The sequence below is a fragment of the Macaca fascicularis genome, chromosome X (assembly GCF_037993035.2).
Source record: "Macaca fascicularis isolate 582-1 chromosome X, T2T-MFA8v1.1".
NCBI lineage: Eukaryota > Metazoa > Chordata > Mammalia > Primates > Cercopithecidae > Macaca > Macaca fascicularis.
In genome coordinates, this window is record NC_088395.1 from 40,373,231 (window position 1) to 40,445,319 (window position 72,089).

The window sequence follows — 72,089 nt, forward strand, 5'->3', positions numbered from 1 at the left end:
GGCATCATGAGTCCCATTATACAGATGAGGTTACCCACCAAGGCTCAGAGAGCTTTGCTCCAGAGATTATGCACAGACACTCAAAATAGCTGTGGTTAAAACAAAATAAGAGTTTATTTTTCTTTCCCATTGGAGACTGGGGGTAAGCTCTGCTCCACAAAGTCATAGGGACCAACGATCCACCCATTGCTCTGCCATTACTAGGATGTGGTCCTTGCCTTCATGATCCAAGATAGCAGCTAGAACTCCAGCCATCACATTTTCATTCCAGGCAGCATAATGAAACAATGGGTGGATGATAAAAAGAGGGAAAAAAAGCCTGCCCTTTCCCTTTAAGGATGCTTGCTGAAAGTTGCACTCACCATTTCTGCTCTGCCTCCAGAATTTAGTCACATGGCCACATCTAAATGCAAGGTGGGCTAGGAAATATGGTCTTTATTCCAGATGATCATGTGCCCAAGTAAAAATTTGAGGCTCTATTTCTGTGAAAAGAGGGAGACCATATATTGGGAAGAACTAGTCGTTTCTGCTACAGTGATTTTGCCATCAAGGGAGGAATCAGTTTTTAAATATAGTTTATCTTTTCTTTTTCTTTTTTTTATAGAGACAGTGTCTCACTATGTTGCCCAGGCTGGTCTTGAACTGGCCCCAAGCAATCCTCCTGCCTCGGCCTCCCAAAGTGCTGAGATTATAGGCATGAGCCACCGCACCCAGCCTCAATCTAGTTTTTCTGACTCCAAATCCTCCCTTCTTTACCCTCCATGTCATGTGGCATTTCTTATGTGTAGTTTGATTCACAGAACTATAGAATTTTGTCACTGGGAAGAACTTTGGGAGTTCTCCTGTCATCCGCTGGTTGGATGCCTGAATTAGCTCTAAAACCTCCTAGACTAATGCCCATTGCCTTTCTCAAATATCTTGTAGGCCAGCCCATTTGGAAGCAGCTCCAATTGTTAACAAAGATCTTTCTGTGACTGGTCCCAAACCAGCTTCCCTGGCCACTCTGACCATTGGTCCTCACCGTGTCCTTTAGTACCTCTCAGGGCAGAAAGCATCTGCTCTTCTCTTCACTCCTCTCAAAGCAGCCCTTCGGATGTTTGAAGATGACCTTTCTGTTCCCTGAGCCATTTCTTCTCCAGGCTAAATGTTCCATATTCCGCCAACTAGTCCTGGACATCTCCTTCTGGACATCGTCCCAGTGATTTGTAGCTTCCACACTAGGACACACTAGCTAAGAAGAGAGGAGTCTTCCTGAAGACTAAGCTGCAGGGTACTCAACCCTCACCCCTTTCAGCAAGAGGGACTTATGTGCAGTGAATGCAGGGACTATTCGTGTGAGCAAGGTCTCCGCTCCCACTGTAAATCCTCTGCAAAATGCATAGTGGGGGACAGGACCAGAAGAGACAACCCTGGGATGATGTCTTTGACATCTAGGATGCTCATTCAAGGCTTCTTTAGTCTGATTCTAAGCCTTGCAGAAAAAGTACAGGCCCAGGGAAAGCTATCTGGATGCTCGTATAAGTCAGGCTCAAATTTGGCTGCAGGTAACAGAAAACCTAACCAACAAGAAATTCAGGTTGGTGGTGAGTTCAACCTTGTCATTAAAGACCCAGACTCCTTCTATTTCCTTGATCTTCCATCCTCAACATGGGGCTTTTATCCTCATGGCTGCAAGACAGCTGCAGCACTTCTAGGCATTGCAACTGCATTTCAAGAAGGAAGATAGAGGAGTGCAGAAGACAAAGGGTAGTGTTTATTTGTTTGTTTGTTTTTTGAGACAGAGCCTCACTCTGTCGCCCAGGCTGCAGTGCAGTGGCATGATCTCAACTCACTGCAACCTCTGCCTCCCAGGTTCAAGCAGTTCTCCTGTCTCAGCCTCCTGAGTAGCTGGGCCTACAGGCACGTGCCACCACACCCGGCTAATTTTTGTATTTTTATATTTTTAGTAGAGATGGGGTTTCGCCATGTTGGCCAGACTGGTCTGGAACTCCTGACCTCAGGAGATCCACCCTCCTCGGCCTCTCAAAGTGCTGGGATTACAGGTGTGAGCCACAGTACCCTGCAGACAAAGGGTATTTTAAAAGAGAAATGTTCTCTTTTACCTGGAAGTCCCAAACTTGTGAGTTTTGTTTATAGATCATTGGCCAGAACTGAGACACATATGTCCTCTGCCCAGTTGCACGGGAGTCTAGGAAGAGGAGCATTTTAAGTTTCCAATTTCTATGGTAGAAGACAAAGGAAAAGAGGACTGTGAATGGTTTAGGGGTGGCCATTCCAGTGTGTGCCATAATGTTCTTCTGCAAAATAAAGGAATTAGACTCAACAGTTTTCAACTCCTTTCCAGATGACATTGTGTGGGAATGGACTGGTGAGAAGCTGCATGAGCTAATGGAAAAAAACACTTGAGGCTGGGCGTGGTGGCTCATGCCTGTAATCCTAGCACTTTGGGAGGCCAAGGTGGGCGGATCACCTGAGGTCAGGAGTTTGAAACCAGCCTGGCTAACATGGCGAAACCCCGTCTCTACTAAAAATACAAAATTAGCCGGGCGTGGCGGCAGGTGCCTGTAGTCCCACCTACTCGGGAGGCTGAGGCAGGAGAATCGCCTGCACCTGGAAGGCGGAGGTTGCAGTGAGCCGAGATCACGCCATTGCACTCCAGCCTGGGCGACAAGAGCAAAACTCCGTCTCAAAAAACAAACAAACAAACAAACACACTTGAAGTCGGCTTTGTCATTGTAAAGCCTGGAGTTTGAATCCCAGCTCTGCCATAATAAGCCCTGTGACCTTGGATGAGTCACTTAACATCCCTGAGCTCCATTTGCTTTATGTATAAAGTGAGGATAATAATATTCACCTCTCAACAGTGCTGTGAAGATTGGGGTCATATGTCAAGTTCCTAGCACAGAGATGGGCGCACATACTACCGACTCCTCAAAATGGCAGCTGAGTCACAATGCTGGCTGATACGTCTCAGCTTTCTATGGGAGACCAGGGTGCTGCTCAAGCTTTACCCAGGGCCAAGAGCTTCCCCCTCTCTCCCTCTCCCACTACTTTCCCCGCTTGCAACCACCAATGGTGACCAGTAATGATCCAGATCATACCCGGACCTCTAAGGTAGCAAACTAATTGGTCCTGGTGGAGATAACCTGGACCACCCAGGCAGGCAACTCAGCATGGATAGGGGCCACCTCAGTGGATATTAAACATTCACAAAATCGTAGAGTGGAAATGTTGGCAACGCTTTAATCAGAGCAGGGCTGGCGGGTGTTGAGACCATGCAGATGAAGTGCAGCTCAGAGCCTGAGGGGCTACAGCTTAGGTAGCACCGAAGATGGTACCCTGAGCCTGCCCTGAGCCAAGAAATGCCTCCCATGCAAGGCCAGGGTGTCCTCTCTGGGGAGGAAGCCCCACGTGCTTGAAGGTTTCTTAAAATAGAGCCAAAAGGGCTTCTGCTGCCAGCGCTAAGGAGCTGAGGGCTTTTCCCTCTCCCGCTGAAGTCTGTAATTCTCCTGCCATGATTTGGGTTTCCCTTGCCAGGACTGCTTAGCATTACTGGCTGATCCGAAGGAGGCTCGGGGCCTTTGATGACACTGCCTGATGACTCAGAACTGAACGCAGCTTGGAAGCGCTAACTGAGCAGATTGGTCAGGGCAAGCTGGGGCTGTCTTTTGCCTTCTGAAGATCTACGGTTTGGGCCCTGTTATTGGCTAAATCATGTCCCCCACCACAATTCAGATGTTCAAGTCCTAAGCCCCGGGACCTCAGAATGTGACTGTATTTGGAGACAGGACCTTTAAAGATGTGATTAAATAAAAATGAGGTCTTTATGCTGGACCCTGATCCACTATGTCTGGTGTCCTTATAAGAAGAGGAGGCCAGGCACGGTGGCTCACACCTGTAATCCCACCACCTTGGTAGGCTGAGGCTGCAGGATTGCTTGAGGCCAGGAGTTCAAGACCAGCCTGGGCAACATAGCAAGATCTTGTCTCTAGAAAAAATTTAAAAATTAGCTGGGCATGATCATGTGCATCTAGAGTCCCAGCTACTAGGAAGGCTGAGGCAGGGAGTTCGAGACTGCAGTGAGCTGTGGTTATACCACTGTACTCCAGCCTGGATGACAGAATGAGAGCCTGTCTCTTAAAACAAAACAAAACAAAACAAAATCAAAAAAAGAGAGAGAGGAGATGAGGACACAGACATGCACAAAGGAAAGACCATGTGAAGACACAATGATAAGAAGGCCGCATGCAGGCCAAGGTCAGAGGCCTCAGAAAGAACCAACCCTGTGACACCTCAATCTAGGATTTCCAGTCATAAGAACTGTGAGAAGATAACTTTCTGTTGTTTAAGCCTCCCAGTGTGTGGTACCTCATTGCAGCAGCCCTAATAGTCTAATATAGGCTTTTACAACTCCGTTCTGTGCTTTGACCCTGAAAAAAGAATTAAGAAGGCGAAGGAGAGGATACTAGTTTGAAGTGATTGGCACTGGTCTGTCTTCTCACACCTATAAACTGCTATATGCCTGGTATCTATTATGATCAAGATATATTTGTGAGAGACCACAGGAGCCAACTGTGGCTAATAGTGGTGAAACTGTCCTCACAAGGTTGACAAGAATTGCATGCCGGGTTCTAGACAGAAATATAGCTATCATTAAGCATCAATTAGACTGCACTCTGACCCACTTCCCTGTTGCTAAAAGTCCTGCAGCACTAGATACTGACCATTCGTCCTGTAGATAGGATTTCTGACTGTTAAAGAGTTGATTTGCATTCCCATCATTCCTACAGACAGGGTCTCTGACATTAGAATCATAAGGTTTTTGTTTAAGGATTGCTTAAGATGGTTTTCAGACCTGGAATTTCCGCAACCAGTTTGAAGACCCCCACAGAGGATCAAGATCAGCACGAGAACACAGCTTCTTCACCTTCTGGTCCCATGACTTCACTCTGCACTCTTCCACCAATCAACCATCTCCACACTTTGGCCCACTCCAAAACCCTTAAGAATTCTAACCCCCAATTCCACAGGGAGATGGTTTTGAGCTTCCCTCCTGTCTCCTCATTCAGCAACCCTACAATTAAGCCCCTTTCTCTGTTGCAACCCGGTGTTTCAGTGCACTGACTTGCTGTGTGCATCGCGCAATGAACCTATTATGGTTACAACAGCGTCTGAAGACTAAACATTTTGGGAGACTCTCTTTTTAAAAATGAATACAAAATTGCAAATACAAAACCTACTATGAACATTTAAATGAGAAAAGAAATTACAATTATGAAATTTAAAAGCTCACAAAGACTTCAGACTTTGCAAAATCCAGAAAAATATCTAGTGTTTTTATGAATTAATCTTCTGAAACACTCTTGTGATTCCTTTTTCTACTCTGGTGGGCTGTGCTGCTTTGATCGCCTTTTCATGTGATAACAATTTTTAAACATTGTTTTCTATAGAGACAATAGAAAGATCAGTCTTTCCTCCAGTGTGCTTGATCTCCTTTTTATAAAATTATTGATAGTGTTGTAAAGTTTCTTTCAGATTCACTAGTTGTCATTGGTAATTAGCTTTAATTGTGATGTATTAAGAGAGTGACATTTTGAAGTATCTGTGGATCTCCTACTTTACGTTTTTGACTACTACCGAGATACTTCTACCTTCCTATCCTATTTGAATTTTGGTATGATCAGTAATTCGTGTGTGTGTGTGTGTGTGTGTGTGTCTGTGAAATTAACATGAAATTAAGGTGCATATGTTATGCTGCAGTGCTGCATAACTGAATAATAAAATAAAGTTACTCTTATGCTACATGCATTGATGTGTTGATAAGCTTGTGTAGTTTTGACACTAGAGCACTTGTTTCTTCAGGCTGTTTTGCTGCATCAGTAGCAATTTTGCATGCCCTTTTTCTTTCTGGATGCACCGGACTCCATCAGGACAAGATGCATCAGATATGCTAAAATGCAATCTGAAACACTGGATGGATAAAACTTGCTACTTTTCAAACAGATGCCGCTTGTGTTTGTAGGACTGTTACAGTTTCGTGCCTTATGAAACATATGTGTTTTGATAAATCCTTTTTTGTGCAAGTCCCATCAGAAAAGAAATAAAAATATATGGTGCGTTATTAATTGCATACACTGCATTATTGAGTCTATTCCTGACAGAAGCAAATTTCCATTTTGACTAGGAAGATTTTCCACAGATTAGCTCCTGGCTCCGTACATTTCAGGCTTTGTTTCTTCTGCTACCTACATATTTTCAGGGGCTGGGTGCCATAGGACAGCATGGAAGATTGTATTTTCCAAAATGGTCACAATCAGATCTTCCATCTCACATGCTCTTCTTATAATGGGATATTGGTGTTCCTCCCATTGAGGGGTGGGGCCTGTCTTCCTTCCCCTTATCTGAGTGGGTCTGTGATTACCACAAAAGTGCCACTATGTGACTTCCAAGGTGGTCATAAAAGGCAAGGCAGTTTCCACTTGGCCCTCTTGGGACAATCACCCTTAGAACCCAGCTGCCACGCCCAGGCTCCACGGAAAGGCCGCAGCCAGCTAGCTGAGGTCTCAGCTCACAGCCAGCATCAACCACCAGATACATGAGCTCAGAGCCTTCAGATGATTCTAGGCCCCAGCCTTTGAGCCACCCCAGATGATGCCGTGTGAAACTATGACAAGCTGTCCCTGCAAAGCCCTGCCCATTGCAGATTTGTGAGAAAAACAAATGACTGTTGTCATTTGAAGCCACTGAGTTCTAGAATGACTTGCTATGTCGCAAGAGATACCTAGGACAGACACATTTATGTTATGAAACAACCTTTGGCACGCACCTTCAAGTCACAATACTGGGCAAGTCAGCCCAGAGGCAATAGGAGAATTCCTGAAGACTATTTCTGCCCCGTAATGTGTGATGGTTAGCATCAACTTTACATGGAAGTGGTTGCAAATCCCTAAACAAAAACTAATTGTATCCTCACTTTCATTTCCCCTTAGCCAGAACCCAGATATGCCTGCAGCTACTCTTTCACCATCTGACCCAGTGGGAGGTGTGATAGAGGGGAAGTTAAACTGGAAACAGATGGTGGTCTGTACAAAACATCTAAGTACCCTACTACCCCTGAGCCAAGCTTGGAAGGGGCCAGTGTAAGTAAGGGGCCTGAAGCTTAAGCTTTATTAGGTTCACAGTAAACCCACTTCTGTAGCCAATATTTACTGAATGCTTACAAGTGCTATGTCCTGAGCTAAGCTCTTTACATGAACAGTCATATGTTTTTAGATTACGACCCTCTAGGTGGGTATTATTCTTATCCCTGTTCTACAGATGAGAAAAGAGAAGCCCAGTATAGGCTTCTGTTAAGTCATGAATAATTCCAATATATTTGGCATGTATTTATTGGGCACTTGATTTTAAAACCAATAACTATTTGTGTATTATCTTAATTGTACAAAGGATATGCAACTCCATTATGGATGTTATACTTACAACAACACTCCAGACACAAATCTTTTCCTTTTGTTTTTTTAAGAGATGGTGTCTTGCTCCGTCACCCAGGCTGAAGGCAGTGGCACAGTCATAGAACTCCCAGGCTCAAGATGATCCTCCCGCCTCAGTCTCCCAAGTAGCTGGGACCACAGGCCTGCCTAGCTAATTTTTCAATTTTTTTGTAGAGATGGGGGGGGGGTGTGTCTCACTGTGTTGCCCAGGCTAGTCTCGAACTCCCGGGCTCAAGGGATCCTCCCACCTCAGCCTCCCAAAGTGCTGGAATTACAGGCGTGAGCCACCACATCTGACCAGGCACAAATATTATGTCCATTTTGTAGAGATGCAAACTGAGGCGAGGCACTGAACAGAGCTGTGATGAAGACCAAGATGCATTCCTCACTCTTGGGGGTCTGCCTTCCTCAAAAAAGCTAAGAAATGCTTTTAATTTGGAAAAAATAATGAAAGACACTGGAGATGTTAGTGTCACATGAGGGAGGAGCCTTGGAACACTGTGGGTTGGGCAAACAGGCCTTGAGGTAGAGTCTAAGAAGTGGCCCTCCACTCATTTAAAATTTGAGTATCGCCTTAACATTTCACCTAGTAAGGATCTATTTCCTCTTCTGAAGGACTAACATGGCCTTTTCGGGTAAAATCATGGATAATTAACAAACATTTACTGAGGGCCTTTTGGGTATAAGACTCAGAACTAGATTCTAGTCTTATCTTTGAAGAGCTTTAAGTCCTGCCGAGAAGAAAAACCAAGTAACAACAATAATGTTAACCACCATTCCAATTCTTTGAGAATCAGTCACCCTGCTAGGCATTTTCCCCCTATATTTTATGTTCACACCTCAAAACAATCTTGAAGAGATGAGCATTATTATTCTCCTTTTTAACAAGAGAGAACTGAGGGCTATGAGTTGCCCAAGTCCACAGTTAATAGGTAGCAGAATTGGGATTTGAAGCAAAGACTTGCTGTTTCCCTGTCCATATGCCTTTCACTCTGGTTAACACTATAGAGTTATAATCTAGAAAAGGTCCAAGAGATGTCATGTGAAGCCAGAGTGGAAAAGGCCGGAAGGCATACAGTTGGGAGTCAGAGACAGTTCCACAGAGAAGGAAGAACTTCAAACACAGAAGGTGGGGCCAATTTATCTGGGCAGAGAGATGTAGACATTTGGGGGAGTAGCATGAACAAAGTCAGAGATTGACAGGACATTGGGGTGGTGCACAGGACAGGGCTTGAGCAGAGGGTGTATCGCAATGATGGGAGATGATTTCTTCCTATGCATGTGATGGTTTTTTAAATGCTATTGTAAAGTGATGTGTTTTTATTTTCCAATTTTTCTGTTGCTAATATATAAAAAATGCAATTGGTTTTTGTATATTCACCATGTATCCCATGACTTTGCTAAATTCATCCATCAGTTCCGGTGGTATGTTTATAGATTTCCTTGAATTCTCAATAGACATGATTGTATCAGCTGAGGACAATGTGACAGTTTTACTTCTTTCTTTCTTTCCAATTTTTGTTTGTTTCTTTTTCTTGTTTTATTGCATTGGCAAGGACCTCTAGTACAATGCTGAATAGAAGTGATGAGAATGGAGATCTTTGTCTTATTCCTAATCTTAGAGTGAAAGCAGTCTTTTGTGATATAAGCTGTAGGTTTTTTGGTAGGTACCTTTTTTCATATCAAAAAATTCTCTTTCATTTCTAGTTTGCTGAGAGGTTCTATCCTGAGCTAGCCAAATCTTAAAATTTATAGCCTGTTCCTAGTTGTGCTGTAGGGAAATAAGGAGGGAGGTAACTTTTTATTCATCTGCGGAGTATTTATTGATCTGGGTCAATGTTCTCATTTGGGAGACTGGGGAAACAGACAGGAATAGTCATCAGCAGAATATGGCCATGCCTGGTAGAGTGCAGACCTCCCAGGGTGAGTAGCAAACAGAGAGCTGCATGGTGACTAGACAGGGCAGAGCAGAGGGACCATAGAGACTGGTTCCAGGACACAGGTAAAGCAGTACCATGGGAAAGTCTAGAAACAACTGGGGGATGTGGGAAATGGGGATGCTTCTTCCAGCAAGAAGGCCAATGGTGGCTCACCATGATCCCTGGGTTTAAAAACCAAGTGTAATTGTATTACAATTTAACTGGGTAGAGGAAGCAGCAGTTCATTCTGCTTTGGGATGTGAGAGAACTTTTTTTTTAAATTAAATTTTAAAACATAGAAGAAAGTTGAAAGAATAGTGCAAAGAAACACCTGATCACCTTCCCCACCTACTATGGTTTACATGTTTGTCTCTTCCAACACTCATGTTGAAATTTAATTGCCATTGTAATAGTATTAAGAGGTGAGACCTTTAAGAGGTAATTAGGCTATGAGGGCTTCACTGTCATGGTTGAGATTGGTGCCATGTTCAGGCTCTCTCTTACCTACTCTTTTCTCTTCCACTCTTCTGCCACATGAGGAACAATGTTCCTCCCCTCTCCTCTGGAGGATGCCATGTTCATGGTGCCACCTTGGAAACGGAGACAGGATCCTTCCCAGACACTAAACCTGACAGTGCCTTGATCTTGGACTTCCCAGCCTCCAGAACTGTGAGAAATACATCTCAATTGTTTTTAAATTACTCAGTTTGTGGTATTCTGTTATAGAAGCACAAAATAGACTAAGATACCATCCTATTCCATATTCAACAACTGCTAACATTTTGCCACATTTGCCCTGTCTCTTTGTATTAGGTTGAATCAGATGAATTGCCTTTTTTGTTTGTCAAAAATGTTTGAATATCAGAAATTTCACATGGATTAACCTAACATATAAATACTTTGTTTTTGCCAAAATCACTTGAAAGTTGCAGCTATCGCTATATTCCACCCATGAATACTTCTACATACATCTGCTAAGAACAGGAATATTTTCCTACAAAACCACAATACCATTTTCACATTAAGAAAGTTAATATTACCTCATACATGTGGTAGCCAGTCTCCAAAGTGGCTCCCAGTTGTCCTCACCTCCTGGTATTCACACCCTTGTGGATTCCATTCCCACAGTGAATAAGGCTGAGCTGGGTAACCAATAGGATACTAAGGAAGTGATGGAGTGTGATGATTCCTGAGGCTAGGCCATAAAAGACATTGTGGTTTCTTCCTTGCTTTCTTGGCTTTCTCGCTTTGGGAAAGCCAGCTGCCATATTGTGAGGGTACTCAAATAGCCTATAAAGAGGCCCGTGTGGCAACAAAAAACTGAGGCCTCCTGCCAACAGTCAGCACCAACTTGCCAGTCATGTGAGAGAGCCATCCGGAAGCAGATCCTCCAGCCCCAGTTGAGCTTTTGGATGGCTGCAGCCCCAGCCTACATCTTAACTGCAACCTTATGGAAGACCCTCAGCCAGAACCACCCAGTCAGTCTGCTCCTGGGTTCCTGATCCATGGAAACTGTATGATTTAATAAATTGTTGTTGTTTTCAGCCACTGAGTATTGGAGTAACTAGTTACTTAGCAATAGGTAGCAATTCAATAGCTAATACTTCATCTAATACCTAATTCACATTCAGATTTCCCCAATTATCTCCAAAAGTGTCTTGGAGGTTTCGGGGAGATTTTTAGTTTTGTCGGGGTGTGGGAATCAAGGTTCACACACTGCACTTGGTTACTCTGTCTCTATAGTCTTAGTATCTGGGGTGAGGAGTACTTGTATGAGTGAAGGAAAAGTAGAACTGACCCACATGTGTTAGGAACACCAATGTACCAATGAAAGGTAGGATTAAATAACTTGCCCCACGTCATACAATGGTAAGTAGTGGAGCTAGGATTTCAACCCCAGCTTTCTGGCTCCAGAGCCCATGCTTTTAACCACTACACCATTCTATCCAAGCCATAGAAATATTTGCTACAGCCTTTTGAAAGAGGTCTAGAATGGTTCAGAAACAAGATTGAAAAGGGATAGAAAACACAAATCCTGTGAGAACCATTAAAACGAATTCTACTTTATAACGTGGAGTAATTGGGGGGAGAGTAGTTAACCATCTCATTGTGTATATAAAACAAAAAATGTTGACTGGTTTCTTTTCATCTCCATAAGGGACATAGCTCTATCAGAGGAAACACTGCTCAGCCACATCTAGAGAGTCTGTTCATGGTGAGGATGAAAAGCTACACAGCGCTGGGACAGGAAAGCTGTCTGGGTAGGATGATTAAAGTCTCATGTCCTGGCAGTAGAAAACTGAACTCTATAATCTCTTGGAGTTCTACTGAACCAAAGGATTTCGTAAGCTTTTGTGGCCACTTGTGACTCATTGCTCCCCTTCTATCTTTCTCTAGCAGACACTGTTGGTAACCCACCCACCAACACCGCCTCCAGTGCTCATCTCTATACTCTGACAGCTGTGCTGTCCAATAGCATTTTCTGTGATGATGAAAGTGTTCTGTGTCTATGCTGTCAAACATGGTAGCCACTAGCCACATGTGGGTATTGAGTACTTGAGATGCGGCCAGTAGACTGAGGAACTGAATTTTAAGTTTTATTTAATTTAAATTAATTTAAATTCAAATAGCCACATGTGCTAGTGGCTACCTATTGTACAACATAGAACTTCTGAAGGTTGTTTACTGTGAGCACCTGCAACTCTTTCCCTGAGGGCGTTTTTTCTGGCCTAGGGAGCACCCCTGCCCCCAGACTGGGGCAATTCTGTGAGTTAAAGAGCCTCCTCCCAGCAACCTCTCCCAGTCAACAAACTGACAAGGCGGCTCGCTTGACTGGGGTCACCCTGAGACAGCTTCACTGGGTCCTAGAGTTCTCCCTGTGGGACCAAGCCCCAGTTGCCAACAGTGGTAAATGACTTGATATTAATGACCTTGTGTTGGTGATGGTACCCTTCTGTGCTCCCTCCCACGTGAACTACTTACACTTGAATCTCTCAGGGTCTACTTCTGTGAGAACCCAAACTAAGGCAGTACTGCCCTCAGCTAAGCCCAGGTGAAAGAAACAAATGCCCAAAGCATTTGTACCTCCATTTACATGCAGGGGAAACATGATCTGATCTTCCTTTGCTTATATTCTCTTCCGAAGAGAACTGACATGCAACTCTGCCTTGATGGTGACAACTGCTGGGTACAACTCCATTTGCCCTGAGGACCCCAGGCTGGAAGGAAGCCCAGGATTTGACTGGACCCAACAGAATCCCTCTGCTCCCTGCCAGGAGAACATGGATTCTGAGAGTGTAGGTGGAGGCTCAGTTTCCAGGTTGGGTTTTATCTTCAAAGTCAAAGTCAAGCTTGCTGAGGAGGCAAGGTCTCTGGAGAGGGTAAGAGCAAAGTTGTGTGGAGTCAGTCTATTGGGAAGGGTGGCTGGCCTAGGTTTGCATTTTATTTTTAAATCTTTTCCCTCAACATGTCCTGTATCAAGGAGTGACTCGGCCATGAGAGGAACGAGTTTGAAAACTTTCAAATCAAATAAGGCTCCTTTATTCTGTCCCAGCATCTCTCTCCCCACCTGACCTCATCACTTCATTGACTTCCTTCATGTAATAATGGGCAGTGGGCTCCCAGTAGCCCTCTTGCAAGTAACCATGCCTATTCACATCTGTCTCAGGAATCCTGAGGTAAGACATCTTTTCTTTTTTCTCTTTTTTTAGAGACGGGGTCTTGCTTTGTCACCCAGGCTGGAGTGCAGTGAGTGGCACTGTCACAGTTCACTGCAGCCTCCATCTCCCTGGCTCAAGCTATCCTCCCACCTCAGCCTCTAAAGTAGCTGGGACTAGCAGCGCACACCACTATGCCCAGCCAATCTTTTAAAATTTTTTGTAGAGGTGGGGTCTCATTGTATTGTCCAAGTTGGTTTTGAACTCCAGGGCTTAGCTGATCCTCCCGCCTCAGCCTCCCAAAGCTCTGGGATTACAGGCGTGAGCCACTGCGCCTTGAAACTAGGGCTTGTCCCTTTATTCCATTATATACAGATATGCACCCTGAATGAAAGCATTTCTTGGACTTCAGTGTTTATTGCACTTTATCGTACCCCTTGTGAAGAGTTTCTTATAAAACTTTGTTGTGATACACCACTCCCCTTGCTTTCTTGTAGTTTATTTTTGCTAGACAGTTCAGCCAATGGGCTGGAAACGAATAAAAATGACGTTTTTTTCTAAAGGATCAGGGCAGTCTGTTGGACAGGACCGAGTGACCTTGGAGAGAGTTCCTCTGCTGCTTCACCCAGAGTGTGTGCAGTTCTGGGGACCCGATGATTACCTGAGGGTGGAGGTTGAGAGAGAGCTTCTTTCTCCGACAGAGGGGCCCCCATCCCTCTGGCTGAAGAGCTGACTGACCCACCGCAGAACGCGCTGCCAGGGCTGAACGTGGAAAATTTGGAGCTGGTGTAATTGCTTATGTAGTTTTAATTGCTCATTCATCATGCTAACAGGCCCAGAGTGCTGATCGTTTGCAACGTGCTCAGTAATTAAAAGACCAGGGGTGACGTAGGGTAATGGGGAGTGGCGGGGTAAAATGAGGTGACCAAAAGCCAAACCATATAGCACAGGAGGAAAATGGGGAGATGGCAGCCTGTCTCCTTCCTGACACCAAATGAAGCCTTTCCACACCAGCATTTCACAACTGTTGGTTTTAACCAGGAACAACATTGCTCTCAGCTTCCTGGGAAGAGAACTTGCCCCTTGACAGCCCTCTTCAGTTTGCAAAGCACTTTTGCCCACAACGTTCCATTTACTCCTAGGTGGTCCAGGGAGTTCAACACGCTTTGGGGCCCACAGTTTTCAGGTGAGGAAAAAGCGGTTCTGTAAAGTCATTTGCCCAAGACTATTAGCAACTGACCACTGGTGGAGTTGACACACAAACTCACCTCTTCTCTTCTTTAGGGACAGCAAAATATGGGGTCTTCTCTTCGTTCTATCAACATTGTCACAGTATTTGGATTCTGGAGTGAATATCCAATGGTCTGGGGGGGATTTACAATAAAATGCTTATTCCTAGGCCCCGCAGCAGGTGTCTTGATTTGGGTTCCTTCCCCCAGAAGCAGACCCTGAGTCAAGGATTTGAGTGCACAAAGGTTTATTTGGAAGGTGAAAGAAATGCTGGAAAGGTTGGGGGAAATGGGACAAGGAAGGGAAGGCAGAAAATAGAGGGCACATTATCCAGCAAGTTACCTCTGTAGGCAACAGGAGTTTAATCTCATTGGGGATCTCTAGGAGACAGAACAGAACATGCCTCACAGTGATCTCACCTGCAGGGTGAGGGAGCTGTGGTATTTATATTCTAGGGGGGGTGGGGTTCTTAATTCTCTGTCACTGTCACTTTCAGCCTTCCCTGCAGGGCAGAGCAGGCTCCAGCACCCCCTCCTCAAAAGTCCTCAGGCAAAAGAGATGCAGATTCTGGCATTTGTAGGTTTGGCTGGTGCAGAAGGTGCCCAGGGATCCAGACAGGATGGGGACAGTGTCTGTACAGCAGGCATCTGCCGTACTGCCACAAGGGAGGCTCCTGAGTGCCCCTGTCCGCAACCAACTGTGATATTCATCGCCTTCACTGGTGGCTCAACTGCTTCTTGAACAATTTGCAAGTTGAAATAGTGTTCTCCTAGGGGAGTTGTTTGTGCATTTATTTTCCTTCTCAGGAAATAGATGCATTTATTACCCTCCCACTAAAGGGGAAGATCCCCTTGCCCCAAAAGCCAAAGAGGAGTTTGTGACTGTTACTGGGAAGAAGGCAGTGGGTGAGGAGGGGTGTTCAGGACAACTGGAAATCTGTGGTGTGTGCCATTCATTTCATCCACAATTCAGAGAGCATTGTTCTTGTTCCTAATAAAAGCCACAGACAGATGATGTTGACATGCACAACCCACTCCAGAAAGTGGGCCCAGGATTCTGCCCAACTCCTGGCTTGATGACTGTAATTCTACAACTTTCTCTTCCACTCAAGAAAGTGCATCAGAAGGCAAAGGAGTGTGAGCCATGTTATGATAGGGATAACTTTGAATGTATTCTAATTTATTTAGGCAAATAAATTGAGATTTTTGTATTTTATTGATAATAACAAGTTTTGGGGGAGGCAACTCAGCTGATGGGGACACAGTCATTGAGAACTACTCTTCTATACCATCAAAAGGAAATGTGTTTGCTTTTTGTGTATCAAGGGTGCAAAACTCCCTGGAAATAGCTTATTTGCATGCATGGCTGGCTTTCCATCTGTTGATCAATAAATCAATCAACAAATATTGATTGTCTACACTGTGCAAGGTATCCTGGGGATTTATTGTAAATATAAACGTAGTCCCTGCTTCAAAGGAGCTCATATTCTAACTGGGGGTAAGATCTGTAGACATAAAAAGGTAATTTATAACATAAAGCAGCATATAAACACTGAATGAATGGTGTACATTGATTGGGTTAGGGAGAAATCAAGGAAGACTTCTTGAAGGAAGGGTGATTTGAGCTGGGTTTTGATGAATAGGTAGGCGTTACACAAAAGAGAAGAACAGAAGGTGTTGTAGGCAAAAGCAGCAGTGCCAAGGAGGAAACACTCCAGGCCTGTTTAGGGACTATGAGGAGATTTGCCTGGCTACAGTGGGGTTCATGGGTGGGACAGGCACTGCCCAAACAGACTGAGTCACCCTATTTAAATAACCACCCAGTTCTCAGCGTTGGAAGTTGGTTGCTTTCCACCCAATGGGAGACAGTTGCCTCCGGCATGTTTATCTGCGTTCAGCAAAGCAGACAGCTTCCAGCCAGGGTCTGTGGAGCTGGCAAGGGTCCCAGGGCCTCCCTGAGCCATGCTACTTAGCTCTGCCAGGGAGGCCTGGCCTCTATTGGCATCTCTGGAACCTGTAAGCCTTAAGCAACTGCAATTCTCTTTGCATCAGGGATATGCAGAAAGGTCACATGGGGATAACCTGCCCCCTTGTCCCACACCCCTCCCCAGGCCATGTGGGAGGAGGGCTGCCAGATTTAGCAAATGAAAATACAGCTATATTTGAACCTCAGATAAACAACAACTAATTTTTTTAGTATAAGTATATCCTGGCCAGGCGCGGTGGCTCGCACGTGTAATCCCAGCACTTTGGGAGGCCGAGGCGGGTGGATCACTTGAGGTCAGGAGATCGAGACCAGCCTAGCCTACGTGGTGAAACCCTGTCTCTACTAAAAATACAAAAATTAGCCGGGCACGGTGGCACACATCAGTGATCCCAGCTACTCCGGAGGCGAGGCAGGAGAATAGCTTGAACCCAAGAGGTGGAGGTTGCAGTGAGCAAAGATGGTGCCACTGCACTCCAGCCTGGGCGACAGAGTGAGACTCCATCTCAAAAAAAAAAAAAAAAAAAAAAAAAAAAGTATATTCCATGCAGTATTTGGAACATAACTTACACTTAGAAATTACTTTTTGTTTATCTAAAATTCTAGTGTATCCTGCATATTATCTGGCACCCCTATATGGGAGGGCTGATGACAAATGCATGGCCAAGCAGAATACTTGGGTATTCTGGGTATCAGTGGCTGGTTCTGGATTGAGCATGTGGCCCAAGGAAACCCTGTCCCCCAAACACACACTTTGACTTTTGTTGGTGTTTCCAGAACTGAAACCTCACAAGTTGTCAGGATGAAGGAAGTCTTACAGTCATGGGAGGCCTCCCTCAGGGAGGCGCCTGTCTAACAAGAGTTCACACAGAAGGAAGTAGAGCTGAGAGAGAAAAGAAAGATGCCTCAAGACTTTGCTTGATCAGCTTCATCCCTTGAACTTTGAGAAGATAGGAGCCAATAGAGTCCTTTTTGAGTCTATGCAGTTTGAGTTGGGAATTCTTCACTCACAACTGGCTCAGAGTTCCCACCAAATCTGTGGGGCAACATCCCCTCAGGCCCACAGGAACCAAACCTGACTAAATTCAAAGAGAAGGCTGCTCCTGTGACACCTCCATTTAATTGCTGAGCCAACAGAAGTTCCCTGGCCCAGAGCAGCTCAACTGGCCCCTCGGGCACCCTGGGGCTCCTGGGTGTGGTTCTGAGGTGCCACCTCTGTGATATGATCTTCACCTCTGCCATGTCCATGTCCCCTGCTGGCAGTGGCTGAGGGCCCCTTTGCTTCCCCTCCCCCCACAGGGGCTCTTCTGCTCTTCCTCCTCTTAGGTCCAACTCTTGTTTCTTTAGAAGACCTTCTTTGCCTTCTTTTTTTTTTTTAAGAGACGGGAGTCTCACTCTGTCACCCAGGCTGAAGTGCAGTGGTGCAATCATAGCTCACTGCAGCCTCTAACTCCTGGGCTCAAGCCATCCTCCCACCTCAGCCCCCGGAGTAGATGGAACTACAAGCATGCACCACCATGCCCAGCTAAATTTTTTAGTTTTTTTGTAGAGATGGGATCTCGATATGTTGCCCAGGCTGATCTCCAACTCCTGGCATCAAGCGATCTTCCTGTCTCAGCCTCCAAGAGTGCTGGGATTACAGGCACGAGTCAACACATCCAGCGGCCGTGTTTGCCTTCTAGGTGAGTCTTCTCTGCCACAGCTTTCTGTTTGTTCTCTTCCTCACCATTCTCTTTGTGCTCACTGTTAAGGCCCACAGACTCTCTAAACCACAGAGGGCCTGTTGATTCATCCTGGATAGCTCCTGGACTGGGCTAAAAATACTACAGCTGGAAGGACAACGGAGTTGATCCAATCCAACCCACTCACCATCCCTATCTCGTAGAGGAGGAAACTGAGGTTCAGAGTGATTCTATCACAAGTTACAGGCAGGTCAAAGAACAGAAAAACTACATGGTTTGGGGAAAAACTACACGGGTTTGGCTTCAGAAAGCCTGTCTGGTCATTTGGGCTCTACTGCACTTAACCTCTTCATGTCCATATCTCCAGCTCAAGAATGAGTTTAAATACTGGCCCCTTCCACCTCACTATGACTTTCTAAGGCCGAAAGAATTACAAAATGTCAAATCCATGTGCTGGACAAAGGCCACATGGTATTAGTGTTGTCGGTGTTACTGTTATTATTTAACAAGGCTAATCCACCAGTGAAGGGAATGAGCACACATCACGAAATTAATTATGGATGTTTTTTAAAATGACTGTTTATATTGAAAGGAAGGCCTCACATTTGCTGCACAATTTCAGGATAAGTCGTGTTTTGAAAAAATATTATTCAGAGCTGTGTTGATTAGTTTCACTTCTGTTGCTAAGCAACAAGGTCCTTTGTAGCCTCTGCAGTGGTGGGTTTTGTCTGGGGTGGGGGCGGGGAAGGGGATGGGGAAGAGGGGGAGGAAAGTACATTACAGTAAATTATTCTGCTGGTTCAGCCAATTCCAAAGTTGCCTCAAAAAAAGAATCCACTTCTTAATAACCTATGTGATTATAGTTGTTGGATGAGGAAGGCCAAACCTTGGTCCACAGCTCACCACTCATCCATGACTTGAGTTTCAGGTCTGGCAAGACTTGTGTTTACTAGTCCAGGACTGAACCACACGGCCCAGGGTTTGCCACCACTGATGTTCATCATGGCTCAGCGAAGGCAGCCTTCCAGCCCGGGGATTAGGGGGTCGGGAGGCTATGAGGAGAGACTGCAATGAATCAAATGATCCAATCTCATTCAATAGCTGCTGTGGCCTGCCAGTCTAATTCTACCATTTGAATGGGAGCCATCCTGGAGTAAGCCAAATAGAGTGTTTTCTGTACCAAAATGAAGACTCATGAATATTCGAAATTCACTGAAGACCCAGAACACATGACCCCAAGCAATACATGGAATTAACCTTATGGAGCACCTACTGTGTGTTAGGTGCTTTGCTGAGTTAGCTCATTGACTTCTGGCACCCACACTGGCAAGGATGTGGTACTGTGGCCACTTTGGGGACTGGGGTTCAGAGAGATTAAGCAATTTGCCCAAGGTCACACTAGGGCAGAGCAAGGATTTAAACTCAAGTCTTTCTGTTTCTGAGTGCCATGTTCCCACTTAACTGGGCTGCCTGCCTTTACCGGTGTAAGAGGGGCTGGGAAGGGCATGAGGAGCCCATCTTGGGCTTTGGATGAAAGTGGCTTGTAGCTTCTGTTAGGTTGAAGCCCGCTCAGTGGGTCTCTGATTTCATCACAGACAGTTTTATTTGTGGTACTCTTCCAGTCACTATTGCTGCATAACAAATCACTCCAACTTAGTGGCACAAAACCACACCTATCTTATTGTGCACAAGGATCTGCAGGTCAGGAATTCAGGCAGGGTTCACCTGGGTGGTTTTTTGCTCCTCATGGCATCTGCTGAGACCACCCAGTAGTGGGTGGGCTGGGTCTGGAGGATCCAACATAGCTCCACTCATATGCCTGGTGCCTCTGCAGGGAGAAGCTGTCACCCAGAGCATCTACATGTGGCCTCATCAGCACAGCAGTCTTAGGAAGGTTGGATTTCTTATGTGACGACTGGCTTCCCCCATAGCAACTGTCCCAAGAGAATCAGGTGGAAATTGCATGTACCTTTCTGGCCCAACCTCAGAAGTCACACGATATCACATGTGCCATAGTCTATGGGTTGAAGCAGTTATGAGCCCACTCAGAGTCAAGGAGAGGGGACATAGAACCTAATTTGTTGATGGGAGTAGTATCAAAGAATTTAGGGGCCATGTTTTAAAATGGCCATAGGTGCCAGGTTCCTCATACCAGTGAGAAATGGGTACTCAAAAAACTTTGGGTGCCTTGAAAATTGCGGAAATGTAAGAGCAGTAGAAATTTTGATATTTAATACTGTGAACCTCACTTGTTTTGATGAATTTAGAGGATGGCCAGTTTAATAAAAGATAGGGTTAACTAAAAGCTTTTCTTTGAGTGTTTTCAATTAATTAATTATCTATTGTTTCATTTTTAGAGATAATTGCCTAGGCTAGAGTGCAGTGGTGCAATCATAGCTCACTGTAACCTTGAACTCCTGGGCTCAAACAATCCTCCTGCCTCAGCCTTCTGAGTAGCTAGAACTTGAGGCATGTGCCACTATGCCTGGATAATTTTTTTTATTCTTTGTAGAGACGGGGTCTCACCATGTTGCTCAGGCTGGTCTTGAACTCCTGGCCGCAGGCTTTCCTCTTTCCTCAGCTTCCCAAAGCGCTGGGATTAGAGTCATGAGCCACTGTGCCTAGCCCTGTTTTGAGTTTTATGTTCAGATGTTGTCATTAGCTGAGGAGTGTATCTTGCTGATGAGCTAAGGATTCATTTGTAATTAGTGGTCCTATTTGCATACTTTTAAAAATCTTCCTTCTACTGTGATCATATTTACCATAGTGGTTTGGTTAGGGAAGCCTTTTCTCATTGTAGAAATCAATGAGATGATGCAGATGAAAATCACTTTGGATATTCTAATGAGTTCTGCAAATAGGGGAGATGATGACTCTGGTCAACTTCAGTTCTGGTCAAGTTCCCAACTGAAGTGATATGCCTTAATGGATTTTATTTTAATGGGTTAATGAAAAATGGGCCAAAGAGAAGTGCAAGCTGGAATTCAAAGTATTCTGAAAATGAATTTTCAGAGTCCAGCTCCTCAAACTCGAAATTCATCTCATCTGACCTCAGAAGATTTCAGAAGGGTCACCAGGTTGCAAATATTCTTGCCTTATTTTTGTTAGAGGGACGAAATAAAGGGCAAAGCTTTTGCCTCTGTCTTCCTAAGACTCAAGGGCAAGGGCTGTCCTAGAATCCCCAGATCCTGCCCTAGTCTTGCGGGAACTGGAGACAGAAAATTGACACAGGAAGGTGTCAGCCCAGAGAGCAGGATAAGATCAGGCGTTGAGCCCTGGTGTGCTTCTGTTGGCTGTTCCACAACCCACCTCAAAACGTAATGGCTTGAATGGCTTGAAACAATGAGTCATTGTTCCTTGCGATTCTGTGGGTTGACTGGGCAGTTCTTCTGCTCCATATGGTATTGGCTGGGGTCACTCATGCAGCTGCAGTCAGCTGGGAGCTTGGCTGGGGCCAGAACATCCAACACGGCCTCCCTCACATGTCTGGCACCCTAGTAGCTGGGACTGAAATGGCTAAAGGCTGGCTGGGTCTCATTTTCTCTCCCTTCGTAGTCTCCATCCCCCAGGGCCTTTCTCCCTCCACATGGCCTCATGCTCCAGCACGGCAGCCAGACCTCTTTATATGGCAGTTGGCTGCCAAGAGAACAAAGGCACAAGCTGCCAGGTCTGTTAAGGCTGAGGCCTGGAATTGGCATGAGGTCACTTCCATCGCATTCTATTCATCAGAGCAAGTCACAAGGCTGGTCCAGATTCAAGGGGAAGGAAAATAAGTCTCTACCTCTTGATGGGAGTTATGGGCGGCCGTGTTTGGGGACTTCCACACCAATCACAGCTTCTAGGCTTAGATAAAGGCATTGTGCCATCAGAAACCTCAGACCCAGTTGCTCCTTAACAGGTAACATCTCAGTTTGACCATTTGTTCATCCAACACCCCCACAATGATAATAGTAGCTACTACTTATATAGCACATGCTGTGTACCAGTTCCTGTTCTAAGGGCTTTACATTGATAAACTTATTTAACCTTCACAATAACCCTGTCCACTATTATTATCCTCATTTTACAGATAGGAAAACTGAGGCACAGAGAGTTTAAATGACTTGCCCAAGGTCACACAGCTAGTTAAGTGGCAGAGCTGGAATTCAAATTGAGGCAGACGGTTCCAGAATCTGTGCTTTCACCCACTCTGCTATCTTACCTCTCATTCCTTGATGCTGTGTGTCAAACTCCACTAGAGTTGCATAGGATATTGAGATGCATAAGCCTATCTATTGCAGAGACTGTTCCCCAGTATACTACCTCTCCTTCTAACATAATACTCAAATCCTGATTTTCAGTTGGGCACATGGCCACCTAGAAGAAAGATTACATTTCCCAGCCTCCTTTGCAGGTAGGCATAGACATGTAATTAAGTTCAGGCTATTGGGTTATAAGTGGAAGTGACATGTGGCTGCTTCCAAGAACCTTCCTTAAGAGATGGCTGATATTTGTCCATTGCCTCCTTTAGTTTTCATTGCTTTGGAGTGTAGATGTGATGGCCGGAGCACTGGCCACCATCATGAGCCATGAGAACAAGGGCTTCACCTTCATCAGTGTAGGGATCTGGAATGGTAGGCTGAAAGGAGCCTGGGTCCCTGAGGTCTTCTTAGTACAACAGCCATTCCCATGCTGAACCGTCTACCTCTAAACTTTAATACACGAGAAACTGCTCTCACGTTTAAGCCACATTGCAATTTTGAGTTTCTATAGCTCCCAACCAAACCTAATCCTAACTGATAGAGTCTCTATCTCCCAAGGAGCTCACAATCTACTGGAGCAGACAAAGTCCATAATTATGATCAAAGCAGAGTGAAATAAGTGGCCTAATCACAGTGATCACAATTTATAAACCAAGACTGAGGACAGGTAGCCTAAGTACAAGATTATGGGGTTGCTTCCAATTGGGAGAAATAATCTGGAAGATATCGTTTTGATGTTGAAATACTGGAATTACTAGGACATGTACAGGGGGGTATGGAGATAGTGTGACATTTTTGAACTTAAGGATAGCCCAGAAAACACAGGACAAATGATAGCTATGCAGTAATGCCAGAGCCAAAAGTAAAATGCCATGTGAGCCCCGAGGAAGGAACAAGAATTTCTGATAAGGGAATCCTGATCAGATTCCCCGAGGAAGAGGTAAAAATTTTAACTTGGCCTTGAATTTGGGGATGACATCCTAGCAGAGAGAAAAGCAAGACCAAAGGCCAGGTAGTGTGGAAATGGATGGGGAGTTTGCAGACAGGTCCATGTGGCTGGGCAGGAGAAGTAGCTGGAGATCTTTTACCTCCCTTGATGGGCAGGAAAAGGCTTTTTACCCAGCTCCCTCTGGCAGGCTTCAGGTGGTTGTATCCCAGGGCCTGGGACATTTGACACATGATGGACAATGGGGATCTTGGTGGTCACTCTGCTATGAGGGTATCTTTGGCCTCATGTAGCTTTTCTCATTTTGAGTTCATTTTTGTCTATGGGGTGAGATGGCATGTAGATATCCAGTTTCCTCTGCCCACTTTCTGTCCCTTGTGCCCACTGCCTAAATTAAATAATGAGGGTCCTGATTATGGGACAAGTAAGTGCCACATCTTTCAAGTGAACAAAATGAGGAGCAGAAGCAGAGACTGAGCCATGCCCTTGGTGCTGTTGTTCACTTACTTGGATGTGGGCAGTTTCGTTTTAAATATTGATGATCTCACTCAGCACATTCTGAGAAAGGCCCTGCTGGGAGTTGTGCAATGGAAAAAAGCTCCTAGAGCCCAAGCCTCTTTTTAAGTGCCTCTCCCCAGAAATCTTTTCTTTTGACTTGGTGAGGTTTAACAGGTTTGTGGATTAGCAGAGTAAGAACCAGCACAGTCCTGCTGAGAAGATGGCCGGTTGCCCAGAGCCTCAGTCCACAAAGCCTTTGTTAATAATCTGATGTGGAATTAGGGCAACGGATATAATAATGAGGTTCTTAATAAAAGCTTTTTTCCAAGACTGGGTTTGTAAAATATTTTTGAACAATGATGATAATGCCTTAAGACATTGGGGGAGTTGGGGCACCGGACCTGTTGAATACCGGCTTTCCAAACATCTGCCTGCCAGGGAAATTTAAAGGGCAGGCAGCCAGGATAAGGAGTGAGTAAAGGAAAGCAAAGACTGCGCCTTGAAATATTGGTGTAGATGACCCAGGAAATGCTCCTTTCCATGGCAGCCATTCACATATGCACACATTCATTCATTCATTCACAGCATGTCTGCTTTTATTGAGGTGAAATTCACATAACATAACATTAGCCACTTTAAAGGGTACGATTCAGTCGAATTAGTGCAGTCACAATGTTATACAACCATCATCTTTGTCTAGGTCTAAAACGTTCTCATCACCCCAAAAAGAAACCATTGATCCATAAGCAGTCAGTCCCTATTTCCCCCTCCCCAATCCCCTGGCAACTACTAATCTGCTTTCTGAATCTACCTATTCTGGATTTTTCACATAAATAGAATCAGACAATATTTGTCTTTTTGTGTCTGACTTCTTTCACTCAGCCTGATGTTTTCAAGGTTTATTCATATTGTAGCAGGTATCAACACTTTATTCCTTTTTATGGCTGAATGGTATTCCATTATGGATATACCACACTTTATCCATTCCTCCATTGATGAACATTTGGTTTGTTTCTACTTTGTTTCTACCTTTTGCCTATTGGGAATAGTACTGCAATGAACATTTGTGTACAAATATTTGTTTGAATAGCTGTTTTCAATTCCTTTGGGTTTATACATAAATAGAGGAATTGCTGAGTCATATAGTAATTCTGTGTTCAACTTTTTGAGGAACCGCCAAACTGTTTTCCATAGTAGCTGCACCATGTTACATTCCCTCCATTAATGTATGTGGGTTCCAACTTCTCTATATCCTCACCAACACTGATTTTTGGGTTTTTTTTGAATTATAGCCACCCTATTGCATATGAAATAGTTTCTCATCATGTTTCTGATTTGCATTTCCCTAATGACTAATTAGATTGAACATATTTTCATGTGCTTACTGGCCATTTGTATATCTTCCTTGGAGAAATGTCTATTCAAGTCCTTTGCTCATTTTTAAATTAGGCTATTTGTCTTTTTGTGGTTGAGTTGTAAGAGTTCTTTCTATATTGTGGATACTAGACCCTCAACAGATAAATGATTTGCAATTATTTTCTCCCATTCTGTCATTTCACTTTATTGATAGCATTCCTTGATGCATAAAAGTTTTTAAAATTTTGATGAAGTCCAATTCATCTATTTTTTCTTTTGTTGCTCACGCTTTTGGTGTCATATCTAAGAATTGATTACCAAATTCAAGGTCATGAAGATTTACCCCTATATTTTCTTGTAAGAGCTTCACAGTTTTAGCTCTTACATTTAGGTCTTTGATTCATTTTGTGTTAATTTTTGTGCACAATGTGAACTAGGAGTCCAACTTTATTCTGTTACATGTGGATATCCAGTTGTTCCAGTACCATTTGTTTAAAAGGCTATTCTTTCCCCATGGCATGGCCTTGGCATCCTTGCCAAAAATCAATTGATCATAAGTGCATGGGTTTATTTCTGGACTCTAAATTCTATTCTATTGATCTATATGTCTATCCTTATGCCAGTACCCCACATATGCACAGCCTCCCCCACCATAACATCCTGCACCAGAGTGGTACATTTATTACAACTGATGAAACTACATTGACATATCATTGTCACTCAGAGTCCATAGTTTACATTAGTGTTCGCTCTTGATGTTGTACGTTCTTTTTTTCTCTCTTTCTTTTCTTCTTTCTGTTTTTTTAAAGACAGGGTCTCAACATGTTGCACAGGCTGGTCTCGAACTTCTGGGCTCAAGACATCCACCCACCTCAGCCTCTCAAAGTGCTGGGATTACAGGCATGAGTTACCCTGCCTGGCTTGATGTTGTACATTTTATAGGTTTTGACAAATATACAATGACATGTATCCACCATTATAGTATCATACAAAATAGTTTCACTGCCCTAAAAATTCTTTATGTGCTGCCTATTCATCCCATCCTCTCTTCCTAACCCCTAGTAACTATTAATCTTTCTACTGTCATCTCCATAGTTTTGCCTTTTCCAGAATGTCATACAGTTGAAATCAGACAGTAGGTAGCCTCTTCAGATTGGCTTCTTTCACTTAGTAACATGCATTTATGGTTCCTCCACGTCTTTTCATGGCTTAGTAGCTCATTTTTTAGTGTTGAATAATATTCCATTGTCTGGAATATTACAGTTTCTTTATCCATTTATCCACTGAAGAATATCTTGGCTGCATCTAAGTTTTGGAAATTATCAACAAAGCTGTTATAAACATCCATGTGCAGCGTGTTTCTATGTGGATGTTTGTTTTAAACTAATTTGGGTCAATATCAAGGAGTGAGATTGCTGGATCATAGGGTAAGAATATATTTAATGTTGTAAGAACCTGCCAAACTGCTATACCATTTTGCATTCCTACCAGCAACAAAGAGTTCCTGTTGCTCCACATCCTCACCAGCATTTGGTGTTGTCAGTGTCTTGGATTTGGCCATTCTAATAGGTGTGTAGTGATATCTCATTGTTGTTTTAATTTGCAATTTCCTAATGACATATGGTGTTGAGCATCTTTTCACATGCTTATTTTCCATCTGTGTATCTTTGTTGAGGTAGCTTTTCAGATCTTTTACCAATATTTTTAATTGGGCTGTTCATTTCCTCATTGTTGACTTTTAAGGGTTCTTATATTTTGAATAGCAGTCCTTTATCAGATATGCCTTTTGCAAATTTTTTCTGTCTTGTCTTCTCATTCTCTTAATTTCATTTTCAGATTATTCGTTGCCTGTGTACAGAAATACAACTAACCTGCATGTGTTGATCTTGTATCCTGCAAATTTGCTGAATTTGCATCAGTTAAAGAACTTGTAAATTGTGGAAGACCCCATTCAAACTGACTTGAGGGGAATTGGGCACGGTGGCTCACGCCTGTAATCCCAGCACTTTGGGAGGCCAAGGTGGGTGGATCACTTGAGCTCAGGAGTTCTAGACCAGCCTGGCCAACATGGCTAAATGCTGTTTCTACTAAAAATACAAAAATTAGCCAGGCATGGTGGCATGTGCCTGTAGTTCCAGCTACTTGGGAGGTTGAGGCAGGAGAACTGCTTTAACTTGGAAGGTGGAGGTTGTAGTGAGCCAAGATCTTGCCACCCTACTCCAGCCTCCAGCCTGGGAAACAGAGTGAGACTCTGTCTCAAGAAAACTCAAAAAAACTGACTTGAATAATAAGGAAGATTTATGGGCTCACACAATTAAAACATCCAGTGGGCTTCAGGCACGGTTTTATCAAGGCTCTGGCTCCATTTCTCTTCTGCATTGGTTCTTTGCTCAGGTGGACTTCCCTTGTGGTTGCAAGATGGCTGCCAACAGAAACTGAGTCTTCAAGCTTTTTCAGTCACATCCAGGGAAAGAAAGAGAGCATATTCCTTCCCACAAAAGTCCTGAGCATCTCTTTGAGTGAACCATCCCTGCCACTGTGACAAAGAAAATGGAATTGATCTGATTAGCTTAGGCTATGGAGTTAAAAATGGGGTAAACTGCATGGTTGCTACATAATTTGTGAGGGGGACATTCTTAGAGGAAAATCTTATTGCTGTTAGGAAGGGGAAAGGAAATGTCCACCAAACTAATGAAATTTGTACTGTGCCATACAGTATTCAATAAATAGTTGCTGAATGAATGAATGAGAAATACTGTTCGTCCTCTCACTGATATATGGTTCCCTGGGACTATGGCAGCCTCCATTCTGGAAGGGCCAACCTTTCAACCCCTGGAAATCTCCTACTTAGATACCAGGCTCTTCTATGGGGAGGAGATAATCCTGCTTACAGGGCCCCGTATCTTCTCTGATTTTTGAGCAGCAAGACCCGGGCAGAACAGACCAGGAGAACTGAGGACACTGGTGAATACGCATATAAAAAATTAGCAGGGTGGGCCTTGTGAGTTAACGGCGTGGCTTTGAAGTCATCATCCACAAATTGCTCCCCAGGCCTGGTGCCTGACATTCTGCCATTAGGAATTCACTACTCCAGTCTGAGTTTAAAAGACTTTTTCACCTTCAAGACTCAGCCCTCCTGCTGGGGCTTTGGTTTGCAACCAAGCATCCTAACTGATAGGCCCATCTTTGTAGACTTCAAACCATAGCAACACTGATGTACTCTGAAGAGTATGTTCAGTCCTGAAGGATGATCTACACCAGAGAAACAGAGTCAGGGACAGGGGTCTCAGGAGCTTCATATCCTGAATTATAAGAACTGACTTCTCTTCCTAGACATCCACCTTGGGTCCAGTTTCCTCAGCTATAGACTCAGCCCCTTCTCCGAATACCATTAAGCTCCAATGTAGCAGAAGGTATTTTCCAAAGAAAGCTGCAATAATATTTCCTGTCAAGGCCCTTCATGAACCTTGCCACTCTTGCATCAGTAGGTGAAGTTTATGATCCTTACCCTTAAACCTGTGTGGCCTTTGTTACTGTCTTGACCAATAGAGTGTGGTGGAAGTGATGCTATGTGATTTCTGAGGCTAGGTCATTTAAAATGTAATGTACACTTGCCTTAATACTCTATTGAGACACTTGCTCTTGGAATCCAGCAACCATGCTGTGAGGAAGCCCAAGCAACTCATGGAGAGGAACCAAAGCTCCCAGCCCACAACCTCATCTATGCTTCCAGCCAATAGCCAGTACCAATTTGCCAGTTGTATGAGACAGACATCTTGAAAGTCAAGTCAAACCTCATGGTAGGCAGCATCTCAGATGGCCCCCAGTGATAGTATTCCTGCCCTCATGTAATCACCTCCCCCGAACACACTGATGTATTCTGAAGAGTATGCTCATGATAAAGGATGAACTACACCAGAGAAAGAACCAGAGATGGAGGTCTCAGGAGCATCATATCCTGAATTATGAGAATTTACTTCTTTTTCTAGACATGCAGCTGCAGTGAGTCAGAGGAGAGATGTCTGGTCTCCCCCAAATGTAGACGGCACTGAGTACCTAGCTTCTAACAAATAGAGTATAGTGTAAGTGGTATCCAAGATTATGTTATAAAACTGATGTGGCATCAATTATATCTCAATAAAGCTGGAGGAGAAAAGACTAGCTTCCATTTTGGATACTCTCTTATGTGTTCTCTCTCTCTTGCATGGCTTACCTGGGGGAAGTCAGTTGCCATATTGTGAGGCAGCCCTATAGAGGGTCCCTTGTGTTAAGAGACTGAGACCTGTCATTAACTACATGGGTGAGCTTGGAAGCAGATTCTTCCACCAGTTGCACCTTCAGATGAGAACACAACTCCAGCTGACAACTGGACTGCAACTTCATGAGACACCTCAAGCCAGAGACTGCCAGATAAGAGGCACCCAGCTAAACCACACTTGCATTTCTGACCCACAGAAGCTATGTGAGATAATAAAAGTTTCTTACATTAAGCCACTAAATGTTGGAGTAATTTGTTAGGCAGCAATTGATAACTAATACAACCTTCTACTCCCTAGTCAAGGCAGCCCAGCTGATGCTGCATGAAGGAAAGACAAGATGTCCCCACTGAGCTCCATTCTAATTATAGAACTGTGAGTAAAATTAATGATTTGTTGGGGTTTTTAGCCCACTAGGTTTTAGAATGTTTGCTATGCAACTATGGTTCACTTTTTCTCATTGAAAGCTCCATGATGGCCAGGCGCAGTGGCTCATGCCTGTAATTCCAGCACTTTGGGAGGCTAAGGCAGGCAGATCACTTGTGGCCAGGAGTTTGGGATCAGCCTGGCTAGCACGGTGAAACCTCGTCCCTACTTAAAAATAAATACAAACATTAGCTGGCTGTGGTGGCGCATGCTTGTAGGCCCAACTACTCAGGAGGCTGAGGCATGAGAATCACTTGAACTTGGGAAGCAGAGGTTGCAGTGAGCCAAGATTGCACCACTGCACTCCAACCTGGGCAACAGAGCCAGACCTTGTCAGGAAAAAAAAAAAAAAAAAAAAAAGCTCCATGACAGGTGCTAGGAAAACAAAACAATAAACAAAGCAGGCCCAATCTTCTTTCATCTACTATAGCCTAGTGTGTTAGTCTGCTCACGCTGCCATAACAAAATACCACAGACTGTGGTCTTAACAGAAATGTATTTTTTCACAGTTTTGGAGTCTAGAAGTTCAAGGTCAACATGTTGTCAAGGTTGGTTTCTTGTGAGGCCTCTCTCCTTGGTTGGTAGACGGCTGTCTTCTCTCTGTGTCTTCACATGGTCTTCCCTCTGGGCACGTCTGTGTCCTAATCTCTTCTTAATATTTTTTTTTTTTTATGTTGCCCACCGATATGGTTTGGCTGTGTCCCCACCCAAATCTCAACTTGAATTGTATCTCCCAGAATTCCCATGTGTTGTGGGAAGGACCCAGGGAGAGGTAATTGGATCAAGGGGGCTGATCTTCCCTGTGCTATTCTTGTGATAGTGAATAAATCTCATGAGATCTGATGGATTTATCAGCGGTTTCTGCTTTTGCTTCTTCCTCATTTTTCTCCTGCCACTACCATGTAAGAAGTGCCTTTTGCCTCCTGCCATGATTCTGAGGCCTCCCCAGCCACGTGGAACTGTAAGTCCAATTAAACCCCTTTTTGTTCCCAGTTTTGAATATGTCTTTATCAGCAGCATCAAAGTGGATTAATACAGTAAATTGGTACCAGTAGAGTGTGGTGTTGCTGAAAAGATACCTGAAAATGTGGAAGTGACTTTGGAACTGGACAACAGGGAGGGGTTGGGACAGTTTGGAGGGCTCAGAAGAAGACAGGAAAATATAGGAAAGTTTGGAACCTCGTGGAGACTTGTTGAATGACTTTGACAAAAAAATGCTGATAGTGATATGAATAATATGGTCCAGGCTGAGGTGGTCTCAGATGGAGATGAGAAACTTGTTGAGAACTGGAGCGGAAGTGACTCTTGTTATGTTTTAGCAAAGAGACTGGGGACATTTTGCCCCTGCTCTAGAGATTTGTGGAACTTTGAACTTGATGATTTAGGGTGTCTGGCAGAAGAAATTTCTAAGCAGCAAAGCATTCAAAAGGTGACTTGGGTGCTGTTAAAGGCATTCCATTTTAAAAGGGAAACAGAACATAAATGTTCAGAAAATGTGCAGCCTGACAATGCAGTAGAAAAGAAAATTGCATTTTTTTGAGGAGAAATTTAAGCTGGCTGCAGAAATTTGCATAAGTAGCAAGGAGCCTGATGTTAATCCCCAAGACCATGGGGAAAATGTCTCCAGGCCATGTCAGAGACCTTCACAGCAGCCCCTCCCCATCACAGGCCCAGAGGCCCAGGAGGAAAAAGTGGTTTCCTGGGCTGAGCCCAGGGTCCTTGTGGTGTGTGCAGCCTAGGGACTTGGTGCCCTGTGTCCCAGCCACTCCAGCAGTGACTGAAAAGAGCCAAAGTAGAGCTTGGGCTGTGGCTTCAGAGGGTAGAAGCCCCAAGCCTTGGCAGCTTCCACATGGTGTTGAGCCTGCAGGTACACAGAAGTCAAGAATTGAGGTTGGAAACCTCTGCCTAGATTTCAGAAGATATATGGAAATGCCTGGATGTTCAGGCAAAAGTTTGCTGCAGGGGCAGGGCCCTCACGGAGAACCTCTATTAGGGCAGTGCAGAAGGGAAATGTAGGGTTGGAGCTCCCACACAGAGTCCCTACTGGGACACTGCCTAGTGGAGCTGTGAGAAGAGGGCCACCATCCTCCAGACCCCAGAATAGTAGATCCACTGACAGCTTGCACCATGCACCTGGAAAAGCCACAAACACTCGATGCCAGCCTGTGAAAGCAGCCAAGAGGGAGCCTGTGCCATGCAAAGCCACAAGGGCATAGCTTCCCAAGACCATGGGAACCCACCTCTTACATCAGTGTGACCTGAATGTGAGACCTGCAGCCAAAGGAGATCATTTTGGAGCTTTAAAATTTGACTGCTCCGCTGGATTTCAGACTTGCATGGGCCCTGTAACCCCTTTTTTTGGCCAGTTTATCCCACTTGGAATGGCTGTATTTACCCAATACCTATCCCCCCATTGTATCTAGGAAGTAACTAGCTTGCTTCTGATTTTGTAGGCTCATAGGCAGAAGGGACTTGCCTTGTCTCAGCTGAGACTTGGGACTGTGGACTTTTGAGTTACTGCTGAAACTTGGGGGACTGGTGGGAAGGCATGACTGGTTTTGAAATGTGAGGACATGAGATTTGAAGGGGCCAGGGGTGGAATAATACGGTTTGGCTGTGTCCCACCCAAATCTCAACTTGAATTGTATCTCCCAGAATTCCCACATGTTGTGGGAGGGACCCAGGGGGAGGTAGTGGAATCATGGGGGACAGTCTGAGATCTGATGGGTTTATCCGGGATTTCTGCTTTTGCTTCTTCCTCATTTTTCTCTTGTTGCCACCATGTAAGAAGTGCCTTTTGCCTCCCGCCATGATTCTGAGGCCTCCCTAGCCATGTAGAACTGTAAGTCCAATTAAACCTCTTTTTGTTCCCAGTTTCAGGTATGTCTTTATCAGCAGCATGAAAACAGACTAATACACCCAGGCTGGAATCGAACTCCTGGGTTCAAGCAATCTTTCTGCCTCAGCCTCCTGCATAGCTGGGACTGCAGGTAAACATCGCTGTGCCTGGCCTAATCTCTTCTTATGAAGACACTAACCATTCTGTACTACCCGCATCGGCTCCATGGCTTCATTTTCCCTTGATCACCTCTTTGAAGGCACTATCTCCAAATATAGTCACATTCCAATGTACTAGGGGTTAGGGCTTTAGCAGATGAATGTTTGGAAGACACAATTCGGTCTATAACAACCAGTTAACCTCATTCCTTTAAAAGGTCCTCAAAGAACCAACTTCCCAAGAGATAAAATGAGTCCCACCACATGCCATTGTTCATGGCTGTAATCCCAGCTATTGGGGAGGCTGAGGCAGAAGGATCCCTTGAGTCCAGGGGTTTGAGTCTGCAGTGATCCATGGTTGTGACTGACAATAGCTACTGCACTCTAGCCTGGGCAACACAGTGAGACTCCATCTCTAAAAAAAAAAAAAAAAAAAAAAAAAGTGTAGAAATATGTGTCCTTCTCTTTTCTTGCTGAAACATTTTATAATGGTACAGCTTTCACATTTTCCCAAAGTTTTTAAAACTCACTTCTGCCTTTAGGAAAGCAATACTACCCTCCTAGTCATTCCTTCCACCTGCCTCCCTGTAGGCCTCTGTGGATCGCCATGGCAGGTCCAGAGTCCACAGTTGCTGGAGGCCCATGGCAGACGCAAGCCGAAGGCGCTCACAGGAACTGTAGCAAAGGCTCAAGTGACATAGGCCTGTGGCAGACATGGGTCCACAGAGGTCACAGCGCTTCCAGAAAACAGAGTCCTCCAGAGGTTACTGGGCCCAGAGTCCAGGCAAACATCAGCTCCAGGGTCAAAACACCAGACCCACCTTCCTAGTTTTGTGGTGGCTTTAGTGAGTCAGAGGAGAGATTCCTGGTCCCCGCTTGAGTACTTCTGGAGGATGGTTGATGGTGGGAGAACTGATGGCCTGAGGGGAAAGCAGAAAGCTGTTCTCAGCTCAGCAGTCACTCCATCCTTCTTGGGCCAGACACTTTTTCCTAGGTGGTTTGCTGTTTTCCTACAAAATGCGGCGGGGTGGGAGGTGGGTGAGTTGGATAGAGTAGCAAGTTTTTCCACCACAAGATATCATTTCTCTCCAGCAGACCTCCCCTGCTGGGGATGGAGGGCATGGAATGAGGCCAAAACTGTGAGGCCACTGGTCAACAAAGGCTTTTCCTGATCCTGACCAGAGAAGCTTCTTGCAGGTGCTACTGGTGTTGGGGATCTCAGTTTCCCTCTGGCCCACCCTTCTGTTCTTTCAATGAATCTTCATTAACATGACCACGGGCCAGGCACTGTGCTAAGTATTTAATTTTCTTTCAGGGCTTGAATTTACCCTGCTCACAGAAACCCTGCCGAGACCTTCCTCTCCACCCATGAACCCCAGCCTTGTCCCCAGACGACTTGAAGCCCCTAGCCCCACTCCCCCCTACCCCTCCAGTAAACAGGCTGTCCTGAAGGTTGTGGTAGTTCTTCTGTAGCGGCAGCAGGTAGGGTGAAGGAAGGTAGGAGCAGGCTCTAGGTGGTGGCTTCTTCCCATCCAAGCTGCCCACGCCAGGCGGGTGAGTGCTGGAGGTGCAAACAGGCAGCCTTCTCCATAGGATTCTTTTTTTTTTTTTTTTTTTGACAGAGGCTCACTTTGTTGCCCAGGCTGGAGGGCAGTGGCATAATCTTGGCTCACTGCAACCTCCGCCTTCTGGGTTCAAGCCATCCTCCTGCCTCAACCTCCTGAGTAGCTGGGACTACAAGCGTCTGCCACCATGCCCGGCTAATTTTTGTATTTTTAGTAGAGAGAGGATTTCCCCATGTTGGCCAGGCTGGTCTCAAACTCCTGACCTCAGGTGATCAGCCCGCCTTGACCTCCCAAAGTGCTGGGGTTACAGGCATGAACCACCGCACCCGGCCCTCCATAGGATTCTTGGCCAGCTTTCCTGCTTAGGTTTGCTGGCTGCTCTTGGGGACCACACCCTGCCAAGGAAAACAAAAATCAAGGGCTCAGGAGAGAAGCCACTGTGTACAGAGCACAAGCTTCGAAATGGCTCTTTAACTCCTGTCTAAACTTCAGAAATGTGACTTTTGGGTAGGACAAGTGCTGCTGTATAGCAAAATTGGGACAAATATATAACAAGGTAGGGATCCTGTAATTCCACTTAATCGCAGGTTGATACTGAAAGTGGCCCCCATTGCAGGCTATCAATGTGCTACACGGGGGTGAGGTTTCATTTTACAGAGAGGTCCCCTGAGTCACTGGCTCACAGGGTGCAGGGACTGAGATGCAAGAGGCCCTGTCCAAGGAAGTGGGTGGGGGACTATGTGCCGTCAGGATTGCGGGCCGTCCTCCAGGTCTCAGTCCTGTCCTTGGCTGGAGCAGGGAGATCCTGATTAACATGAAAACAGAAGCCAGTTCAGCGTCCTCAGGCAGCTGGCGGCTTCTGCTCTGCGTCTGAGGGGGAAGGGAATCGTTCTATCACTGTCTTTCTTGGCCAATTAGATGATTCAGCATATTCCCGGCCTCTCTCTTGGCTGAGGTGATTTATAGTGAGCTCTGCAGGCCTGGCGAGAGTGAGTGATGGGGAATAGGGACCCATCCAACACGTGCGTGCGTGCGCATGTGCGTGTTGTGTGCACACTTTACACATCACGTACACAGCACCAGATGGGGGTTGTGCGCGAGAGAGAGGAAAACATTTGCAGGCCTCTCCAGCTACTCTGGTTGCTGCCAGTTTCTACTGGAGAATTTCTCCTCTTAGGAGAAAATATTTACGTATGGGGATCCTCCAAGATCTTTTTTTTTTTTTTTTTTTTTTTTTACATGAGGGGTCGAAAGGGAGGAATGGGAAGAAGGGCAGGAGTTTAGGGCCTAGTCTGCTCAGCTGTTTTGAGTTAAGAACTTCTGGGGAAACAAATGAGAAGGGAGGCGAGAGGGGCTGAGCCGTTTTGCCTCTGATGTCTGAACTCGGTTCTCTGATGATGGCAGTGGAAAATGGGCCTGATGCTGAGGGTGCAGCTGTGGGCAGGCATTACGGGAATGCCTGTGTGCATTTGGGGATGTGGACAAGATGCCCTTCTGCATCAGCGTTCAAGCATTTCTCATGGACATTTCGATGGGATGCTTTTGTGGGATTGCTGTAATATACAGCTCTGTCTATCCTGGAGTTCCAGTGTATTTTTGTATCTACTGCACCAGAAGGAGTCAAAGAGAGACTATGACAGTGTTTTGGCTGCTGTGAAGAGGAGTGATTGTTTCACCTATCTTTCCCCAAAAGATGGTTTCTAGCTTCTGTAATGGACCCTTTTTTTTCTTCCTAGACGGGATCTCACTCTGTCGCCCAGGCTGGAGTGCAGTGGCGCCATCTCAGCTCACTGCAACTTCCACCTCCCGGGCTCAAGTGATCCTCCTGCCTCAGCCTCCTGAATAGTTGGGACTACAGGTGCACGTCACCACATCCAGCTAATTTTTGTATTTTTAGTAGAAATGGGGTTTCACCATGTTGCCCAGTCTGGTCTTGAACTTCTGGACTCAAGTGATCCACTGGCCTTAACCTCCCAAAGTGCTGGGATGACAAGTGTGAATCACTGCGCCCGGCCTGTAATGGACTCTTGATATCATCCATTGAACAGTGACCTTCCTAAGCCCCTTTCTAAGTTGCCCCTTTGAAGTTTGAACCCCTGGGCCTGACATCCTTTACCACCTTCATCATGGTCATTGTCAGCATCATCAGTATCTCCTCCCCCATGTTTATTAAGTGCCTAGTATATGCCAGCCATTATTCAAGGTGCTTTATACACCTCATTTATTCCCCAAGACAATCCTTTGGCAATACTGTTAACATCCTATGATGGTTAATTTGATGTCAATTTGACTGGGCCACAGGGTACTCAGACATTTGGTCAAACATTATTCTGGGTGTGTCTCTGGGGGCATTTATGGATGAGAAGAACATTTGAATTGGTGGAAATAGCAAAGCAGATGCCCTCCCTAATGTCAGTGGGCCTTGTCCAATCAGTTGAAGACCTGAATAGAAGAAAAAGACTAAGTAAGAGGGTACTTTGCCTGCCTGACTGTTTGAACTGGAACATCAGTCTTCTCCTGCCCTTGGACTGGACTTACACTTCCCAGTCCTCAGGCTTTCAGGCTTGAACTGGAACTATACCACTGGCTCTCCTGGGTCTCTAGCTTGCAGATGGCAAAATATGGAACTTCTCAGCCTCCATAATCATGTGAGCCAATTCCTTATGTCTGTTTCTTTCTTTCTTTCTTTCTTTCTTTTTTTCTTTCTTTCTTTCTATCTATCTATCTATCTATCTGTCTATCTATCTATCTATCTATCCATCCATCCATCCTATCATCTTCTACTTCCATTGGTTCTGTTTCTCTGGAGAATCCTGGCTAATACACATTTTGGAACCAAGAGTGGTTCTAGAGGAACAGAATTTTAAGTATGAGGTTTCTAAATTGGTTCTAGGGTTTCTGGAATTGGCTATCTAATCTGATCAGATTTAAAAACATTAATGACTCTATTAGTAGTAACAAGAGCACTGATAATCTATGGTGTAATCTGGCAATAGAGTTACACAAAATATCACCACTGGATGTTCCTAATCAACCTATAAGAAGCAAGGAGCTGGGTGACTGTGAATATAATATTTTTGAGCAATTTTTTTCAAATTAATGAATATGAGATTGACTGGTTGCTTTTAATGTTGCTGGACTAAATGAGGAAAGAAAAGGATGAGCTCAGGGATTCAAATTCCTAGCTCAAGTACCACATAAATGATCTGAAAGCTTCCATGTGTCTCATGAAAGAGTCCCTTATCTCCTGTAGCCACAGGGCTGAGATTGCCGAAAACCAGATCCAGAATCTCATCCTGTAACTGACTGAATTACAATGCAAGTTGAACTTCTGGCCTCATCATGTGTCTACTAATGAAGTGGGGGCATTGATTGGGAAGGAATGGGATCCTGAAAGTTGGAATGGGGCTGTGTGGGAAAGGCCCTGATGAAGCTGGAGACATTGGGCCCCTAAATTCTCATTAATCTTCTTTGCCAGTGGAAGAAGTCTCTCCAAGCCCAGTGGGAGCGGCATCCTCACCTCCAGTGGGAGCAGCTTCTCTACCCCCATCTGAGGAGATTAACCGTGCATTGTCTGAGGAAACTGCAATGGCTTCTCCTGAGGCAGTTACTGTGCAAGACAATGCTGAGTCTCCTCAGAAACCACCCTAACACCCCTCTTTGCTTCTAGACCTATGCCTAGACTCAAGTTCCAACAGGCCTCTAAAGGTGAGGTACAAAGTATGACCCGTGAGGAGTTGCGCTGCACTCCAACAAACTACTTGAGTTTTCTAATTTATAAGACAGAATCTAGGGAACATGTGTGGGAATGGATACTAAGTGTGTGGGATAATGGTGGAAGGAACACAAAGTTGGATCAGGCCGAATTTATTGATATGGGCCCACTATGCAGAGATTTTACATTTAATGTTGCAGCTTAAGGAGTTGGAAAGGACTCCAACAGTTGGGTTGGCTGGTTAGCTGAAACATGGACCAAAAGGTGGCCCATGGACCAAAAGGTGACTCACTCACAGTCAGTGAGTTGATCTGCCTTAGTTTAATGTAGAGGATAAAATTCAAAGGCATAGGGAGATTGGAATGTTAGAGTGGATTTGTCATTTGAGACCTACTCACCCACCCTGGGAGGGTCCAAAAGACATAACTTTCACCAACACTGCGAGAAATAGTTTGTGAGGGGAGCCCTGGCATCCTTGAAGAGCTCTGGGATTGCTCTTCTGTAGGCTAGATCTTACAGTAGGAACTACAGTCATGAATTGTACTAAACTCAATGGGGGTAATTGAATCCCAGGGTGGCAGGGGCCAAGTGGCAAGCACTTGAATGCCAAAGGCAAGATGGGAATTGTTACCATAATGGATAGCAGAGTCAAAGTAGCAATAAGAATAGTCTGGCTCATGCATACCTTTGGTGTTCGCTAGATGACCATAGTGTTCCTAGAAATGAAATAGAGAGGAAGCCTACTAGATTCTTACTTGATCTGTAGAATGTTAGGAATAACGCTCAAAATCCTGAGGAAATTGAACCCCTGAACGAAGGATTTTTAGCAAAGAAATTTTACTTCTGTGCAGAGGGGTGCCTCCTTGGCCAGTTGCCATGAGAGCACACTTGAACAAAGGGGCACGAGAGCCTTTATTCCTGACGCAAGTCCTGCCCCGTACCCTTTCTCCATTGGCTGGGATCGGGTCGTACAATCTAAACTAATCCTGGTTGGCTAAACATTTGATTTTTTTTTTTTTTTTTTTTTTTAGATAAGGTGGGCATGTAAAAGAAAATGGAGAGGAAGGGAAAGGAGTGTCTATAATGAGCTAGAAAGTTAGTCCTCTTTCCAAATAAGGAAAGGAATGTGAGCTGGTACTGATAACGCTTGGTACTGTGGCATGCCTGGGCATCTAACAAACACAAAAAGGAAAAAAAAAGGAGAAAAAAGCCGGGGGGCGGGGGGTACTACGAATTAAAGAATAAAAGATTGATCAGATTGTTTGAAGAGAAACCTCATCATATCCCACAAGAAGCAGAAAAAGTTCTAGGTCAAGTGAACAAAAGTCTAATCCGAATTATAAAAACAGAGCCCCTCAACCAATTGCCAGACTTGAGCCAGGTTGCAGACTCAGAACTCTTTAAGTGTAGGGAAGTCAGGGTTCCCTTGAGGAAGAACCCCAGTATACTGTCAAATTTTTACACTATTCTATTTGTTGTTTCTCTGGAGAACCTTGAATAACACATATCCACACTTAACAGATAGGGACACTGAGGCACAAGGTCTTACTTAGGAAGCTAGGATTTGCACCCAGGCAGTGTGACTCCAAGGCCCTCCTGCCTAGACCACTAGTTCTCTTGCCCTCTGGCTCCTGAGCTTCTGCATATTCAAATAATTCCTCGGAAGATTCAGCATATGGGCAAATGAGCTGAGAAGCCTGGGTCCTGGGCTGCCACTAACTTCCCCATCCAAACTGCCTTGGGCCACATCATGGAAGGATTAATGAGAACTGCTGAGGGCTGGCTTGTCACATCCTGGGTTGGAAAACCTCAGTCACCCTGAGAAGAAGGTGATATAGTGGAAGCAGGAGGTAGGAGAACCAGTTTCTATTTCTACCTGCCCATTGACTTGCTGTGTAGCCATCTCTCTGCACCATAGTTTCATCAGCTGTGAAAGGAGAGGTGTAGGCATGATTAATCTCTGTTGTTCCTAAATCCTGTGATTTGAAAGGGCTGTGGCCTTCAGATCACTGAGCAGCCTGAAGTAAGCAAGTCAATCATTGCACAATCTGAGTGCTTCATGGTAAATGTATCCAACTGCAGAGGAAGCGTGTCAGTCTATTTTGCATTGCTGTAAAAGAATCCCTGAGGCTGGGTAATTTACAAAGAAAAGAAGTTTAATTGGCTCACAGTTCTGCAGGGTGTGCAAGAAGCATGGCACCAGCATCTGCTTCTGGTGAGGCCTCAGGAAGCTTCTACTCATGGCAGAAGGCAAGGGGAGCTGGTGTGTCACATGGCAAGAGGGGAAGCAAGGGAGATGCCAGGCTCTGTTTGTTTATCTATTTATTTATTTATTTATTTATTAGATGGAGTTTTGCTCTTGCAGCCCAGACTGGAGTGCAATAGTGCGATCTCGGCTCACTGCAACCTCTGCCTCCCGGGTTCAAGCGATTCTTCTGTCTCAGTCTCCCAAGTAGCTGGGATTACAGGAACCTACCACCACGCCCAGCCAATTTTTGCATTTTAAGTAGCGCTGGGGTTTCACCATATTGGCCAGGCTGGTCTCGAACTCCTAACCTCAGATGATCCACCCACCTTGGCCTCCCAAAGTGCTGGGATTACAGATGTGAGACACCGTGCCCAGCCACCAGTCTCTTTTAAACAACCAGTTCTTGTGTGAACAAATAGAGTGAGAACTCACTCATTACTGTGAGGAGGGCGCCAAGCCATTCACGAGGTATCCAATTCCATTTTCTAAACACCTCCCACCAGGCCCCACCTCCAACACTGGGGATCACTTTTCAATATGAGATTTGGAGGGGACAAATATCTAAACCATATCACGAATGAATTTAGAGGGTGAAAATAAAAGTTTAAATCCAGGCTCTTCTCTTTACTGTGAGACTTTGGGCAAGTTCCTTAACTTCTCTGAGCCTGTGTCTGTAAAATGAGAATAATGATACCAACTTTTGGAATTTCTGAGATATTTTAAGGAGGTAACATAGGCACCGTGCTAATATAAGTGACTACACAGTCTGTGGTTTTTCCTTCCCTTCTTGACTCAATTGATGTCAACATAGCTCATTCTCCCAGCTGGAGAACTAAAAGTATTATTCATTTCTTTCCCCTTTTCTTTTCAGAAGCCCAAGAAAGCCTTGAGAGCACTATTGGAACCAGCTAGGCTCTTAAAGGGTCAGGCTTGCTTTCTGTCTTGATTTTCTTCCCTTCTTCCTTGTTTTCTGGCTCCTTTCCCTGATTCTTTTCTCTTATTCAACAAGCAGTTGCTAAGAAGCTCTCTATATGGGCATTTGTGCTGATTCTTTGAAGGTCAAGTTTGGCCAGCTTTCTGCGTGTAAAGCAAATGCCTTCCCTTCATCTCAGCTGGATGTCACATGGCTGCTTGAAGCAGGAAGGAGGGCAGAGTCTGCTTCAGTGGGGCCATGTGTGCATGTACACGTGGATGCCGCATACGTGTGCATGTGTATATGGGAATCCATATATTTATATGTGTGTATATACATGAGGACCCCCACACATGTACTGTGACATGAGGAGACCCACATGTGTATATGTATGTGTCTACAAGAACACTAACGTGTGTACACATGGATGTCCATGTGTGTACATGTATGTACAAGCTGACACCCATGTATGCACTAACACCAAAACATGATTCTCTAGCACATGCACAGATGGTTCTGATAAAACACTCTTCCAGGCCAGGCAGGGTGGCTCACACCTGTAATCCCGGCACTTTGGAAGGCTGAAGCAGGAGGATGGCTTGAGGCCAGGAGTTCAAGGTTACAGTGAGTTATGATTGTACAACTGCACTCTAGTAGCCTGAGTGACAGAGTGAGACCCTGTCTCAGAAAACAAAAACAAAAAACTCTCTTCCTACCCTGCCCCCAAAGTGTAAACCGCCAGCAAAAACCAAGTCATTTCTAATGGGCTTGAAGGAAAAAAGACATGGCTGGGTAAAAGGAAAGAATCTGTACCAGATGGTGCTCTCTTCATTTTGAAGCCAAACATTTTGAGCTATGCCTTTTCTCAGAGGGGGAAGAAAATTATTAAATCAAACAAACAAATAAAACAAGGTGGAGAAGAGACATACCAGGTTAATGGATTGGGAGACTCTACATGGCAAGGATGCCAATTCTCTCCCAAGTCAATCTACGTATTTACCATAATTTCAATCAAAATCCCATCACAATTTCTTATAGATAAAGACAGGCTGATTCTACAATGTATATAGATTGACAAAGAGGCTAGAATAGCCAAAACAATTTTGAAGAAAACAAATGAAATTGGAGAAATCACATTACCTAATTTTAAGAGTCATTACGAAGCTACAATAATCAAGATGATGTGGTATTGGTGGAATAGATCAATGGGATAGAATAGAGTCCAGACAGAGGCAACTGATTTTTGACAAAAGTGCAAAGGCAATTCAATAGAGAAAGCGTAGTCTTTTTGACAAATGATGTTGGAACAATTGGATATTCGTATGAAAAAAAAATGAACCTGAACTTAAACATCACACCTTATACAAAAATTAACTGAAAAATGGATCATAGGTCTAAATGTAAAATGTAAAACTATAAAACTCTTAGAAGAAAACACAGGGGAAAATTTTCATGACCTAGGATTAGGCAGAATTCTTAGACGTGAGACCAAATATGTGATCCATAAAGAAAAATTGGTAAATTGGACTTCATCAAAATTTAAAAATAAAAAACTTTTGTTCTGTGAAAGATATCATTTAGGCAATTAAAAAGCAACCTATGAACTGAAGAGAAACATTTGTAAATCATATATCCAACAAAAGACTTATATACAGAATATATAAAGAATGTTCAAAACTCAACAGTAAGAAAACTAGGTCCAGGCGCGGTGGCTCACGCCTGTAATTCCACCACTTTTGGAGGCTGAGGCGGGCGGATCATGAGGTCAGGAGTTCGAGACCAGCCTGTCCAATACGGTGAAACCCTGACTCCACTAAAAAAATACAAAAAGTAGCCAGGCATGGTGGCACGTGCCTGTAGTCCCAGCTACTCAGGAGGTTGAGGCAGAAGAATCACTTGAACCCAGGAGGTGGATCAAGCAGTGAGCCGAGATTGTGCCACTACACCCTAGCCTGGGTGACAGAGACTCTGTCTCAAAAAAAAAAAAAGAAAAAAGAAAAAGAAAACTAACAGCCCAATTAAAAATGGCCAAAAAGATAACCTCTTTGGTTATCCTCAAAGAGATAAACAGATGGCAAATAAACAAAAAAAGATGTTCCACATCATTAGCCATTAAGGAAATGCAAATTAAAACCATGATGAGATATATGCCACACCCCTATCAGAATGGCTAAAATAAAAAAATAAAAAGCCCGCTGACCATATCAAGTGCTGACAAGGATGTGGAACAACTGGAGGTCTCATATGTCGCGGGTAAGAATGTAAAGTGGTATGGCCACTCTGAAAAATTGTTTGTTATTTTTTTATAAAGTCAGACAAGCAATTTCAATAAGACCTAGCAATCCGACTCCTAGGTTATTTACCCAAGGGAAATAAAAACTCATGTTCACACAAAAATCTGTTCACAAATGTTCTTAGCAGCTCGAATCATAATTGCCAAAAGCTGGAAGCACCCTAAACATCTTTCAGTGGGTGAAGAGTTAAACAAATGGTGTTATATCCATACAATGGAAAACTACTCAGCTGTGAAAAGAAACAAACTACTGATACACACAACTTGGACGAATTGCAAAAGCATTATGTTGAGAGAGAGAAACCAGTCTTCAACAGCTCACATGCTGCATGATTGCATTAATCAACACAGGAGTGATGGGGCCTGGATCAGTGTTGGCCAGACATTAAGGGTGAGAGAGGGCTTGACTACAAAAGGGTAGCACAAATGAGTCCTGGGGGTTGATGAAATGGTTCTATATCCTGATTGTGATAGTGGTTACAAAACTCTATACCTGTGTGAAAAGTCATTTTCCCATAGAAAAGTCATAGAACAGCAAATTCACAGGTTAGTGCAAATAGCGGAAGGAAGGGGTTCTTAGGAAAAAAAAGGGCAAGAGGCATTTCTCACACACACACACACACACATACACACCTGTGCGCACACACACAGGTTGGAAGGGGTGCCCCTTAATGAATTAAACACCCAGTACCATTTGTCTATTCAAAAAAATCATGACTTCATTCCTCTTTTAGGAAGGAAGATTCGATACAGGCGTGGACAGACACGTTTATCACCTGTAGAAATTGGAGGTTCAATATTCTGCAAAGAACTTCCCTACCACCGCTCCATCTGGATGCCACAATCCCTTTTTGCCACCATTTTACCCAATCTGAACCTTTCTTTTCTAGCACAATGTGCCCATAACTATGGGAACGCTATTCTTGAATCCTAAGTGGGCCACATGGTCTCTGTAAGAATTAACATACTTATGCACAAAACTGGACAAAATCTTTGAACTTGAGACTGGCCACAGGATAGCAAGGGCCCTTGGTGGTCCTGCCCTAACAGTGTCTCTGACTTGCCAGTGACCCCTTGTAGCTGCTGTGTCTGTCCCATTTGAAACCCTCTCTGTCATGCCCTCCCTGTTCCCTCAGAAAAGGAGATAGCGGTGGTGGAAATGCAGCTCCTGATAAACAGATAAGCAGATTAGGACTGGCAGAAATTAGGCCCCTCCAAGCAATCAGGCTGAAGATAAAAGGGAAATTTAATGAAAATTGAAAATACAATCCATATTACATAGCCATTAAAAATGATGTTTACCAGGAATTTGTAATAGCATGGAAAATGCTTGTATCACCACATTGAGCAAGAAAAGAGCAAATTACCAAATTGCATGTACAGTTGATCACAATTATATTTTAAAAGATGTATAGTAAAAAGACTGGAGCTAAATACACCGTCATGCTGGCAATGACTGACTTTCAGTGGGAGGAGGAGCCTCCCCCCACTGTTCTGTACTTTATATATTTCCAAATATTTTCTAGAGTGAGTGCATACATCTAATTTAAATTAATCTTTAAACTTAGAAAAATAGAACGTTGGAACTTGCTTTTAAAAATACAATTTGGAGCACCGGTGCTATATGTGTAAATGATCAAATATTTATCCAACACCTATCATGGTCCTCAGAATCCTTTGCATAATAAAACCATCACTGCCAACCTCTCCCCTCTCCTCCCATAGCAAAGCGTCCCCAGTCTCTCTCCCCGCAAGACAGACATACACACACACAATGTCATCGTCTGTGTGCTGCATTTGTGACTAAGTGCCTCACCAAATACCTGCGGCAAGCTCAAGGATCTGGCACAGACATCATTGACAAGTCAGCTTCCTTTTGGCACTTTTGCCAAGACAGGCACTCTATAATAAATGAATGCTTGGGCCTCAAAGGTCCCCACTTAAAACCCTGGTCTCTCCAATCTCATCTCTCACATGAAGTCGCGAGTTCCCTGAGACTCTGGCTCATCCTCCCCCCATTCCAGCCCAGCCCCCGGAGCTCATCAAACATCTCTCCTTTTGTATCTGGTGGCCCACTCTTTCACCGCCAGCTTGTCCTGATTGACAGAGTCCACCTGTCAATCACAGGCCCTGCTCAGCCGCCTTTGAGGAGTTAATGCGGGGCCCCTCGGCCCTGCCTGATGGAGTTAATGCCTGCCTTCCCTGACATGGGCATTCTTCCCCTCGGGGCTAAGACCTCTCCCAGCCTCCCCACCATGCCCTAGGAGTGTCCTGCAGGCCTTTCACAATGCCTGGCCGCCTTCATTAGCCCTGGGGGTCTTCTGGGCCCCTTTCCAGTGCAAGGCGCCATTCACACTGATCCCCGCCCCCCAAATTCAGTATTAGGCCACCTGACCCCTGTCGGCAGCAATTTCTGTGACACAGCTCAGTGTGGGAAAGGCCAGTGACACCCTTTCTAGACGGATCAGGCCCCACACGGCCTCCTTTGACCCCACCCATCTCCTGCTGCCCCTCCCTACTGCAGGGACAGGAGTGTGGGTGGGATGGCGCAGGGGCTGATGACAGGAGCATGCTGGCCCTGGAGTGCACACCCTGCTGGGGACTGCTCTTCAATTTTGGGTCCCCAGAGAGGATTCCAGAAAGGGCTCTCGCAACACTTATGAACCACAAAAGCAGTGAAAGTCAATACAAGAGAAGCAGGCATTGTGTGGAATCTATGACAGTGGAGAGCTGTGGAGCTGAGCCCCTGTGAGACAACGGGAAAGAGGAGGTAAAGCACAGTCACAGAGCAAGAGAGTGAGAGTGACAGCAAAAGAGAGACTGTCTCCATAGAGAGACCCAGGTGGTCTTGGCTGACTTAGCTCAAGAAGTCATTCACTGTCCCTTGCACTGCATTCTATTGGTTACAAGTGGGTCAGTAGGCCATCTCAGATTCCAGGGGAGAGGACACAGACGACACCTCTCTATGGGATGAGTGTCAAATAATTTGCAGACTTGTTTAAAACTGCTCCAGACGATGTCTCGGAGTAGTCCCGCCCCTCTGTAACACACTGGAGGCTTTTGTCATGGCTATATTAAAAAAGAAAACTAAAGATTCCTAATAATGCCATTGATGGGTTTATTATGGGAAAAGCCCAAATCTAAGAGTTGCACATTATTTGGATGACAGCTTGAACCTGGGCAGCCACCAGCAGTAAGCTCTTTCCAGAAAGAGCTTAAAGCACATTAGCTCAAATACACCTTCTGTCCCATGTGTGGATGGGAACAGCAAATTTGCTCACGTTAGTGCAAATAGTGGAGGGAAGGGCGCTTAGGAAAAAAAAGAGGGTGAGAGGCATTTCACCAACTAGCAAGATGGGAGTGCTTGTTCTCCCCTTCCTAGGCCCCTCTCAATTAAGATAGCCCTAGGAGGGGTCAGAAATTGTTCAGGATTAAGGCTTAGAGAACCACATGGCTTTGGACAGGTTGCTCGGCTTTCTGGCCTCTGTGTCCTTAACTGGAAAGTGAGAGGGTCGGATAAATGTCTCTAAGGTTAGTCCTGGGGCCAGCACTCCATAATTTTAACCAGGGGAAATGCATCCAGTTCAGCAGGGCTTTGCCAAGCCCACCAGCATGGGCCTAGGTAGGAAACAAGCCAAATACAAGCTGAGTCAGTGCCCTCAAACTCCGGCACGTCTGAGGTCCTATTCTCAGCCAGAGTGGACAGAGTCACCAAGAAGCTCGCACTATAGTTTCATGGGTGTGTTTCCTTTGTTTAAAAAAAAAAGAAAATCCTATCCCAGGAAACTGTTAAAGTTGATATTAAAAGGAGAGAAAAAAGCCAAAGAATTCTTCTGCACCCGCAGTGCAACTTCAGGGGTAATTATTCTAAGCTGGCTAAAGATCCACGTGACAGATGGTTTAAAAAATTCTGAGTGCAGTTCCTTGACACACCCCACATGGAATCTTGGCCAAAGGTTTCCTCTACACCTGGATCCACTCACTCCTGAGCAGAACCAATACACCACAGGCATACTCCTGAGGCTTGGGAGGAAATGCGAAGAGGCTGGCTCCGTTCCCCTGCCCTCAGAATACTGCGCTCCACGTCAGGACTTGAGGGAAAGGCAGAATCTTGGCTGATGAAAAAAGTCAGCACATACAACATGCGGGGTAGGGATTTGGTTCCATCAGGGTGGGGGCCAGAGACCTGGCCACCTGACACTTCCTAAGTTCCCTTTGCAGACACCAGGTTTCATCCTAGGAGAAGATGATATTTTCCCAAGTTGGCTGCAACCAGAGCTCCCATCCATCCCACAGCATGTGGATGCTCTTCTTACAATGTACTATCGAGTGGAATCTATGTGCCCTCCCTCCTGAATCCGGTGGCCTGGGATTATGGCAGAAGTGATACTATTTGACTTCTGAGACTAGGCCATTAGAGGCCATCAAGTTTCCTCCGGGTTCTCTGTTAGGACTTTCACTGTTAGAATCCAGTGACCATGCTGCAAAGAAGCCCAAGACATGGGAAGTGGCTCATGTGTAGGTATTCTAACCGATTGCCCCAGTTGAGGTTCCAGACAATAGCCACCATCAACCACTGAATGTGGAACTGAAGGAGCTTTCAGAGGATGCCAGCTCCCAGCCTTTGAGACACCCCCGGCCTTTGATTCTTCCTAACTGAAGCCACAGACATCATAGAACAGAAACAAGTTGTCCCTGCTATGCCCTTTCCAGACTCCTGACCCACAGAATCTGTGAACAACATAAAATGGTCATTGCTTTAAGCCAGTAAGCCTGGGGCTGTTTGTTACATAGCAACAGTAATTGATAGATCTCCGAACTGACTGTAAAGTTGTATGTCTCAAACTGTAGCCCTTGGACTGCCTATAGCAGAATGGGAGAAGACGCCGTTAAAGATGCAGGTCCTGGCCCCACTCCAGGCTCAAGGAATCAGAATTTCTGGGGATGGAACCAGAAAAATTGATGTTTCAAACAAACACCTCCACATGATTCTTAGGCATATCAAAGTATGCAACACCACTGGTGCAGAACTAAGAAAACTATCCTAATCATGATTTTCTTCATTGTTGTTTTGACTGCAAGTTACAAACTGACTATAGCTAACTTAAGCCCCCAGTGAGACTTTCTGAGTAGGCACAGAAATACCTCTCAACTCTTACTTTCTCTATGTGATCTCTTTATCTTTCCCTCTCTTTCAAACCAACCATCTCTCTTCCATACCACCTTGCAGCCAGCATGTCAATAAACTAAAAAGTAAGGAGAAAGGTCATGTGACAAATTTCTGGGAGCCTTCCTTCAAAGACAGTTGGCATGTGTCCTTTGCCCCTCTTCCTACCTGTCCTCCATTCTTCTGGCTAGAGTGTGGACATGAAAGCTGAAGCCACAGCACATATTGGGCCAAGAGGAGACCTTGGGAATGGAGCCCATGCACAGTTGAGTGACAAGATAGTAGGATCTTGTCAGAGATACCGGAACCTCTGAGAACTTGGTGGAACAGAGCCACGATACCAGCCCTAGGCTTTATTCTTCTGGAATTCTATGTTTGAAAGAAATAAACTATCTTGTAGGCTGCTGTGACTTTGTGTCTCAGCTACTTGCTGTTGTTCTTGAATTTAATTGGTACAATGGCAAATGCCATGAGGGAAAATCCCCAGATGATTTGGTACCTAAGGCCAAGGGTTGATTTGGAACCACCAGGATCCCCCTAGCACATGGACCCAGAGCGAGCTGAGGCCAGAAATCCCTCCCAGGTCTAGAAACACACCAGAAGAAGCCTGCTAGCTGTTTTCAAGCTCTTTCAACCCACAGGGTTGTTGAAGTCGTTAGTGACAGACTATCTGCCTGGTTCCAGTTTCCCACAGGGAGCTAGATAACATCTATCAAAGCCAGCCGGATCTAAGGGCTCACAGGAGGCTGAGGGCTCCCAGTGGCAGATGCCGAGAGTCTAGCCTCAAATTTAGGTTTGTGGTGAAGGCCTCAATGGGCTAAATGTTTATCTAATTATTCTAATATTTGTTTATAATAATAGAGGCCTATATACTGGGCAAAGGGCTTAGCACACGTGATTGCATTTACTCTCACAAGTGTATGTGAAGTTTCTCTTATTAACAGGGTGAGAGGGGTTACCTAGAACGAGCCCACAGTCTCACAGCTAGCAAGTGGAGGAGCTGGAACTTGCACCCAAGTTTCAGTGATTCCAAAGTCCAGGGGCGAACATTTCGGTGATTTCTTGTAGAAACTGACTCCCTCCCTCTATCCGCCTGGAGCCGGCTCCCTGAGCTGACATGTCTCCTTCCCTCAGGGAGCAGAAACCTGGGACGCTCCCAAAGATCTGGCAATTTCTACCCTGGCAAGTTCTTTAGCAAGGCTGCAGATGAAGATGAAAGAGGATGTGCTGGAACAGGCTCTGGCAAGGGGGCAATGCCCCTGAAACGAGTTTGTAAAGGATCATTGGTTCAGGGCTCAGAGAGTGCTGGAGATAAAGTGCTGTTGGCCTCAAGCCACAGAAGCCACCTGTGAAAGAAAGCTGGGTGTGTGTTTTGTCAAGCAGAATAGGGAGTATATATCCAGCCAGAGGTGACTACTCAGGGGCATTTCTCAACCTTGAAGGTGCCCTGCTTTCAAATGAATGAGTACTAATTGTTCATTCTAGAAAGCTAGGAGCCCCTCTCTCCTCTCACCTTTACCTCACTCTCTACCTAAACTTCTTGACTTGCAAACCACCAATTAAGAGGTAACAGAAACTATCAGCTGTTAATTAATACTAATTAACAGGGCTACTTAAAGTAAATGCTATTTAAAAAGCCAAAAGTGTTTCCCTATTCCCGGGTTAGGTTGGAAAGGTCATGCAGAGGTCACTCGGCTGCCCTGATGTCTTCCATTCATTGTCTTTCTGTCCAGACCCTTCTTCCCCTCTGGCCACTGCACGTGTCACTCTAATGGGTCTCCTGCCTGTCAGAGACAGAGACCTTGCTTTTCTTGATGGTCATCAGCCATCTCCTGCACTGTGCCCAGAATAATGTGAGAGCAGGGGACGTTTACATAAGATGACACAGATACATAAATGAAGCTGGACTCTCTAGGTCTTGGCAGAAAGGAGTCCACCAGGATGTCTGTGGTATCAGGAAAACCCAGAGTGTCTTCTAAAGGTGGTCTCGGGGCTCTGGGTCTTACAGCCGGACACCGTCACCTCCAAATCATCGGTGTCCTTGAGTTTTTGTGCATACAAGTGAGAGTGCTGTGGAAGTCAAATCAGGGATGTCCACTAAATATTTCTGGCTCTCTGCCTTCTAGGCACATGGCGGAATTATACTTCCTGGCCCCCTATAATTGAGTGAGGCCATGTGACCAGTCATGACCAATGAGTTACAAGTGGGAAGTGATGTGTTTCACTTCCGGACCAGGACATTTAATTGCTGGAGTGAAGCCCTCCAGAGCTTGCTTCCTTTTGCTGGAATGGATGGCAATATTCTAAACAGTGGCCCATCAGCATGTGTCTTGCAGTGAGGGCCAGATAAAGTGCAACATCCAGCCAACTCCAAATGGGTGCATTGTGTGTGTAAGAAATAAATGTGCTGTGTTAAATTACTGAGAATGTACGGGACCATTTATGACTGCAGCATAGCCTAGCATTTGCCACAGGGGTTCTTAACCTCTTGGTGTTTGGGGCGATTTTCCAATTTGGGAATTCTTTTCAACACGCTTGAAGAGATTAGAAATCTCATACAACACTAAACAATGACTTGGGCCCAAATCTTCCCCTACTGCAGTTTTTCGGTATCTTTATCATTTTCCGCAGCTATCGGTCTTCAATTTTGTGCACATTTGCCTTGGTCTTTTTTTTCCAAGAACATTTTAAGTTGAAATATCATAGCTGTACATATTTTGGGGGATACATGTGATATTTTGATACAAGGTGTAATGATCAAATCAGGGTAACCGGGATATCCATCACCTCAAACACTTTTCTTTGATCTGGGAATATTAGAATTTTTCTCTTCTAGCTATTTTGAAGTATACAATAAATTATTGTTAACTGTAATTTCCCTACTGTACTATGGAACCCTAAAACTTATTCTTTCTCTCTAACTCTATTTTTGTACCCTTTAATCCAGGGTCCTCAACTCCCAGGCTGAGGACCCGTACTAGTCCATGGCCTGTTAGGAACCAGGCCACACAGCAGGAGGTGAGTGGTGGTTGAATGAGCATTACTTCCTGAGCTCCACCTCCTTTCAGATCAGTGGTGGCATTACATTCTCATAGGAGCACAAACCCTATGTGAACTGTGCATGCGGGGGATCTAGGTTGCATGCTCCTTATAAGAATCTAATGCCTGATGATCTGAGGTGGAACAGTTTCATTCCAAAACCATCTCCCCTCGCCCCTGTCCATGGAAAAAAATTGTCTTCCATGAAACCAGTTCCTGGTGCCAAAAAGATTGGGGACAGTTGCTTTAACCAATTGCTTGATTCCTGTCACCTTCCTTTCTAATATTCCCCTGGAAGAAGCATTCACCCATTTCAGAGAATCACGATTCTCTCAGAGCTGGCTTAATGGATGCCTCACCTCTTTCTCATGCTCCCAACATCAGTGCCTGACATGTTTAGAACAATGTTCCATCTCATACGGAGCCAGCAGAGTCTCATTCTCAACTTGAGAATGAGTTGAGTTACTCAGTTGTCACGCGGGAACTTGCCTCCATGCAGCAGGGGCCTCTGAGTACACGTCCACACAAGCTATCCAAGAGATCACAAGGAGAGAGGCTCACAAACAAGATGAAAAACTTAAATCACCCAGCATATGAAATCCACTAAAAACACACAGTGAGAAGCAAGGAAAGAGAGGTGGCATGGGGTGGGTTCACACACTTAGGATGGGGTACAAGTGGGTGGAAGGACAACACTGCCTGAACCGAGGGAGAGTGGAGGTGCTGCATCCAGCCACCTTGCCCGCTGAGGGTGCTTCTGGGATCTCTGTTGAGGTTTGAAGTCCGCGGACGTCTAGAAGTTGCCTGAAGCCAGCAGCGCATACTTGGCTCCATTGGAGAGATGCAGAGACAAAGACACCTGGCCACAGTTGTACTTCTCCAATTAGCCTGAGGAGCAGCCACGGATGGTATTTGCATTTCTTGGGCAGAGAACACATGGTGCTAGAATGAGTGTCACCAATGGGTGGCTGAATATTGAGTGCCTCGTATGCTTCATGTATATTTAGGTTATCATGAATATTTAGTGCCTCAGATACCTTAAATATATTTAGAGCCTCATGAATATTTTGTGTCTCTTGTATATTTAGGACTTCATGAATATTAGGACTTTCTTGCTCCTTCCATCTCTTTCTATGTTCACACATGCTCTTCCTTATCTGTCTAACATTTCTCCAGGTTACTAACTTACTTATCAATCACAAAATTCATCCATCCCACTTGTTTCCTTGGCTTCTGTGGCAGAATAGAACATTCTCTTTCTCTCTCTCTCTCTCTTTCTCTTGTCAGTTGAGGCAGGGTCTCACTCTGTTGCCCAGACTGCAGTGCAGCAGCATGATGTCAGCTCACTATAGCCTCGACCTCTTGGGCCCAAGTGATCCTCCCACCTTACCTTCCCGAGTAGCTGGGACTACAGGCACGGACCACCATGCTCAGCTAATTTTTTTATTTTTTGTAGAAACAGGGTCTCCCTATGTCGCCCAGGCTAATCTCAAACTCCTGGACTCCAGTGATCCTCCTGCCTCAGCCTCCCACCAGCATGAACCGGAATGAACACCGGGCATTCACCGGCCAGAATGGAACATTTTCAAACACTATAAAAAATATACATTACGTCAGCTGCAGCCAAAACTAAACTGCCTGTTCTCGGTCAGGATTTATCACATGTCTATGAGGGGTCGCTGGACCTCAGGTGCCTCAGTCTACTGCCCTACTCTAGGCACTTTCAGGGGTATCTCGTGTAATCTGCATAACTACTCAGCAGGGTGGACCTCGTTATCCCAGCTTTACGTATAAGCACAGTGAAACACAGAGAGGGTTAGAAACTTGCCACAGGTCACACAGCTGATAATAAGCAGAGCCAGAATTTGAACTTGGATCTGTTTTATGTTCTCTCCATTACCTCGTGCTTTTGAGCTTTGGTCTCCCATGGGAGGTGGGTGATGTTCCACATCAGCTTGGTGCTGCTCATCTTTTTACATCTACAGCTTCTGCTCTGGTCCAAGCTGACTAGTACCATTTGCCTGGACTATTATAGTATCCAATTCTGCCTCTCCCACGCATGAATTCAGTCTACACATGGTTTCCAGAGAGGATGCTTAACCACACAAATCTGATTCCATCACACCCTCACTTAAGCCATCCAGTGGCTTCCCATTGTTGTTGTTTTTTTTTTTTTTTTTGTAGACGGAGTCTCACTCTGCACTCTGTTGCCCAAGCTGGAGTGGAGTGGCGTGATGTCCACTCACTGCAACCTCCACTTCTCAGGCTCAAGCAATTCTCCTGCCTCAGCTTCCCAAGTAGCTGGGACTAAAGGCGTGTGACACCACACACAGCTAATATTTGTATTTTTAGTAGGGATGGGGTTTCACCATGTTGGCCAGGCTGGTTTCAAACTCCCGACCTCAAGTGATCCGCCTGCCTTGGCCTCCCAAAGTGCTGGGATTACAGTCTTGAGCCACCGCACCTGGCTCCCATTGCTCTTTGAATAAAGATCCAAATCCTCACTAGAGCTTACAACTGACTACCAGGCCACATGGTCTGTCCCCAGCTGACCACCTCAGTCTCTCTCCCACCACTGTCCCACTGGCTGTCTTCCAGCTACACACTGATGTTCTATCAGTTCCCAAATATGCTGTGTTACCTCCCATCACACAATATTTGCACATGCTGTTCCCTCTGTCTGTGATGCTTTGCTCTTCCTTCCTCACCTCACTAATGCCCATTTATCCTCATATTTCAGCATTTGTGTTCCTTCTTCTACCTTTCTGATCCCTCTAGTCTCAGTCGGTTTTCTAGTTTATATTGGGTTGGTGCAAAAGCCATGGCAAAAACTGCAAGTACTTTTGCTTCAACCTAATAAATCCCTTCCCTATAAAACTGCAGTGTCAATTTATAATTATATTTGCATTGATGAAAATGTTTACTGCTAACCTCTGTACTATACCTGTGGATGCTCTGAGATCAGGGCTTTTGTTCCCTACTGTATCTACAGTGCCATCTCCATAAATATTTGTTGCTGTCAATATAGATTCTTTTTCTGAGGAATCGCCAGAGCCCCTGCCTCAGGAATATCTCCAGCTAGTTCCTCTCTCAAAGGCTTGCCTTTCCTGGAATCAAAACTGATGGCCACTTGTGTAGTATGACCTCAAGTGGTCTCAGAAGTACTCTTTCTCCTATTATTCTGTTGGAAAATTCCACTATGACAAAATCGTACATTTTAGGACCTCATGAATATTAGGACTTTTTTTTTTTTTTTTGAGATGGAGTGCTCTGTCGCTCAGCCTGGAGTGCAGTGGTGTGACCTCAGCTTACTGCAACCTCCGCCTCCCGGGTTCAAGCCATTCTCCTGCCTCAGCCTCTTGAGTAGCTGGGAATACAGGTGTGTGCCACCACACCCAGCTAATTTTTGTATTTTTGGTAGAGATGGGGTTTTGCCGTGTTGGCCAGGCTGTTCTCGAACTCCCGACCTCAGGCAATCCAACCGCTTCAGCTTCCCGAAGTGCTGGAATTACAGGTGTGAGCCACTGCAGCTGGCCAAGACTTTCTTGCTTTATCCATCTCTTTCTATGTTCACACACGTTCTTCCTTATTCGTCTAACATTTCTCCAGGTTACTAACTTGCTTATCAATGACAAGGTAGAATACAAATCTCTCTGGGAAGATTTTCACATGAACCCATAGCTCAGTTAGAATCAGATTCCCGTCACATCTACCGAGCGCCTACTGTGTGCCAGGGACTGTGCAAGGCACTTACCACTGATGTGGCATGTTAGTTACCTATTGTTGCATAACAAATTACCTGGAAACTTAGAGGCTTAAAACAACAAACATTTATTATCTTCCAGTTTCTGGGGGTCCAGAATGCAGGTGTGGCCTCCCTGGGTCATCTGGCTCAGGGTATCTTGCAAGGCTATAATCATGACATGGGAGAAAATCCACTTCCCAGCTCACTCACACAGTTGCTGTCATCAGGCCTCAGGGCCTCATTGGCTGCTGGCTGGAGACATCAGTTCCTTGCTCTGTTAGTCCGTTTTGTGTTGCTATAAAGGAATATCTGAGGCTGGGTAATTTATAAAGAAAAGAGGTTTATTTTGGCTCACAGTTCTGCAGGCTGAACAGGAAGTATGGCTCCAACATCTGCTCCTGGTGAGGGTCTCAGGAAGCTTCCAATCATGGTGGAAGGTGAAAGGGGAGCAGGTGCACTCACATGGTGAGAGTTGGAGAAAGGGAGAGAGGAGGAGGTGCCTGGCTCTTTTAAACAACCAGTTCTTTCATGAACTAACAGAGTGACAACTCACTTATCATGGGGAGGGCACCAAGCCATTCAGGAAGTATCTGTTCCTATGACCCTAACACCTCCCAGCAAAGCTCTGGGGATCACATTTCAACATGAGATTTGGAGGGGACACACATCTAAATCATGTCACTTACCAGGTGGGCCTTCCCATAGGGCAGCTCACAAGATGGTGGCTGGCTTCCTTCAGATCCACTGAGTGACACAGCAAGATAGAGTGGGCAAGATATAAACCAAAACCTCTTATAGCCTAGTTTCAGAAGTGACAGCCCATCATTTCTGCCTTGCTCTATTTCTATTCAGCAAAATTGAGTCAATAACTCCAGCCCACATTCCAGAGGAATGTGGAGGAGGGGATTACAAAAGGGCATGAACACCAGGAGGCAGAGATCATTGTAGAGCCTGCGTTCCATGTAGGGATTCTCATTTTATTCTCCCAACAGCTTTGTAAGGAACTTTTATCTTCATTTCAAAGGGGGAAAAGCTGGTTCAGAGAGGGTAAGTGTGGTGGTTACGTTTTACATGTCAATTTGGCTAAGCTATGGAATCCAATTGTTTGATCAAACACTACTCCAGATGTTGCTGTGAAGGTATCTTATAGATGTGATTAACATCTACAATCAGTGCACTTTAAGTAAAGGAGAATATCCTCCATAATCTGGGTGGGCATCATCCAATCAGTTGAAGGCTTTAAGAGCAAAACTGAGGTTTCCCAGAGAAGAAAGAATTCTGCCTTGAGACTGTAACATAGAAATCCTGAGTTTCCAGCCTGCTGGCGTGTCCTGTGGATTTCAGGCTCAAAACTGCAACATCAACTCTTGCCTGAGTTTCTAGCCTACCAGCTCGTCCTACAAATTTCAAACTTGGGCCAGGCGTGGTGGCTCATGCCTGTAATCCCAGCACTTTGGGAGGCCCAGGCGGACAGATCACTTGAGCTCAGGAATTTGAGACCAGACTGGCCAACATGGTGAAACCCCGTCTCTACTGAAAATACAAAATAAAATTTAAAAAAACTAGCTGGGTGTGGTGGGTGGCATGTGCCTGTAGTCCCAGCTACTTGGGAGGCTGAGGTGGAAGGATTGCTTGAGCCTGGGAGACGGAGGTTGCAGTGAGCCAAGATCGTGCCACTGCACTCTAGCCTGGGCAACAGAATGAGATCTTGTCAAAAAAAAAAAAAAAAAATTCCAAACTTGCCAGCCCTCACAGTTGCATGTACCAATTCCTTTAAATATCTATATCTATCTATCTATCCATCCACTGAAGGGGTTTAACACAAGTTAAACCAAGATATAATGCCTTGGCATATAGAATATTTTAGGTTGAAGGAATTTGAGAAATGGCAGTCACAGGAAAGACTCTCTTGCCTCCCCTTTCTCCTCTGAAACAAATCATAAGATCCTCATGTGAGAGGTGGCCTCTCTAGACCTGGAAGAAAAGATCATCATTATATCTGATGACAGAGGGACACCAATAGGAATCTGAACTAACAGGCTTTGCTAAGTCTCCCTCAGTTTACTCCACTTAGTGCATACTCCTTGGTCGTCTCTATCACATTTTTTCACCACTCTCCACTCTTCATCAAACTTAGTATTAAAATGTTCAAGCTTAACTTCATTTCCTCTGAAGGCTCTTGTGTCAGGTGAAGCTTCCATTAAATACGTTTGTATGCTTTTCTCTTGTTAATCTTTTTTTTTTTTTTAGTCTAATTAACAGGGATGCAGCCAGAGAAACTAGGAGGATGTAGAGGAAAAGATGTTTTTTCTTCCCCTACAATAAACACACACACACACTCACACACACACACATCCTACCAGTTCTGCTTCTCTGTAGAACTCTGACTGATACAGAAAGTGTTTTTCCCAAGTCATATAGTTAGTAAGTGGCAAAACAGGGAGGTGGAGAAAGAAGTTGAGAGCATAAAGCAGTCATTCAATCAACAAAGATTTATGAGTGATGTGGCAGACTGTGTTTTCCAAAGATGGTCACCACAACATATCTCAATCCACATGCTCTTCTTAGAATGTGACACTGAGAACTTTCGCATCAAGAGGTGGGGTTTGTGCTTCCTCCCCTTGAATCTGGGTGGGTGTGTGACTACAGCAGAAGTGACACTATTTGATTTCCAAGCCTAGGTCTTAAAAGGTAACACCACTTTTACCTACCCCACTTGAGATCGTCACATTTGCCTTGGCATATAGAATATTTTAGGTTGAAGGAATTTGAGAAATGGCAGTCTGCTGCAAGGCAGCCCAAACTAGCCCATGTGGAGAGAGCACTGGGAAAGGCCATATGTAGGTTTCTAGCTGGCAGTCCAGCTGGGGCCCAGCTGACAGCCAGCATCAACCCCTAGACAGGTGAGTGCACAAGCCTTCAGACGATTCCAGCACCAGGTATTCTGGAGTGGAAACAAGATGTCAGCACCCTGCTACGCCTTGTCCAAATTCATGACACATGGAAACCTTGACGAATTTTAAAAAGTTGCTAATGTTCTAGGCCAGTAAGTTTTTGGGGTGATTTGTTACCAGCATCAGGCCTGGTTGGAGGCCCAAGGGATACACTGGTGAGTAAGATGGACGTCGTCTAATGATGTTTTGTATGAGTCAGTTAGGACTGTAACAAAATATGTAGACTGGGTGGCTTAAACAGCATAAACTTACTTCCCACTGTTCTGGAGGTTGGAAAGTCCAAGATCAAGGTGCCAGCAGATTTGGTGTCTGGTGAGGGCTGGCTTTCTGATTCACGGATAGTGCTTTCCAGCTGTGTCTTCACGTGGCAGAAAGGGCAAGGAATCTCTCCGGGGCCTCTTTGATAAGGGCACTCATCCAATTCATGAGAGCTCATGACCTAATCACCTCCCAAAGGCCCTACCTGCTAACACCATCATATCGATAGGATTTCAACATACCAATGTTGGAGGGACACAAGCACACAGTGCATGGCAAGTTTACATTCCAAACAGGGGAGACCATTCATAATCACATAACCAAACAAGGAGGAAATAAAGCAGGGTGATGTGTTTCGGAGGTACTATATGAGCTTGGCTGGTCAGGGAAGGCCTCTCTGAGGTGGTGCTATTTGAGTTAAGATGTGAATGATGGGAAGAGGCAGAGGAGCAAAGAGCAGGGGAAAGGGAATCTCAGCAGAAGGTACAGCAAGCTCAAGGCTCTGCCCAAGGACAGACTTGGACGAGGGATCTCTGAAGGATGGCAGCAGCTGGAAGGTAGCAAAGACTTCCAAGGGGTCTGGTGGAGGTGGCCCCACGGCCTGAGGCAGGGATAGGAAACTTCATTGTATTTCTTTTGTTTTTTGCGACAGGGTCTTGCTCTGTCACCCAGGCTGGAGTGCAGTGGAGCAATCACGGCTTACTGCAGCCTCAGCCTCCTGGGCTCAAGTGATCCTCCCACCTCAGCCTCTCAAGTAGCTGGGACTACAGGTGCGCATCACCACACCCAGCTATTTTTAAAAATTTTTTTGTAGAAACAAGGCCCAGGTTAGTCTTGAACTTCTGGGCTGAAGTGATCCTCCTGCCTCTGCTTTTTTTTTTTTCTTTTTTCTTTTTTTCTTCTTTTGAGACAAAGTTTTGCTCTGTCGCCCAGGCTGGAGCACAGTGACACCAGCAGGGCTCACTGAAGTTTCATCCTCCTGGGCTCAGGTGATCCTCCCACCTCAGCCTCTCAAGTAGTTGGGACTACAGGTTCGTGCCACCTGTAGTTCATGCCCTGTGAATTTTTGTATTTTTTGTAGAGACAGAGTTTCGTCATGTTGGTCAGGCTGGTCTCGAATTCCTGGGCCCAAACTACCCTCCTGCCTCATCCTCCCAAAGTGCTGGGATTGCAGTCATGAGCAACCTCACCTGGCCCAGGAAACTTCATTTGTTGATAATGAAGTGCCAGGACCTTTTACTTGCCTCATCATAGCTAACCTGTCACGGGTCGGTGGAGGGTGGGGGACACGGGTCGAATCCAGTGCTCCAGGCAAGTGGGCCCTGGGATGGGGTCAGCACAAGCTGCCTCAGAGTTGGTCTAGCCTTGCCCAAAGCCTGCTTTGGGCCCAGCTGGCCTCCACTCCTGGCCAGGAGAAGGGAGGGAGGAAAGGAGGGGAGGCGGGCCTCCCACGCATATCAATGGGCCCTTTCTCCTGTCAATAAGCTCAGCAGAGCCCCGGCCTTTGTCTGGGCCCTTACTCCCAGGGCAGATCTCATAAAGGGCCTCAAACTGCTGGCAGGGGCTAAGGACAGAGTAGTCTGAGTTGTCCTCACAATGGCAGGGTGAGGAGGTTAAAGCCCGGCGTCAGCTGCCCAGAATCTCATCCCTGGGGTTTTTCCTGCTTTTGTTGTTCTTGGTCATAGGCCTGATATGTGATTTGATTTGGGCCTCTTTGTAGTTAATTGCAGAAGAAACTCAGGTGGAGGATGGCAGGGCTGGATTTGGCCAAGGTTACAATGTAGTAGTGAGCCCGGGGTGGTGTGGGAGAAGTACGGCCAATGCAAGGAAGGTGTGCAGTCTCTGGGCTTTCAGACTCCCAGAATTATGGGCTCCATAGAGCTCCTCAATGTGTAGTTTAGATCTCCACTATTTGGGGCAAGGGACAAACTGCTCTTCTTGTAGACAACTCTTGCATGGCAAGTCTGATAGGGTTTTGAGGGAATGATCTTGCCATGCAATGACACTGCTGGGGGACTGAGGAGCCTTCACTCCTACATTCTCCAGGAATTGTGTATTAATGCTCCAAAACTGCGTATCCCCCAAAACAGGAGGAGGGTAGATAAATTGCAATGTAATCACACAATGGAATACTACACAGCAATAAAAAGAACAAATCACTGAAACCTCTGTAACAGAAATGAATCTTATGGACATCAGGTTGAGTGAAAGAAGCCAGACACAAAAGAGTAACTATTGGATTCCATTTGTATGAAGTTCAAGAACAGGTGATGCCAATCAATTATGCTGAAGGTCAGAATGCAGCTGCTAATGGAGGCATGACTAGGAGGAGGCATGACTAGGAGGAGGCACAGGGGAACCTTCTGGAGTAGGTGCTCGAGTTATTCTGTATCTCCATCTGGTTGATGGTTACACACATCTATACATATGCACAGATTCATCTAGCTGTACATTTCAGATCTGAGCGCTCCACACCTGGCATGATGACACGCCCTTATAGTCCCAGCTACTTGGGAGGCTGAGCTGGGAGGATCATGTGAGCCTAGGGGTTGTTAGTCCAACCTGGACAAGCCCCCATTTTAAAAGAGAGGGACAGAATGAAAAGAAAAAATGACCCATCCAGGGAAAACTCTGTTTATGTAGGGGCTGTTCAGGGAGCCAGATTCCAGCTGTATTAATTGAGGAGTTCAAGCCGCGTTCTCAAAACGAGTCTTTTGCTGACACCTGTCCCTCAATTCCATTGTCCTGCACAGAGTGTTCAGGCAGGAACTGCCCTTGACCACAGAAGCCAGAAAGCCCTTGGACCAATTACTATCTTAATCCACACAGGCTGTTATAACAAACTATCATAGGCTGGGTGGCTGATAAACCACAGAAGTGTATTTCTCATAGTTCTGGAGGCTGGGATGTCTAAGATCACGGTGCCCAGAGGGTTGGGATCTGGGGAGGTCCTGCTTCTGAATGCAGACAGCTGACTTCTCCTTGTGCCCTCGCATAACAGAAAGAGGGAGAGAGAGCCCTCTGGGGTTCCTATTATAAGGGCACTGATCCCATTCATGGGGGCTCCATCCTCTTGACCTAATGATTTTCCAAAGGCTCCACTTTCTAATACTATCACACTGGGGGTTAGGATTTCAACATGAATTTTTGGAGTACACGAGCATCCTGTCCCACCCTCCTGAGGGCACCTAAACTCACATGAGTGGGGGCCAGTGGCCTTTGCTCTCTGCACACTCTAGGGAATCACTTTTGCTAGGTATTTTGTCCACCAGTTCCTTCTTGCAGCAAAAAGCTGGCTATGGCTACATGACCACAGCCTTCCCCATGGAGTTCCTAACTTGCTAATTTGGGCTCCTGATCATATTTGCTGTTTTGGTTGAATCTCTCAGCTTTCTCTGGCCTATCCATCTGTCTCTCTGCTCCTCCCTTCTCCACTCGAATTACCTCCCCTGGATGTAATCCACCCACCACAGGCCACACACAGATCCACAAGCAAACACACAAACGCTCTTCCAAAGGGAACTCCAGGCAGACCTGTTACCGAGCAGCTTGGGGAGGTCTCAGTGCTTCTTTGTATCTTGAAGCCAACAGGAATGAAAGACTAGAAATGAAGGCAGGGGTGAATGAGTGACTCAGTAAGAGTCCCTCACACTGGCCCTGTAAGCTAAGGCAGAACTAGGAAGCAGGGAACTTTTTCTGAACTGGCTTGATATTTGCAAGGGCAACAGATATCAGCGCTTAGGTGTCCTCGGGGAGTATGGTGGAGACTGACGGTCCTCCTCAAATATCTCCTCCAAGCTGACCATCCGTAGTCATCTCACCACTGTGATCCCACCAGTGTGGGATTCAGTGCAATTCTGTAAGTATTTACTGTGGGGCAATACCTAAGAAATACAGAGTATAGTTCCTACTGCTGGAGCATCTCAACATTTATTGAATGGAAGTAATGGATAGATGACTTCCAATTAGCCATGGAATATTGAGCACACTCACGGGCCTCCGATGTTTCTCCCAAAGCCCCCACTAAAATAACAGTTATGGGATATTTTTAAAAATCTAAATCCATAAGGACAAAAGAGAGAGAGAAGAAGAAAATGTAGCCGTTGAAAGATGTCATTAACATTTTTGAAGCCAGAAAGCAAATGGACAAAAGGTAACTGACTTAGCAGACTGACAAGCAGAGAATACTGGAAGCTAAGTGCCTGTGGGGGTAGAAGCTGTAAGAAGCAAGTCAATTCAGGCAGCACAACCCCAAAAAGGCTGAGGGATCGGAGGCACCAGGTATCACAGAAGGTGCACGTGGGCTGAAGACAAGACTGTTGGCATGTCTAAGAGGCAGTTAGATTCTGCCACCTCTCCCAGGTAAGTCACTGTACCACTGTGCCCTGACCTCATCAGGGTGTGGGATTCACTTTCTGGAGAAATCGGACTTGAAAGGCTCTAGGATCAAGACACCATACTCAGTTGACCATAAAAGTGCTGTACAGGAAACAGGAGGTACCCTACTGGAAACAGATTTAATGAATCATTATCATCATTTTAAGCCTCTAAGTTTTGGAGTAATTTGCTACATGGCAGAAGATTAATAAAGAAAGTAAACTATGGACATGGACAGCCTGCGATTCAGGAAACTGGAGAGTACACATCTTGGAGAGAGGCAAGGAGAATTCTCACTTTGATGACGAGGGGAGATCCCAAACAGCCCGCTGGACAGCAGCCCAGAGTGGAGCCCAGGCAGACACAGCAGGAGATGGAGCATGCAGGATTACAGGCCGGGGTCTCAAAGAAACATAACACAAAGAAGTGGAGGGGCTTCTTTGAATGCATCCAGAAGAGACATACATATACTCCTTTGGTGGTAAATTCAGAATAGATACACAGAAACCTAAACAAAAAGGGGGCAAGGCTGAGCATGGTGGTTCACACCTGTAATTCCACCATTTTGGGAGGCCAAAGTGGGCAGACTATTTGAGGCCAGGAGTTTGAGACCAGCCTGGCCAACATGGCAAAACCCCGTCTCTACAAAAAATACAAAATAAATTAGCCAGATACGGTGGCGCACGCCTCTAATTCCAGCTACTCAGGAGGCTGAGGTACGAGAATCTCTTGAACCCAGGAGGCCAAGGTTGCAGTGTACCACTGCATTCCACCCTGGGCGACAGAGCCAGACTTTGTCTCAAAGAAAAAGGTGGGGGAGGGCAATAAATAAATTATAACTCTAATGTATATAGTAGATGACATGTATTTAAAGCAGACTACATGAAATGGCAGTGAATACATTTACAGACTTAGGAACACCGAATATTGTTGTAACAAAAAATTTTGATACAATTTTATTAGGATAACGTGAGCAAGAGACAGTGTAGGTGTGCAGGTGGTAGAGGAGCTAAATTTGATTTTCAAGTAAAAAAAAAAAAAAAAAAAGATTAGTTTTGTAAGGCTGCCACAGCAAAGTACCACAAACTGAGTGGCTTAAACAACAGAAATGTATTTTCTCACAGTTCTAGAGGTTAAAAGTTCAAGATCAAGGTGTCAGCGGGAGCATGCTTCCTCTGAAGGTACTAAGGAGGAATTTGTTCCAGGCCTGTCTCCTAGCTTCTGGTAGTTTCTAGGTTGGGGCAGCATATCTCCAATCTCAGCTCACTGCAACCTCCAACCACCCAGGCTCAAGCGATCCTCCTGCCTCAGCCTCCCACCCAAGTAGCTGGGACTACAGATGTGCACCACCACACCTGGATAATTTTTGTATTTTTTTGTAGAGACAGGGTTTTGCCATGTTACCCAGGCTGGTTTTGAACTCCCAAGCTCAAGCAATCCACCCACCTTGGCCTTACAAAGTGTTGGGGTTACAAGTGTGAGCTACCACACCTGGCCCAAGATAGTCTCATTCTGTGCCCTAGTTTCTCATAATCTCTCTCTGCAGCAGCAGATGATGAGTTTTCACCCAATGGCTCACTATAATCAATATGTTAGCCCCTGAAAAAGGAATGAGTTAGCTGCTTCCCAAAGCCATTTTGCTGGACTACATTTCTCAGCCTTCCTTGCAATTAGGTGTGGCCACGTGATCTTGTTCTGGCTAGTGGCATGTGAATAGAAAAGATGGATGGAACATCCGGGTCTGGCCCATAGAAGCCTCCAATGTGCTCTCGCCCTTTTCACACCTTGATACAGATGAGTCCAGCACGGTACAAGATGGAAGGAACCTGGGACCCTGAATCACCCCTGGAGAGGAGAGCCTCCTGTCCTTTGGGAATACCCACTCTGGATTTTATGTCAGTGATAAATAATCTTTTTTTTTTTTATCACTTGCGGTAAGCCACTGAGTCTTGGAGGTGTGTTATAGCAGCCAGCATTTCCCTAGCTACTACACCCCAGGAAAAACACTTCCTTCTGAACGGGTCCTTGTCCTGCACTTTGGCAGTGCAGTTGGGGGGATGGTCTCATCAGTTGCTAGCTAAGATCTCTAACAACAAGGTGAAGGCAGTGATGGTCCATCTGTGCTAACTTGATAAGCGACTGCATCTGGGTGGGACCTTCCTGCTCTTTCACAGTCCTGTAGCCCTTGAGCCCTGTAGCCGCATCCTGACAGCCTGGCACTTGCTCCCCTTGTTCCCCTTGGTTGCTGAATGGAAAGTCTCTAACTGATGCCCATGAGAGAATGAAATCCCTCTAAGGGAGAAAAGACCCTCAGAACAACCTGTCTAAGGAGCTGAAGGCTTCCAGCCTCTCCATGGATGGCACACAGGTCACATGGGGCTTCCTTCAACATCCTTGGGTTTGACCAGTGAGGCTCACCATGATGGACGGGGAGCACCTTAGCATCAAAGATCTCACGCAACTCATTCTAATATGAGCAGCAAGGAGAAAGTCAAGGAAATTGGAATCATGATTTGAGTGAGGTCCAAGGTGGGTATTTCCTGGCAGAGGGATGAGGAGCACGGCCAAAATTCCCTGCCAAAATTCCCCAGCTCTGAGAGTCATGGATGAAGGGCACAGAATTTTTTTTGCCTCATTAACCAATCTAGAAGGAGAGTCAGGCTTGGGAGGGCACACTTTGGGATGCACAAAGCTTGAGGGATCAGGGGGACACCCACATAGATGCTTCCAGCAGCCAGATGGTAATGGGGACCTGGGAGGTCCAAACCAAGGTGCAAGCTTGTGTCTGGAGAGAGGTGCTAATGGAAGCCACAGTGCGGGAAGGGGTTGCTGAGAGAACCAGAAAGAATACTACAGAGAAGCTTAAGGAGTGAGCATAGTGGGGAGCTTGAGTCAGCAGGAAAGCTAGACAAACTGACAAATGAAGAGCTGGAGGACAGGGAGGAAGAGAAGCAGGAGAGGGGGTGACATGGCAGCCATATGGGGGGAGAGTGAGGAAGAAAGGAGTGGTCAGCCACGTGGGGCAGTGAGAGGACAAGGAGTATGGGGTACAGAAAGGCCATCAGATCTGGTGACATGAGCTCCTTGGTGGCCTGCAAGAACAAAAGTTAATGCAGAAGGACACTCACTAGTTGGCAAGGGGAAGCCAGGTGGAGATTCAAAATTTATGGCAGAGAGTCTGAAAAAAGGATAAACTGCCCCTTAGGGACTGTGAGCTAATTGTACCACGTGGTGCACCTCGGGCAGGGATGGTCTAGCAGTGCAAAACAGAACCCCACTTGCACAAGCTTAAGTAAAAAGGGAGAATTTATGGGAAGAACATGAGGCGACATCAGAGATTCAAGGACAGGAAGTGCAGCTGGCCTCTGGGGACTGGCACCAGCAACTGGGGAGCCAGCAGGAACCTTGGCAGCTGTGTACTTTCCTTCACTCCTCTCTCTTTCTGGTGCTTTGAAGTCTCTGCTTCCTGCTTTTCTCTGAGTTTGCTTCTTTCTTCTCTCTGAGCCTTTTCTGCTACTCTATGCACATGGTAGAAAATGGCCGTCTCTGATGGCCCTCCCTGGTCTGTTCACTTGTGTCTTCCCTGTGCCCAGAGCTGTGCCTGGCACAAAGTGTTCTCTTAGCTCAAGCAGCCCACAAGGACTGCCTAGAAATGCAAAGATGCCCTATGGCCAAACTCCTGGGACAGCATCCCATTGGTCCAGCTGGGTCAGGTGCCCATCCCTTATCCAATCAGCTGTGGCCACGGGAAAGGTCTTGTGTCCTCCATCCCCTTCAGTGGAGGCCAGGGAGCAAGATCTTCGGAAAGGGGACCCAAGCAGGCTCATGAAGAAGAGAACCTGGTGGCTGTCATAACCTGATGTTCCAGACAACCGCAGGCCCCTGGTCCCTCCTGGCACATAAACAGGTTCATGAGGTCAGGTTCTGCTTTAATGAAACAAACAGCTCTCATGGAGACTGAGAGAGGAGAGGTGTGTGCACCCACAGATGTGCAGCATTTCCGAAGATGAAAGTTTCCCCATGCCTCCCTCTCTCCACCCCACCCCCGCCACCACTCCCCACACCCCCAAACAAACCCAGGGATACTACCTGAAGAGCTCCTTAAGGCCTCTCAAAACGTCCAGATTTCCCCAGCCTCAAATCTCATCTTCTTGGAGATAGCCTGACTTCTTAATTTTCTTCAACTAAAGCCTGAAATGAGAAGAGGACAAGAAGGGCTGGATTGGAGGGGCTGCCGGGGAGGTGGGAGCAACGCTTGCTCCCTGCTTGGAATGACCCTTACTTACCACGTGGCACTTAGATCAGGTTGGGTCCCAACAGGAAGCAGTTAAGATAGTTTGAGAAGTATTCATTTACAAAGGGGCCATCGACAAAGATGTGGGGGTAGGAGAACCACAGGGACAGTACAAGAAGCAGGAGCTGTTATTACCCCAGAGCCAAAGGGAATAAGGGAGGTCGTGGCTACCCAAACTTAGAAGGGGACAGAGTTGAGTGCAGGAGACCACCTTAAAAGAAACGGGGGCCTTCAGTGGAAGGATCAGTCAGCCCAAGTAGACTTCACAGGGAGGAAGATAGGGACTAAATGGGTCCCTTCTTTCTCCTCTGCCCTCTGATCTCTTGGTGGGCCTTCCCCATTGGCTGGAACTGGCCAACGGGAGCCAAAGGGTGGGGGGCCCTTTGAGATGAGTGCAATAAGTTGCATAAGGGTCAGCTTCCTGGGGCACAGGGCAGGGAGGAGGGGGTGGAGGGTGGGCCTGGAGGGGCAAATGGAATATGTCGTGAACATCTACTTCCATACTGGGTCACGCTCTACGGTGTGGGCTCTTCTAGGTCAAGCTATTTGGCTCCTTGGTCTTTTTGTTTCCAGTACACAACCTAGTGTACGGTTCATGCTTCCAATCGTGTTTGCTGACACCCTGAATGAATTCCGTTGTGCCTCTTTGTTTCTCTCATTGGCAGTGTAGTGGCAGTTAATGACATTCGACAGAATGGAACCGAAACACTTCCTTTTTTCTCTTTTTTCTGAGACAGGGTCTGGCTGTGTCACCCAGGCTGGAGTGCAGTGGCACGATCTCAGCTCACTACAACCTCCACCTCCTGGGCTCAAGTGATCCTCTAACCTTAGCCTCTTGAGTAGCTGAAACACACACTACCATATCTGGCTAATTTTTTGGGGGATTTTTTTAGTAGAGACAGGATTTCGCCATGTTGCTCAGTCTGGTCTCAAACTCCTGGGCTCAAGAGATCTGCCTGCCTCAGCCTCCCAAGGTGCTGGTATTACAAGTGTGCACCACCGCACTTGGTCTAGAAACACTTCCTAAGGTGAAAGTTTGGAGGGTGGAAGAAGAAAAAGAGAAAGGAACCAGAAATGTCCCCAAAGATGAAGGCTGAATGAGGCTGGAGCTGTTTCACTTTCTTCTCAGGAAGTGTGAATAATGAGCTGTACTTTCTTCTTCGTTCACAGCAGTAATAAAATCACGATAACTGGCAGATGCAGTGCTTCCAAGTCGACCAAGTGGTTTATACGCATTACCTCATCGGATCCCCTCAACAGCCCTGTAAGGTACACGATATTGTCATCCCAATCTTATAGACTGGGCTCAGAGAGGTTAAGTGGTTGGTCACCCAGTGAGTGTTGGTGGGGCCACCACCGGGAGTTTGAATCCATTTCCACTGTCACCACTTGTGCTCTACTGCCCTCCAGCCAGAACACGTCTCAGGCCTGTTCTTTACTGGGCAGGCTGTCCAGATTGGAACCTCCTACTTTCAAGAGGCTGAACTAAACAGCTGTGCAGGAACAAGAGCAAACAGGAGCAGGAAGAGAGGAGGAGCCCTGCAGAACACAGTGGCCCTTTGTTTTCTGCTGCCACCTCCTGGATCATCAACACCCTTTTGTCCTGTGTTCTCTGCTTCTAATACAGGCTGAGCTAGTGGTGGAATGCCCTTCCTACTCATTGCACAACTATATAATTATCTTGAATATTTTAAATTGAAGTAATTTTAAAAGGAAGGAAATTCTGACACATGTGATTGAAGACATTATGTTAAGTGAAATTAGCTGGTCGCAAAAGGACAAATCCTGTATGATTCCACTCATATGATGTACCTAGAGTCATGAAATTCATAGAGACGGAAAGTAGAATGGTGGCTGCCAGAGGCTGGGGGGCGGGCAGAAAAGAGGAGAAGCAGAAGTTATTGTTTAATGGGTACAGAGTTTCAGTTTTGCAAGATGAGAAAAGTTCTGGAGACGGATGGTGCTGATGGTTACAAAACAACGTGAATGTACTTAATGACACTGAACTGTACACTTAGAAATCGTTAATATAGTAAATTTTACTTTATATATATATATATATATATGCATACATACATACATATTTCTTTTTTTTTTTTTTAATTTTTCTGAGACAGTCTCACTCTGTTGCCCAGGCTGGAGTGCAGTGGTGCAATCACAGCTCACTGCGACCTCTGCTTCCCAGGCTCAAGCAATTCTCCTGCCTCAGCCTCCCAAGTGGCTGGGGTTGCAGGCATGCACGACCACACCCACTAGTTTTTGTATTTTTAGTAGAGACAGGATTTCACCATGTTGCCCTCTTGGTCTTGAACTCCTGACCTCAAATAATCCTCCAGTCTCAGGCTCCCAAAATTCTGGGATTACAGGTGTGAGCCACCGCACCCAGCTCTGCTATATATATTTTACACAATTTTTTTGAAAACGGAATTCAGCAAACATTTAATGAGCATCTACTCTGTGCTCTGTACTGGGCATTTAAAGCCATAAATCATCAGCCCCACCTTCAAGGATCTGTCAGTCCCATCTGGTGAAGTGACATAAATGTACCCAGCCCTGTGTGAAAAGTGCAACAATGGCAGAGTGCACATGGGACTGAAATAGCACCAAAGAAGAAGAGCCAGTTCTGCTGCAGGGTGTGGGGAGGAGCCATGAATCTTTCCTGAAGGAAGCCACATTTCCAGGAACTGAGATGACTTCACATGTGTAAAAGAGGTTGGGCAGGGAATGGGGTTGCTGAGGACACACAGAACATTCCAAGCAGAGGAATAGCATGAGGAAAAATATAGAGGTGTGAAACGGCATGCTGCTGAGTCTCCTCTCCAGCTCCTTGCCTTGATTTGTGGGGATGTATCTAAACCCATATCACCTTATTCTATACGATTGATATGTCTACAGGAGTGTTTCTCAAACCATCTGTGATGAAGGACCAGATTATATATATACATGTATATATTTCATTTCTAGTACATCATAGACTGATATGTGACCCTACTGCATATGACTATTATAGAGCTCATGCCACGTGTGACTTACCATGGGAGATGGAACTGATTTATTTCCTATTCAACAAGAGTTCACTGATCACACGCTTGGACATCACAGCAAGGTCAAGTTGCTTTCAAGGCTTCTCAATGGTTTACTGTCATTTTCCATGTTTATATCATTGTGAACCAAAACTGGTCCACGGCCACACTTTGAGTAGCGAGTAGCGCTGCTGGTCTATAAGAGGGTGGGTGAGCTCCTTAAAGAGAGGAACCATATCTTTTCATTTTATCTGTCCTTGTGCCCACCCAAAAATCCCTCTTCTGGCCCAGAAAGGGATGCCCACTTGTTAATCAGCTAGTGTTTTCCCAGTGTTTTGAATTTGGAAAGCTCTGCTGGTATTAAATACTATTATTATTATTAGCCTTGTGTCCACTAAAGTGGATGCCATTTAATTAGAACTGCATAATAAGCAAATCTGCCTTAATTGGCTGGGATGTGGCTGAAAAACCATTTTGTGTCTGCTCTGCACTCTCTGTTCTGTGGCCATCACATCGAGTTCTCTGGCAATGGGTCATTTTGGAGACCTTGGGCAGGGTTTAGGGAAGGTTATCTGGCTACTGATTAACACTTAATTAGCACCTTTTTCATGTAACACAGCAGTGACTTTGTAAATTTAAAAATTTCAGGGGACCACTTAATGTGGAATTAAAGTACAAGTGCAATATTTAAGATGCATGAAATTGTTTTACGCATTACAGCATTAACTAGCTCTTAATTTATGCAGTGCATGCCAGAGAAGGGCAATTAAAGTGTAGCAGGAAAAAAAATTACAGATCTCTATGTTGTCCTGTCTTTTCTTCTAATGATGCTTTTGAAGGCTTTTGCTACGTTCATATCTCAACTCCTGTTCTAGATTTAGGAGTAACTGGTAAGTTCTTAAGCTTGTTTGCCCCATAGGAATTGGCATTATATTTAAGCCGAAGCCATCTCCAACCAACGTCTCCCTTCCAGGACCTAGAAATCCACTTAGCTTCAGTGATTGGTCCAGGGATAGGCACATAGCCTGACTAGCACCAATGAGATGTCAGGAGACTGTTGCTGGGGCCTTATGGAAAAGTGATGCTAAAGGTATCTTCCTCGGTAGCTGTTGGAGGGAGTTCTCTTTTCCTGTGGTGTGAAGATGTGAGGTGCGGAACCATGGCAGTCGTTTTGTAAGCAGTCTGGAGTGTCAGGGGAGCCAGTGTTTGGAATTTGAGGATGAATCCAACACTACGGGATTGCTATATGGCAAGATGAAGAGGAGCCCAACCCTGAGAGATATTGGGTTGGGACTTGTCTGAAGGCAGTCTGATCTCTGGATTTTTGAATTAGGTTGGAGTCTATACATATGTTGCACATTCCCCTTCTCTGTCTTTTTTTTCTTTTTTTCTGAGACAGAGTTTCACTCTTGTCGCCCAGGCTGGAGTGCAATGGCATGATCTCAGTTCACTGCAACCTCTGCCCCCTGGGTTCAAGCAATTCTCCTGCCTCAGCCTCCCGAGTAGCTGGGATTACAGGCACCTGCAACCATGCCCAGCTAATTTTTGTATTTTTAGTAGAGAAAGGGTTTCACCATGTTGGCCAGGCTAGTTTTGAACTCCTGACCTCAGGTGATCTGCCTGCCTCGGCCTCTCAAAGTGCTGGGATTACAGGCGTGAGCCACTGCACCCGGCCCCTTATCTGTCTATATTCGTGTTGTTCCCTTTTACTGGAATGTTCTTTCCTTCCTTCTCTATCCTTCGAGGCCAGATCCAAATGCCACCCATTGAAGAAGCGTGCCTTGACCTGAACCATGCTCGGGGTGGTCAGAATCATGC